Raw genomic sequence first — 72089 nt, 5'->3', positions numbered from 1 at the left:
ATTGGGTTATGCCTTATGGGAATTGGGTAGGGTAATCGGATATTCGGTTTAATACGGGTCAAATGGGTTTCATATGAAAAACTCGAATCGAACCGAATCAATTGCGGTTCATTCTTTAATCCACCTGAAATCGAACCGTTTAGAGGTAAACCCGAACCGAACCGAATCGTTTTACTCGATTCGTGTCGGTTTTTCGGTTTTTTCGATTTCGTTGCTTAGTCCTATCTAACATTAGATAACTTGAATGTCGGGCAAAAATAGAAAAATGTGATGAAAATATTTAATTCGTATTTTATAATTTGAACTTAACTTGAAAATTTTCAAGTCGAGTAGAGTTTAAGAAGTTTGAGTCAAGTTATTTGAGTTTCTATGCTAATTTTATTATAATTATTTATAGTATTATGGTAAAAATTGATTCAATAGCGAAGCCACGACTTGGCGAGGGTGTGTACGTGCTCACCCTGAAATCAAAATTTTATTCAATTAATTACTTATTTTACTCACGTTGCCCACCTTGAAATTTTTGGTGTCCACCCTTAAATCTGAGTTTTTTTCGATTACTTACTTATTTTACGAACAATGCTCACCTTGAAATTTTATTTGTACCTATCAAATTTAAAAGTTTTATGTTGTTAACATATGTTTTCCTACCCATAAAATATTTCTGGATTCGCCACTAGATTGATTCAAATTTTTTGACATTCTCTAATCATAATATATATATATATATATATATATATATATATATATTTCATATTTGTTCACGTTATAATATTATTTAATATATCAAATACAATATAAAAATATAAAATATATTCATAATATTATTTTTTTATTTTTAGGGTAAAATATTGATGAGAGTATAAAAAACTCGATGAATTGATTGAAGAAAATTTTTGCAAACAACTGCAGCTAAAAAATCAAATTGAGCAAAATGCAATGTTAAGGGTCTAAATAAAAAACAGAGAACATTTTTAGTAAAAAAATGAATTGAAGTTACATCTGTATTTTATATTGGTATATAAACATGTAGTTCAAATTTGATAAAAACAAACTTAAAATAAAGGATTGATTGAAGAAATAAGAAAATTATGAAATAAATGAGGGATTAAATTGAAAAATAAAAAAAATATTATCAAAAAGAGGAATAGAAAGTACATATGTATTATACGATAATTTAGGAGCATATTACTCAATTTTGGTTAAAAATAGATTTAAAATGGAGGATAAATTGAAAGAATAATGAAATTAAAGACTAAATCATAAAATTATCAAAATATATAATCAAATTTTTAATTTTTTTGAATAATTTAAATTTTTTAAATTTTAACTTAATTGGAACTCAAAATCTGAATTAATAATTTAAATAACTCAAATAATTCGAATAACTCAACTTAAATAACTATAAATTAAAAAAATCAATTTTACAAATGAATGAGTGTAGTTATTTTCGTTTTCTGTTCTTATTTTATTACTTCGAAAAAATCATGAAAACGGACGGTGTTTAATGGCTGTGATCACGTGACCGATGTCTGCTTGTGAAATGACAGCCACCCAATCATTAATTTACCCGGTTTCTGTAAATAACAAATATAGCCATTACTTTATTCCCATAACACCCTTAGCTCCTTTCCATATCTGAAACAGATCAATTCTTCGAAGGGTGGGTCTCGTAATTTTACGACAACAATAATGTCAAATTCATTTCCCAAAGTCCCATCAATTTCAGATCTCCCACTCGCCCACCTTAAAAACTGCCAGTACATTCTCCCATTTGTAATCTCAGTGAAATCGCCACAACAATACTAATGGCGGCGATCGGTGCTTTCAGGTTGCCTTCTTCTGCTACTTCAAATGCTTCTTCTATTTGCTCCGGCCATAAATCCCCCGTTCCTCAGAGCTTGTCATTCTCGGCTTCCACTCTTTCCGGTGATAAGCTCGTTTCAAAACAGACTGTCGGTTCCCGCGGAACGAGAAGAACTCCGTCAATCGTTTCACCGAAAGCGGTTTCAGATTCCAAGAACTCACAGACGTGCCTTGACCCCGATGCTAGTCGAGTAAGTTTCAGCTTATCACTGAATCATTTTTGTCTGATTAGGAAACGAGAAAGAAAGACAGAATCCGAAACGTCTCTTGATCGATTAAATAACTGAAAATATCCTGAATGGATTTATATTTTTTGGTTTGAAATTGGAAATTTGAATGTTTTTGGCAGAGTGTTTTGGGGATTATTTTGGGAGGTGGAGCAGGGACGAGGCTTTACCCACTAACAAAGAAGAGAGCTAAGCCGGCTGTTCCATTAGGAGCAAATTATAGGCTAATCGATATTCCTGTTAGTAATTGCTTGAACAGTAACATATCCAAAATCTACGTTCTGACTCAATTCAACTCTGCTTCTCTGAACCGTCACCTTTCCCGCGCATATGCTAGTAACATGGGTGGTTACAAGAACGAAGGGTTCGTCGAGGTTCTTGCTGCTCAGCAGAGTCCGGAAAACCCGAACTGGTTCCAGGTTAGTTGCTACTGAAATGGGTTTTAATCTCTTTCTGGAATTTTGGATATTGTTTGTAGAAAATTGTGATTGAATGTACAGGGGACAGCGGATGCGGTGAGGCAATATTTGTGGTTGTTTGAAGAGCATAATGTTTTGGAATTCTTGGTTCTTGCCGGAGACCATTTATACAGAATGGACTATGAAAGGTTCATTCAGGCGCACAGAGAGACTGATGCTGATATTACTGTAGCTGCATTACCGATGGATGAACAACGTGCTACTGCTTTTGGTCTGATGAAGATCGATGAAGAAGGACGTATTATTGAATTCGCCGAGAAACCCAAGGGCGACCAACTAAAAGCTATGAAGGTATCCTCCTTCAGATGTGATTCTCAAATGATGTGGTGAAGTTATTGTTTTTCTGGTTCGGGTTTTGATTTTTATGCAATTGTTTTAGGTTGATACGACAATTTTAGGACTTGATGATGAAAGAGCAAAAGAAAGGCCATACATTGCTAGTATGGGCATTTATGTTGTCAGTAAAGATGTGATGTTGAATATCCTTCGAGACACGTTTCCGGGTGCCAATGATTTTGGAAGTGAAGTCATTCCAGGTGCTACTTCAATTGGATTGAGGGTAGATTTCTTTTCATATATCCCTCCATCTGAATGGCTGTTACAATCATCATCGAGGTGATCAGTATCCTTGAAGTTTGTAATGTATGCATGCATGATTGACGCTTCAGTGCTTTTGCTTGATGGAGTTCGTTTATGCTGTCACGTTTATTTTTCTCTTCACATCAAAATTACGAATCCTGGAGGTGTAATTGCTTGTTAACCTATTTAGGTACAAGCTTACTTGTATGACGGCTACTGGGAGGACATTGGTACCATTGAGGCGTTTTACAATGCAAATCTGGGAATTACCAAAAAGCCAATTCCGGATTTCACGTATTTTTAGTTCATAAATGCATTATTATTTAACTAGCTTGGTTATAACTTAAAAATCTAACTACTGTTATGGCTTTGAACTTCAGCTTCTATGACCGTTCGTCTCCGATCTACACCCAGCCTCGGTATTTGCCACCATCCAAAATGCTTGATGCTGATGTTACGGATAGTGTTATTGGTGAGGGCTGTGTTATTAAGGTGAGGTCCCCGGGGCTAGGTTGATAGTTTGCTTAGTTTTTCTGGGTGGAGATGGATTCTAATATTCACAGGCTAAATGGAAACTAGAAAAACTTTGAGTTAATCCTCTGCATATTTTGGTTAATTGCAGAACTGCAAAATTCACCATTCTGTCGTTGGTCTTCGATCTTGCATTTCCGAGGGTGCAATCATAGAAGATACCTTACTGATGGGAGCAGATTATTATGAGGTAGTGTAACCTGGGAATTATCAGCTCTCATTTTCTTTTTCTTTTTTTAAACATATCATTTTCATCCGTGTGTCACCATCCGTAATCTGAATTTCCTCATTGTCTTCCTCCAGACTGATGCAGACCGGAGGTTTTTATACGCAAAGGGCAGTGTTCCAATTGGTATCGGAAAGAACTCGCATATCAAGAGAGCCATTATTGACAAGAATGCTCGAATTGGAGACAATGTGAAGGTTGGTCATTATTTAATCTGTTAATTTACCATGATTTATTTAAAACCCTAGTTAGATGTTAAACTAAGAATGTGGGGGCGTATTTGCAGATCATCAACAGTGACAACGTGCAAGAAACTGCAAGGGAAACAGATGGATATTTCATTAAGAGTGGGATTGTGACAGTCATCAAGGATGCCATGATTCCTAGTGGAACTGTAATCTGATTGCAAAGCAGGGGTAGTGTTGTTTGGGAAAGTGATCCAATACCAAACTACTCCCACTTGACCCCTCACGTTGAATGCCTTTCTCTTCTAATATGATGTAATATAATATATGAAATCATGAGACATGAAATAATGTCGTAAAGGTCATGTTGAGCTTAAATAAAGACTATTGTCAATCATTGTTTGCCATGTCAATATTTTATTTACCAATAAATTGTGTTACATGTGAAAACAATAAATAAAGCGATAAATAGTTCCTGTTATGTAGTACGCTAAGATAATCATTTACATTGTAATAGTACGAGTCTCCTTAATTTTCTCGTTGTTCAAAATGGAGGTATTGAAGATGAGATTTCTGTTAAGAAGAATGGATTTGAGGAGTAGATTGTATTTAAACATTTGTAGATATACGATTAAGAATTTGAAATAAATAAATCCAGTAAATACACGGTTATAATTTACAATGAAATAGTATTAACGAGTTAGTCTCATAAATATATTGTTGTCATACACGAACACACAAGGAAAGGACAAAAATTTTAAAATAAACTCATATTAAAAGTCTATTTTATTATTTTAAACAATTAATTATGTATTTTATTAATAAATCATAGAAAATTAATTAATTTTATTAAATATATTATTTTGTTAAAAAACATCTTAAATGTAATTAAGAAAAAATAAATAAAAAATGAATATGTATATAATATAGTGTTTAATTTTGAACAGTAAATAAAAAGATAAAGAATGATGTATTATTTTATTTTTAGATTAAGATTAAAAAGATTAAAAATTGAAGAATATTTGATAAATTAAATAGTAAAATTAAAAAAAATAATTGAATTTAATTTACTATTGAATGAATTAATGATAGTTATAAAAGAAAATAAAATTTTAAACCTTTAACATAAAAGTGGAAAACGGAACCACGAGTAATAACTCAGGACACTTTTCCTAGTAGTTGACTCTATCAACAGTTTATTAGTTCAATCAACTTAGGTGTTCTTATTAATTTGTGTATCTAGAAAATTTATGCTAGGAGATTCACACACTAAAGTCAAGCGTGTAAAGTGGGTCGGTCTAAATTAGTTAAGGTCGTAAAGTTTTGGAACTCAAAGGGCAACCAAAAAAAATTAAGTGTTCTTAAAATGGAAAGGGTGATTAGTTTCGGAAAGATTAAAAATAATGTTGATGATGAGATTATTTATTGTAGTAGTGAAATTAGGAATGACAGTGTGATATGTATTTGGATTCAAAGATTCTTATGACAATAAGAACAAACGGAAAATGACTTTTAAAAACGTTAAATTAAAAGTTGCAATATATAGAAGTGTAAATCATTTCAATCTTATAAAATTATTAAATTGTATTAAATTATTTAATAAAATAATAGTATTGATTGATTCTTATCTTGATTTACATGATTAGTGTCGCAACGGCCATTCGGGTGATCATGGGTTCGCGCTTCGATTTGGCTTTGTGATGGAGTCACCACCGGTTGTTTCGAATGCGATAGATTAGACACTTTGATTTCCCTCCTTACCGGATCTGTGTTTTACCAGAGTGTAGTCACTCATTTTAATACGGAGTTTATTTAGTATATATATAATAATGTAATGTAAATTTTGAAAATATTTGTTAAAAACATATAATATATAGTTTTTAGAAAAAGTTTTTGAAAGCATATAATATATAGTTTTTTAAAATTCAGTTTTTGAAAATATATAATATGGTTTTGAAAATAAGTTTTTGAAAACATATATTATATAGTTTTAAAAACATATTTTTGAAAACGTATAATATACATAGTTTTAAAAACGATTTTTGAAAACAAATATAATATAATTTTGAAAATATATATATATATATATATATATATATATATAGTTTTTCAAAACGATTTTTTGAAACATATATAATATATAATTTTTGAAAACATAATATTATATAGTTTTTATTATATATTATTTATATTATTATTTATTTATTTAATTTCATTTTTTTACAGGTCCAAAAAGTTCAAGGTCCAAATCAAAGTCCAGGCCCAACAAAGGTAGAGGGGGTCCAATCGGGTAGCATGACCCAGCAAAACCCGGCAAGGCCCAACTGAAATGGAGTGAGCCCAACAGTCTGAAGTCCAAGCCGCCTGACCCAACAAGATAGGATTTTGCCATAAGCTAAAGGTGTCGCAACACCAAAGCCACAGGATCGACCAAGTAATCAATTGCCCATACTGAAAGGTATGTAGGGTTACAAAAACTTAGGAAGAATATACCAACGCGCGTCGCCAACCACAAGGCCAAGGGCTATGCAACAACCGACCAAGATCTCCGCCCGAGATTTTCGGCCACAAAATAATCAACACCGAAGGAAAAACCAAAAAATTGGCCATGCAAAAGAATTAGGCCAGATTCAAGACTGAACCATCCCAAATCTCTCGGCCAACAACCCCAATAACCCAAGTAAATCGTGAATGGGGAGAATGTCCCCCGAAGTAGCCGGAAATAGACCCGACGAGGGCTGTATAAAAACCTGCACAGCCGAGACAACAAGGACAACGGAAATCATCCACAGCAACAAAATAGAGAAAACCGAATGAACAACAAAGCCAATCGAGCAAAGAAACAATCACCAAAACAACAAAAACAAAAAAATATTCGGCTAAAACCAAAAGGTCACTAAGCAAAAGAACCGAACCAAACGCCGAGCAAGGCATTTTCTGGTCCCGAAAATAGGAGCAGCGTCATCGGAAAAGGAAAAGGAAAATGATAGTCGGGAAAGCGAAAAGAAACCGCTGAACCAAGGTAAAAACTGATAAGTTTTTATTCGACCGACCAAAGCTTAAGTTGAGAGCGTTTAGAGAGGGGGAGGGGTTTATTTTTCATGAATGAGGATGAAATGATTTTTTTGAGATTTTTGGGTTATTTATAGGGAGGGCTACTTTGTAAATATGAAATAGTTAAATTATTTCCGTAGTCCCTGAAACTTTGATGTGTAATTCATTTTAGTCACCTATTATAATTGACCTTTGAATTTTAAATTATTTCGATTTAATCCTGGATTATATTTCTCATATTTTGCAATTTAACCCCCCAATTTTGATTATTTATTTATTTATTTTTATTTTCTTTTGATTTTGACATGTTCCTTATTTTTATATTTCTTTTTAACGTGTTTTTTCTTTAATACATTTATTTATTATTTCTTTCTTTTAAATTTAATATTTTATTCATTTTATTTTACTTTTTTTTAATTTATTTTTCTCTTTTAACATTGTTTTTTAACCCTTTTTTATTCTTTTATTTATTTAATATTTACTTTATTTTATGTTCTAACGTTTTCCACATTCTAGGGGGTCGATCAAAGGTAAGCAATTCAGATCAAATTTCAAATTTTAATTTAACTTTTAATTTTCGCAATTAAGACAACCAAAAAATTAAATTGGTACCGAAAGGGCAGTACAAGGGTGTTAATCATTCCTTGACTGTAATCGACTCCCAAATCTGATATATTTCTGGTAAAATGTGGATCAAGTAAGACGGTAAATTAAGTTATCTGATCAACCTAATTTTAAATGATCGGTGGTGACTCTAACACATTTATTTAAGTTGAAGCCCAATTCTGGGCCCACCCGAATGACAGTTATGACAGCTTGACGACTCTGCTGGGGACATGTAAGTGAGTCAGGCCAAAATTAATTTTCGGTTATCTTCTTAAATGAAAATTGTAAGTTTAAATTTTAATTTATCTATTCAATCCTTATTATTTATCTTTGATTTTTTTTCAAATAAATAGTTGTACTCGTGTTTTTTTCAATGATTTCAGCTTTTCAAAATTCCAACTCAGGCTCTATACCTGAGCTCCAAACCCTTTCGTAAGTGGGGTGAAAGCGATGCCTTCGTGAGAATTTATTCTCCGTATAGGCCTAGCAAGTAACCTTCGGGATTTATATACCTTATGTCTTCGTGTGAATTTATTTTCCGTATAGACATAAGGGAATTTTTACTCTCGAGTTTAACTTGGTCCACACAAGCTTGTAATGGGCTTAGGACTAAGGGTCTGGCAAGCCCAAGGGGGCACCATCAAGGAGAACTCGGGTATCTTTTCAAAACCTAAACCGGGAGACTGCAAGGAATTAGATCCCACCTCAAAACTCTATTTCAAAACCTAGGATTCTTGAGTTATTTTATGCTTTATTTTCTGTTCAAAGCATGCGAACTAGAAATATATATGCGGTTGGGATTTATTCAATAAATTAACATGCGGGATAGAGATCATGTCCGGGTAGGAATAATAAGCATTTGAGGTAGATATCATGTGGGGTAGGAATTTTTATTTTTCATTATTTTTTTATTTTTATTTTACTAACTTGTTTTCCTTTCATTTTTGTTTTCTTTTATTTTTATGATTCACATCATTTAAAAGAGGTGTTGATCCACAAAAAAGTGTTCGTTAAAACCAAATAATTTGTATTAATGGATAAAGGGGTTATACTGCAAGAGGTGAAAAATACAGTGGTCCGGCTATGGTCAGAGAAGACTCAGAAGGAAAAGGAGACAATTTACAAGGTAACTATGTGTCATATCTGGTTGGTTATGCTTCTGTAAGCTTTAAACAGAACAATGTTCAAGAGTTGTGGAGCATTTGGGATAGCTGGAAAAATGAAAAGAAACAGAGATTCTGCTAGTGGTATGGTGATATCGCGCTTCTACTCTATGTCAAGATAGACGAGCCCCTAGTTTGAGCCTTAGTGCTATTTTGGAATATGAGGTACAATTGTTTTACATTCAATCAAGAAGACATGGTGTCCACAATTGAAGAGTATATTATTTTACTACATTGTAAAGGAATCAAAATGGACCGGGTCTACACAAAGTACATCAAACGTCAGCCTTTCAAGAATGGGTTGGCAAAGGTTGTAGGGGTATATGAAAAGTGGGTGACTGACCAGATTCAGCACAAAGGTAAAGGAGAAGGAATTGCTTGGACCCACATCAAGCAATTAATGAAGAATCATCTAGATGAATGGAAGGTGATTGACCTTTTTGCACTAGGTATCTACGACTTGTTTATCTTCCCAAAAACTTTGGGATACATCGAGGAAGCTGTGATGGAACTGTTCAAACAACTTCTTAAGCGAGTGAACCATGTGCCGAAAATCTTAGCTGAAACTTTTCATTCACTAAACCATTGCAGAAAGACTAGAGGAGGAAGATGTATAGGGTGGACACAACTTATTCAGGTTTGGATCCATAGTCACTCGTGAAAGACTGATGGGATTTCTTACTGCCAATTCAACACCACTTACTCTCCTTTAGAGAAATTCCTTACGTAAAAGTGGTGAGAAGGCATTCGAAAGAAAAATGGTTAAAGGTATTCACGCACCTTCAAGATAAGGACATTGTCTGGAGAGCCCCTTGGTTGACCCATAGTGACATCCTTTATTGATGTGGAGACTCGAGAATCATAATATTACTTGGGTTATGGGGAGGAATTGGCTATTCTCCACTTTTGGAACTTTGACAGTATGAGGCACGTCAGTTTGACCCAACTACACATGGAATATTTGGATCAGAATTTGCATACCATGAGGACAACTACAAGAAGAAGGTCAAAGATGTAGCTGAGTCATGGAAGAAGATATTTCGTATGGATGTCGTGGCTGCTAAATACATGCTTACTCCAGATTATTTGGAATGGCAGAAGGTAAGGAAGAATGACATCATTCATGTACCAGATCATGAAGATACTCAGACCATGGAAGAGCATCTTAAACCAGTTCCCTCTGAATTGGAGATAGCAATTAAATAATTCAAAGCTAAAAAAGAGAAGTTGAAACAAAGGCTAAGGGAACTCGAAGACGAAAGATTCCAATGGAAGTTAGATGTCGATACTCAAAATGATCGAGCAGACATGCTAGAGAATGAACAGAAGAAAGTTTGTTTTGAGTTGGAAGATTTAAGAGAAGGGTATCATGAGCAAGTTCATAATAATTTCAGTCTAAAAAGATCTTCTGAATACTGGAAAGCTGAAGACAATAGCCTGAAAAGGAAGTTCGAGGGACAAGATTAATGGGAGACATTAAAAGAACAGTTAAAGACTTCCCAAAGACGTTTGTTAGAAAGCCAACACCAGAACAAACAGTTAAAGACCAAGGTTACTAATATGGAAAGGTCCCTTCAAAGACAATAATAACAAGATGGCAAAACGATAGCTGAATTAGAGGCCATTTTTGACAAGTTCAAGAAGCAGGCAAGTGAGCTTCAGATAATTCTCTTTGATGGAGGACTTCAATGGCGTTTTCATTGGGAGCAAGCTCAGCAAAGGGTGAAAGCCACATATATGGTTATTCGATACTTCTTAGATCAAGTATAAAAAGCGACACATCACTTGTACGGTTTAGCGAGAGAAGCTGGAGTGGTTCGATAAGGTATTCATCTAGTGGCGGATGAATGAAGAAGACTTGTCTACCTATTAAAAGTCATTTGGGGTCTAGAGGATTTAGTCAGGATGTACATTTGAGTTGTTTTTATATCCTAAAAATAGCACTTTTGTCCCAATAAAAAATATTTTTAATAATAGACACGTTTTTGGATCAGTGCCTCGAAACTTCATGCATCATGCATTCTTGCATATTTTGCATTATTTTTCTTTTTCTTTTTGTTTCTTTACATTCACATTAACTAACAAAAAATGTTTCATCAAAAAAGGAACAAACATTGGACATACCACCTCAATCATTCGATAAACCTCATCCTCACAATACACGTTCAAAGAAGAGGAAAACAAAAGTTAAGATTGCTCAACTATAAGAGAACATGCTGAGGTTACAAAGAGAGCTTGAAGAAAAAATAAGTCAGAATAATCAAAGTACTTTGGAGTCAATCACTAAAATCCAAAAGCCTTTGCTTGATCAAACCGTTGCAAAGTTATCTGACTTGAACCAAGAAAATACTCTTGGGGCAGGGACATCTGAAGGAGTAATTGTGCCACCTACCCCGCAGGTGGTTATCTCACCAGGACTTCAAGGGACTCATCCGCTGCGAAAGCACAAACCTCGTCTACTGTAAAAGTATAGAATTCTGTATAAAATCCTCAGAATAATCAGGATGACTACCATATATTGGATCTTGATGAAGAGGACAAAGCAAATAAAATGGAGAAAAAGATCAAGCAATTAGAAGACCAAATGAAGACGATTAAAGAGGACAACGACTATTATGGAGTTGATGCTTTGGAATTAAGCATAGTCCCAAATTTGATTCTTCCTCCGAAATTTAAAGTCCCAGACTTCAAAAAGTTCGAGGGAATAGATGCCTTTTAGCTCACATTACCATGTTATGTTGAAAGATGACAAAATACATAGTGAATGACCAACTCCTGATTCACTGCTTCTAGGAAAATTTGACAGGTTCAACTATCAGGTGGTACAATCAGCTAAACTGCTCGCACATTCGGACATGGAAAGATCTCTCCAAGTCATTCTTAGAATAGTATAAACATGTAAATGATATGAAGCCGGATCGTGTTATGCTACAAGGTATGGAAAAGAAACATAACGAAAGTTTCCGACAGTATGCACATCAATGGAGGGATTTAGCTGTGCATGTTTATCCACCCTTGGATGAAAAAGAGACAAGGAAGCTCTTCGTACATACCTTGAATACCCCTTACTTTGGGTATCTAGTAACTATTATGTCTGGAAACTTCTCTGATTTGGTTATGGCTGGGGAGATGGTAGAAACAACCATTAAACGAGGAAAGATTAAAGGATGTGAGTCTAGCAGAAGACCTCCTATAAAGAAAAAAGAATGAGATATTAATAACATCAATGCTTTCAACACTAGTAAAGATGTTACGATCTCTAACTCAAAACCAGCCACAGCTGTACCGTCAGGTACTTCTAAAGAATACTCAAGGGAACCAAGGAAAAAAAGAAATAGGGAACATTTCGATCCTATTCTCACGAATTATAAGGAACTTTATCAATAGCTCTTTGACACGCACGTGGTGTCACTGTATCCAGTGGAACCTTTAAAGCCCCCGTATCCCAAGTGGTATGATGGAAATGCACATTGTGAATATCATGGTGGAGTTTCAGGGTATGCCATAGAAAACTGCCTCGCCTTCAAGAGAATCGTGCAACAGAAACTGGATTTATTTCAATAATTCAGACTCACCAAATGTTACACATAACCCTATGCCTAACTACCAAGAAAATATAGTTAATGTAATCGTTGAGGAGAGAAGTAAGAGGGTCAAACAAGTGTTTCTAAAATAAAGTCTCTTCTAGCCTGGGTACGGAGGCATATAGAAAAAGCATAATTTCTTGTACCACATTCTAACACACCAGAATATGAAGATGGTAACCTTTTTTATCACAATGAAGAATGACATAATGTGTAAGAATATTCAAAATTTAAAGCTTTGATCCAACTCATGATGGATAGGAATGAGTTGAAATTCTACGAGGAAGTTAAGGATACTTTAGAAGCTGATGTTTGTGCGACTAGAGATTCATCTGAAAGAGGATATGACGTGGGTCGTCCTTTGATAATCACCCCTAAAGAAAAACCAACAGATAAAACACCAGCAAAGGTGGTGATAGTGGCACCAAGACCTTTTCCTTACAAGGACAACAAACAAGTACCTTGGAGGTATGAATGTCAAGTAAGTACATTGAAGGAAGTTGTCAACGAAGTGGGGTATACTGTTGGGAAGTACTACTCTCAAAAGTCTAACTTACCCTAAAGACCACTTAACAGTTCAAAAGGGAAGTGCTAGCAGTAAATGAGCCAATAAAGGAAGAAGAGGCAGTGGAGTTCTTGAAATTTCTAAAACACAGTGAATACATCATTATGTAACAATTACATAGCCTGCTAGCACGTATTTCAATGTTAGCACTGCTGCTAAGTTTGGAGGCACATCTTAAGGTCTTAAATCATATATTTGTGCCAAAAGATATACCAGTAAACAAGATGGATCAACTGGTTAACAACATCCAAGCTGATAATCTCATTTCATGTTCTAATGATGAGATTCCGTTCGGAAGAAGAGGTCAAGCTAAGGCATTACACATCACCACTCATTGCAAGGGGCATGCCTTGCCAAGTGTATTAATTGAAAATGGCTCTACCCTTAATGTTATGCCTTTGGTTACTCTGAAAAGGATACCAATGGATATTTCCCACATGAGAATATGCCAAAGTGTGGTTCGAGCATTCGATGGGACAAAGAGAGAAGTGCTCGGCAAAATTGAGGTACCATTGACCATCGGACCTGCCATATATAACATAAAGTTCCTGGTAATAGACATTATACCTTCTTACAACTGCCTTCTAGGAAGGCTGTGGATCCACCAAGCTAGGGCAATACCATCAACACTGCACCAGAAAGTCAAGTTTGTTATCGACATAACTCTGATAATCATTAATGCTGAAGAGGATATAGTGGCGAGTATGACCACTGACGCCCCTTACATAGATATAAATGAGGAAGCCTTAGAGTGTTCATTCCGCTCTTTAGAATTTATTAAGGCCTCATTTATGGCTAAAGGGGGAAATATTTCCAAACCTAGACTCTCGGAATACACCAAGATGGAAATCAAACAAACTTTGGGAAGAGGCACAAATATATGAAAAGGTTTTGGGAGTTCTTTACAAGGAATAGTCAGACCCACATTTCTTATTGTTAAGCTAGATCAGTTTGGGCTCGGATTTTAGCCCATTCATCATCAGAGAAAAGAGGAGATTCATAAATACCAAGAAAGAAGAAGGGCAAGATTGAATGGAGAAGAAATTAAAGGGGAGTCGATGTCTTTTCCTCCTCTTCACAACACATTCAGATTTGTTGGTTATACTTTTGAGGAATAATCAATGATGGCCTTACCTGATATAGAAGAAGCTCTAAAAGAATTGAGCATCAATTCTATAACAACGGATGACATTTTCTTTTCCAGTAAACATTTCTTCCTTCTTCATTTCGTTTCTTTTGTATTTCATTTTATTTCTTCATTTCATGTGGGATATTTTCCTCTCACATATACACATTTCTCTTTTTCTTTCCCTTTCAGGTCCTCAGATATTAATGATGTGGATAATAATAATTCTGACCCGGAGGTGGATTTTGAGCAGCTCAGTTGTCTTGGGGAAATTGATGAATGTGACAATAAAGAAGAGTACAACTTACCTTCTGAATTATTAAGAATGGTGGAGAGAGAAGACAAACAAATTTTTCCACATGAAGAGAAATCGAAGTTTTGAATTTGGGCACATAATAAGAAAAGAATGAGGTTAAAATTGGCACAACACTTTCATCGGAAGCAAGGCAAAGCTTGCTAGACTTACTTCATGAATACAAAAACATGTTTGCATGGTTGTATCAAGACATGCCTGGGATAGACACGGATATGGTAGTCCACAAACATCCCATCAAGCCCTAATACAAACTCGTACAATAAAAGCTTAGACGGACGAGACCTGAAATGCTCCTTAAAATAAAAGAATAAGTCAAGAAATATTTCAAAGATGGATTTCTTCAAAAGGGAAAATATCCAGAGTGGGTGGCTAACATAGTGTCGATGCCAAAGAAGGATGGAAAAGTGTGCATGTGCGTCGACTACCGATACCTCAATAAGGCGAGTCTTAAAGAAAACTTCCCCTTGCCGCACATATATACTCTGGTGGACAACACGACGAGAAACACTTTTTTCTCATTCATGTATGGATTCTCAGGATACAACTATATTAAAATGCATCCAGATGACATGGAGAAAACCACATTCACCATAATATGAGGAACATTTTGTTACAAGGTGATGCCCTTTGGATTAAAGATTGTTGGGGCAACATACCAAAGAGCTATGGTGACCTTATTTCATGTCACGATGCATAAAAAGATTGAAGTTTATGTTGATGACATGGTTGTCAAAGAACATACTGAAGATGAACACGTTAAGAATCTGAGAAAACTCTTCCAAAGATTGAGAAAGTTCCAATTGAGACTGAATTCCAACAAATATACCTTCGGAGTAACATCTGGAAAGATGTTATGCTTCATTGCTAGCAGGAAAGGTATTGAGGTTGATCCAGAAAAAATCAAGGCCATTCAGAACTTACTTCCCCGACGAACATAGAAAGAAATTAGAGGTTTTTTAGGAAGACTAAACTACATCGCCCGGTTCATATCTCAGTTGACAGACAAATGTGATCTAATTTTCTGTATTCTTCGAAAGAACAATTCTAGAGCATGGGATGAGGACTGCCAAACTGCATTCAAGAAAATAAAAGAGTATTTGTATCGCACTCCTGATTTAATGTCTCCCATCCCGGGAAAACCTTTATTCCTTTATTTATCCATCTTTGAGAATTCGATGGGATGTGTCATGGGTCAACATGATGAGTCCGAAGGAAAAGAGAAACATATTTATTACCTGAGTAAGAAGTTCACTAATTGCGAGATTAGATATTCACCCATTGAAAAGGTTTGTTGCGCTTTAGTCTGGGCTACACGAAGGCTCAGACAATACATGTTGTACCACACCACTTGGCTGATTTCCAAGTTAGATCCGCTAAAATACATGATGGGTGTGCCCGCTCTCTCTGGAAGGTTAGCTTGATAGCAAATGTTATTATCAGAATTTGACATCGAATACGTAAGCCAAAAGGCTATAAAGGGAAGTGACATATCCAACTTCTTAGCAAGCAGAACTTCTGAAAACTATGAACCGTTGGACTTCGATTTCCCAGATGAAGTCTTGATTGTCATATCTTTAGAAGAAGCAAGCACTCCCACATGTGACTCTTGGAAAATGCATTTCGATGGTGCATCAAATGTGTTAGGGCATGACATTGGACCTATCCTGGTCTCACCCAAAGGAAATCATTACCCGTTCACTAGCAGATTGAACTTTGATTGCACAAACAACATGGCAGAGTATGAAGCTTGTGTGTTAGGGATTCGAGCTACTATTGGACAAAATATAAAGACTTTATGGGTATATAGAGATTTTACCTTAGTGATTTATCAACTCGAGGAGAGTGGGAGACAAAAGATGTCAAGCTGGTGGAATACATAAAGCTCATATTGGATCTACTAGAAAAGTTTGACGAAGTCACTTTCCACTATGTGCCTAGAGAAGAAAACTAAATGGTCAATGCCTTAGCTACCTTGGTAGCAGCATTCAAGGCTGATATGATGCCAATTGACATGTAGTCATATGAGTACCCAACTCATTGTTACCAAATCGAAGAGTTGAAAGACACCAAACCTTAGTTCTTTGACATTCTGCAATACATTAAAAATCAAAGCTATCCAGAAGAAGCCACCAAAACTGAAAAAAGAATAATCTGAAGGATAGCGACCGAATATATTCTTGAGAGGAAGTCTTATACAAGAAAATCCATGATCAAGTCTTGTTAAGATGTGTAGATGTAGAAGAAGTAAAGATGAGATTGGAAGAAGTACATGATAGAGTTTCTGGAACTCATGCAAATGGACATATGATGGCAAGACAAGTTATGAGATGCAGATACTTTTTGTCCACATTGGAGAGTGACTACATCAACTATGCTAGAAGATGTCATAAGTGTCAAGTCTATGGGGATAAAATAAATCTTCCGCCTCGCCCTCTTCATGTGATGACGACATCGTGACCCTTTTCTATGTGGGGCATGAATGTTATTGGAAAAATATATCTAAAAGCTTCAAACGGTCTTCAGTTCATTCTTATGGCAATTGACTATTTTACCAAATGGGTGGAGGTTGCATCATATGCCAGTGTCACTCAGTCCATTATTTGTAAGTTCTTGAAAAAGAAGATCATATATCGGTATGGTTTACTAGAAAGAATCATTACCAATAATGCGACAAATTTAAACAATAAAATGATGGATAATGCCTGTGAACAATTCAACATAAAGCATCACAACTCTACTTCTTATCGACCAAAGATGAATGAAGTGGTAGAAGTAACAAACAAAACTATTAAGAAAATAGTGGAAAAAAAGACGGAAACTTACAAAGATTGGCATGAAAATTTACCTTTTGCCTTGTTTGCATATCGAACTTTAGTACGAACTTCGACTGGGGCAACCTCATTTTTATTCGCCTATGGGATGGATATTGTATTACTCATTGAAGTCGAGATCCCATCACTCCGAGTTCTATCAGAAATAACCATGGATGATGTGGAATGGGCACAAACTCGATATGATTAACTGAACTTAATAGAAGAAAAGATGCTGAAAGCAATTCATCATGGTCGACTTTACCAAAAGCGAATGATCCGAGCACATAATAAGAAGGTGTGCCCAAGAGTATTCCTTGAAAGAGACCTTGTATTGAAAAAGATATGACAGATTCAAAAATACTTCAGAGGAAAATGGATGCCAAATTGGGAAGGCCTTATGTCGTGAAAAAGGCCTTCTCCGAATGAGCACTGATATTGACTGAAATGGACGGGCCGAAACTACCTTATCATCTAAATTATGATACAGTCAAGAAATATTTCGCTTAAGGTGAAAACCCGGAAGGGCACCCTAAGTTGAAGTTAAAAAATGGAAAAAAGAAAAATGTTTAGAGTGAAAACTTGAAGGGGCGCTCTAAATTTAAAAAAAAAAGATGGGTCCAAGATGAAAACCCGTAAATGACATCTTGAAACCAAGGATTGATCCAAGTTGAAAACCAGAAAGGGCGGCTTGGATAATGATCTGAGATTCACACACGGGAAGCTCCCAGACCAGGGCAATAAAGCATCATGCCATCCAAGTCCTGAATAATTCGGGAGGAACTTTGCACTCTTCTAAACATGGTTGCATCTTCAAAGTCCCCTTAACAAAGGCCACACTCAAAAGTCATCTAACGGTGTGCCAGTTCAAAAGCATCTGCAGTATCGAAATCTAGGGCATCCACTTGTATTTCTTTTATATCTTAACTTTTCAGAATAATTGCCATGTATTCTTTTTTATTTTCCCTCATAAATAAAAATTAATTCTTTTCAAGCATCTTACATTGAACTTAAATAAGAACAATTTATTCACTCTTGGGAAAGATCATTGTGTATTATTGCACAAAGATTTCCTGAAAATACAGGCGTTTGGAAGCTAATAAAGGTTATTGCACCATACTCGAAAGAATGACTTGAATGATAATTCATTGAAAAATAAAAAGGCATTGATTAAATCAAGACTAGAAGTAAAGCTTCTTTTTGCAAGTTCCCAGAGTGTATATAAGATCAAAACCCATTGAAGTTCAGAGGATCCAAAATCAAGAATCAGATATTCAAGATTGGCACGAATCAGGATTGACATCAAGAGATTGAGATTTCTCTCTAAATCCTAAAATAACATATGTTGCACATGCATTTTAGGCATATATAAGAAAATTGCATCCATAACATAACATATATGCATAATTTTGTAGATATTTTTCAGAGTCAAATTCCAACTTCACGAAAAAAGGGTATTGGGCTTGAAGGGGATGACGATGACTTTCAGCCTACTCCAGACATTGAGCTAGATTTCAACTTCATAGTGAAGGATATCATGGTTGGCCGACTCAACTTTAGGACGAAGGAGTCACTCACGATTTTAACTTCACGATGAAAAATATTATGCCCAAATGATCAACTTAACTTCACAACAAATGAGTCATCTGCAACAACAATGGACTATCTCCCAACCTTATTTACAACATAGCTTAAGTCGAGAAAAGTTGTCTGTCAATGAAAACTTTCGAGTTCGATTCCATTCAGCTCGAAGGCATATCAACCACATGGTAACAGTGAGGAACTACTTTTCAGTAGAATTTTAAACTGAGGTCTTTAAGCCAAGAAGAAGACTAAGGTTGACTACGATTTGGTAACAAGAAGCCACTTTCCATTTCAGATTTTGAACCACGATTTCAACTTCATAATGAAAGATATCGTGTTCAAAGACATCTCAAGATCTACTCAACTTTACGACGAATGAGTACTCGTAATACGACTCAACAACAGGGAGTTGTCCTCTATTTCTTAATTCGAATCTCAAATCCGCAGCAGAGGATAGTCTATAAAAGATTTGAATGCAATATTGAGTAGAATTTTAAACTCAAAGATCGACAACCATCACAGGAACATGCTTGTTTTCAAGTCCATATGCACTGAACAAAAATTTGTGTCTTTTTGTCTTTGCCCTATTTTCATTACACGATAATGGGCAAATAGGGGTAACTATAGAAACTTATTTTCGTCTGTGGTTTATTTATTATATATATAATAATATAATATAATTTTTTAAAAATATTTTTTGAAAACATATAATATATAGTTTTTAGAAAACGTTTTTGAAAGCATATAATATGTAGTTTCTAAAAATCGGTTTTTGAAAATATATAATATGATTTTGAAAATACGTTTTTGAAAACATATATTATATAGTTTTAAAAACACATTTTTTGAAAACGTATAATATACATAGTTCTAGAAACAAATTTTGAAAACGTATATAATATAGTTTCGAAAAACTATGTTGAAAAAAAATATATATATAGTTTTTTCAAACGATTTTTTTGAAACATATATAATTTTTGAAAAAATATTATTTTTTAAAAATATAATATTATATTGTTTTTATTATATTATTATTTATATTATTATTTATTTATTTAATTTCATTTTTTACAGGTCCAAAAGGTTCAAGGTCCAAATCAAAGTCCAAGTCCAACAAATGTATAGGGGGCTTAACTAGGTAGCCTGACCCAGCAAAACCCGGCAAGGACCAAATGAAATGAAACGAGCCCAACAGTCCGAAGCCCAAGCCGTCTAACCCAACGAGCTAGGGTTTTGTCATAAGCTAAAGGCGTTGTAACACCAAAGCCACAGGATCGACCAAGGGATCAATGGCCCAGATTGAAAGGTATCTAGGGTTAAAAAACCCTAGGAAGAATATACCAACGTGCGCTGCCAACCACAAGGCCCAAGGCCATGCAACAACTGGCCAAGATCTCCAGCTAAGATTTCCGGCAACGAAGCAACCAAAGTTGAAGGAAAAACCAAAAAATCGGCCATGCAAAAGAATCAGGCTAGATTCAGGACTGAACCATCCCAAATCTCTCGGCCAATAACCCCAATAACCTGAGTAAATCGAGAACGGGGAGAACGTCCCCGAAATAGCTAAAAATAGCCCCAACGAGGGCTCTATAAAAACCTACATAGATGAGACAACAAGGACAACAAAAATCATCCTGAGCAACAAAACAGAGACAATCGAATGAACAAAAAAGCTAATAGAGCAAAGAAATAATCACCAAAACAAATAAAGTAAAAAAAACATTCGGCCAAAACCAAAAATTCACCAAGAAAAAGAACCGAAACAAACACCGAGCAAGGCATTTTCAGGCCCCGAAAATAAGAGCAGTGACACCAAAAAAGGAAAATAATCATCGGGAAAGTGAAAACCTACCACCCAACCAAGGTAGAAATCGACCATTTTTCTTAGAACTATGTTATTTGGGGTTTATTTTGGGAGTTTGAGGATCGATTTTAGTTTTTAGGTGTTGACGGGAATATTTCAGTATAGTTTGGAGTTTTTCGACCATCGAGAGCGGAGATCTAGGCGGCGGTTTGGCACCGGCGGGTGGTCAGTCTTCTACAGACCAAAGCTTGAGTTGAGAGCATTTAGAGAGGGGAAGGGGTTTATTTTTAAAGAATGAGGATGCAATGATTTTTTTTGAGATTTTTGGGATATTTATAGGGAGGGCTACTTTGTAAATATGAAATAGTTAAATTATTTCTGCAGTCCCTGTTACTTTGATATGTAATTCATTTTAGTCACCTGTTATAAATTGGCCTTTGAATTTTGAATTATTTCGATTTAATTCTAGATTATATTTCTCATATTTTGCAATTTAACCCAATTTTGATCCTGTAAATTTTTATTTATTTATTTCTTTTTTTATTTTCTTTTGATTCTGACATGTTCCTCATTTTTATATTTCTTTTTTTAACGTGTTTTTTCTTTAATACATTTTTTATTTATTTCTTTTAAATTTAATATTTTCTTCATTTTATTTTACTTTGCTTTGCTTTTATTTTTCTCTTTTAAAATTGTTTTTAACCTTTTTTTCTTCTTTGATTTAATTAATATTTACTTTATTTTATGATCTAACGTTTTCCACCTTCTAGGGGTAATTGAAATCGATCAAAGGTAAGCAATTCGGATCGAATTTCAAATTTTAATTTAACTTTTAATTTTCGCAATTAAGACAACCAAAAAATTAAATTTGTATCGAAAGGGCAGTACAAGGGTGCTAATCCTTCCTTGACTGTAATCATCTCCTAAATCCAATATATTTCTGGTAAAACGTGGATAAGGTAAGACGATAAATTAAGGTATCTGATCAACCTAATTTTAAATGATTGGAGGCGGCTCTAACACATTTATTTAAGTCAAAGACCAATTTTGGGCCCACCCAAAGGACAATTACGACACAGAGAATTGTCAGATTTGGGAGTCAACTACAATCGGGAAAGGATGAGCACCCCGAATCACATTTTCGATACCATACGATTAACGGGTTGTCTTAATTGCAAAAATTTAAAGTTTAAATAAAAATTTGAATTTTGATCTGAATTTATTTACCTTTGATGGATTTTGAATTTACTTGATTTCTTTAAAATAAAATAAACATAAACATAAACATAAAAAATCTTTTGCTTTTTCTTTTTTTTCTTATTTTTTATGTTTCAAACCCCCTTTCACCGAAACCCCCATTTTCTTCTTCACATGTTGCTTATATATTGTTGTACAGGTTTTTCATTTCCTCCATCGACGGGCTTCGTTTCCCTTGATCTTTAGGGATAGTTTTGATTTATTTTGAAATATGTTGATTTAGTTTCCATGCATGAGTATTTTCTTGTCATCTTCATTGTTTGCAATTGACTTGCCCTTTTTTATTTAGATTTTCATGATTTAGGTTTGATTTGCATGAGATCTTCCCTTTTGCTGATTTGGTTGATTTTCTTGCCAAAATTGATCGAAAGAAATCTGGAAATATCCTCTTGTATGGTGCATGGCTGTCACGCGTCGATCATTGGCCGTTTATGACTTATCGGTTCCCTGGTGTGTTGTTGGATTCATTTTCAACTTTTGTATCAAATGACCAAATCTAACAACCCTAGATTGGTTACGCATGAGACCTTAGGGCTTCGATTTAACCCTAAACTTGGTTCTTGATCTGGACCATCCATTGCTCGTAATCGTGAGGTTCTTTTTTCGTACGACGATGTGCTTTGCTCTTTAAATACCCTAGTAGACTTGCTAGATCAAACTTGTACGTTGGGCCTTCCTTGGCTAAATCTCTTTGGATCCTAATATGCTGGGCAAAACAGATTGGGTCGGTCTTCATAAGCTGGATTACTTAACTTGGACTTCCTTAGACTTAGACTAGACTTTTATTGGACCTGAACTGAAATTAAAAATAACAAAAAAATTAATAAAACAAAATTAAATAATAATAACAATACTACCACAACTACGTAAAATATATATAATAAGTTTTTAAAACCATATAATATATCTTTTCAAAAACTATATAATATATATTATATATATTTTCAAAAATCATACAATACATTTTTATAAACTATATTATATATATTTTCAAAAACTATATATATTGTATTTATTTAAGATATTTATATTATATAATATATTTTTATAATAAAAAAATTATTATACTTATATAATAAAATACTATAACATATACTAGTATGATAATAACCCCCGAATAAAAGTGGGTGTCTACAGCTGCTTCTGTTTGCCTATTGTCAACGATAATATGGAAAATATAAAAAGACATGAATTTTCGTCCGATTTTCGAGATAAATGGATCCTGGATGCAAGGTTACTCTCATAATGTTGAGTTATTCAACCTTTCATAATGGTCATTTCTTGAGTTGTAGGTTGATTAAATTGCGATGGTTTTAGCCAGAGACTAGTTCCTCGTTGCAAGACAACAGTTGATCCTAAAACCACGATTTAAAAATAGTTCTTTGTCACTAACACGACGACCAATGTGCTTTCGATTCGAATGGAATCAAACTCAAAGGTTTTGGTTAACTTGAACTCTGTTGGAATTTGGGCTAGGAGGTAGTTTCTCATTGCTACCGTACAATCAATGTGCTTTTGAGTTGAACAGAGTTGAACTTGAAAGCTTTAATCCTTGGTCCTCTTCTTGACCTAAAGACTTCAGTTTGATGTTTGATCGAAAAGTAGCTCATCGTTGTGACCATACGATCGGTGCAATCTCTAGCTGAATGAAATCAAAATCAAAAGCTTTTACTCGACAAATAGCTTTTCTCGACTTAAGTCGTGTCAAGTTTTGACTGGGAAATGGTTCCTTGTTGCCAAATCATAGTCAACTTTGGTCTTATTCTTGGCTTAAATACCTCGGTTTAAAATTTAACCGGAAGGTAGTTCCTTACTTCTACCATGCGGTTGATGTGCCCTCGTGCTGAATGAAATCGAACTCGAAAACTTTCGTTGATAGATAACCCTTCTCACCTTGAGCTATGCTGTTAAACTTGACTGAGAATTGGTTCTTTGTTGCCATATTACAACTAACCTAGGTCTTCTTCTTGGCTTAAAGACCTCAGTTTGAATTTTAAATGGAAGGTAATTTCTTTCTACCACCATATGATCGATGCACTCTCAAGCTGAGTGAAATCAAACTCGAAAGCTTTGGTCAATAGATAACTCTTCTCACTTTAAGTTGTGTTGAAATTTATCTGGGAAGTAGTTTCTTATTGCCAAATTGTAGCTAACCTAGGTATTCTTATTGGCTTAAAGACCTCACTTTGAATTTTGACCAAAAGGTAGTTCCTTGCTGCTACCATACGGTCGATACACTCTCAAGCTGAGTGGAATCAAACTCGAAAGTTTTGGTTGGCAGATAGTCCTTCTCGCATTGAGCTATGCTATGAAAGGTTCCTCCAAGTGAAGGATGTCTCCCCTTTGCTGCTCTAAGCTGAACAAGATGACTTTTCTTCGCGGTTTAAGACAATCCTGGTTCTTTGGATGACTCACATTCGAGGGAAAACTAGGTAAGATGACTAGAAAGTAGTTCCTTGTTGCTACCTTGCGGTCGATGCATTCTTAAGCTGAGTGGAATCAAACTCGAAAGCTTTGGTTGGCAGCTAGCTCTTCTCAACTTAAGTTATGTTGTAGATGATTCTTGCAAATGAATGATTCTTTGAATGACCCCCCTTCGTGGGTTTAAGCCAAGTAAGACGTTGAACTTGATATCATTCGTCGTGAAGTTGAAATTGACTCGAACAATATGCAAAATTGTATATGTATATATAAATGTGTGTGTGTGTGTGATGCCATGAATGTAATGTCTTAAGGTATGCCTAAAATATGAATGTATCATTTTTATTTTCGAAGAGAAAGTCTCAATCTTCTTCATTTAATCTTGATTTTCTCATACTTTCAAAATTTTTGGTGTCTCGTAAATGGCTTCAATCATCAAAGTTATGATTTCTTCGTGAATCAAAGAGTTTTTTTTAGGTAGTGTGTCTTTGCCAATACTCATATTTTTCAAAACAGAAGGACCATCGAGGTAGAACTCGAGCCATTTCCACAGGCCTTGTATCAAAACCCTGTCAGCCTCTGAATTACATGAACATTTCAAGAAATTTTTGCACAGTAATACACAATGATCTCTTTTCAAAGCCAATAAACTACTCATATTTAATTCCAATTCAAGATTTGAAACAAATTGGGCTTTCAAAGAGAATGGTTTTTTATTTCTGTAAGAGAAATAAATTTCTTGACAAGTAAATGGCAAACATTTGAAAGAAAATCGGATAGGAGCAAAGTAGGTGCCCCAGATATCAATAATATGGATTTCTTTGAACTGATAAGTCGTAAGATGTCCCGAGCGTAGCTTATGTCAACATGATCTAGAAAATCGTGAAACACATGAAGAGTTCAATATTTCTTTTAAATTGTCAAGCCTCGTGAGATATTAGATGCCACATTGAACCTTAAACTCATTCAACTTTAATCTAATGTCTTTACTGATAACGTTGTCTTGATTCAGGATTTTCCCATGTACGAATCCTGATTCATTATTCAAACCGCTCTTTGTGGGTTTTTAACTTAAAACCTCATTTGATTTTAAGACGCCCTTTGTGTGTTTTCTTCTTGAACCTTTCTTTATTGTTTTTTTTTTCATTTTTTCTAAATCATGCATTAAAGTTTTAGAAAAAGTTTGGAAACAAAATATTAACCCTGATGTACGAGGTGAAGTATGAAATTCATGTAAGATTAGAAAAGACATTTAGGCACGTATCATAGACTAGAGCACACGATTATGAAAGAAAATGATATAAAGGCTCAGACATGCGTTTAAGGGTGATTGGACCAAGGATCAATGCATTCATTCATTCTATGTTTAAATCCAAGTAATAAAAGATAAGAATTAGATGCAAGGGATATATTTTTTTTTGCTTTTTGTGAAAGTGATATAGAAACAAGGACGTTCATAATTTCATACATAAGAATTAGACATAAGTAGATCTTTTTTCGACTTCCCCCCAATGTGGGGAGCGATCCTCCATTAGGGTTAAATCCAAAAAAATTAAGGCTCAAAGGGGGACATCAAAGGATATAATTTTACTTTTGCTTTTTGTGAAAGAGATATACAAACAAGGTCATTCATCATTTTATACATAAAGATTCTCGTGAAAGAGATATCCTCAAGGGATAGATGCTCAGAATTAAAAAAATAATCAATAATTGTTGGCTCTTACGATCAACTGAAAATCGCTAAGATGGGGTAAATTGGCCTTTAAAAATCTTTCGTGTGGAAGCAATAAAAGATAAGAATTAGACGCAAGATTTATAGTGGTTCGACTTTCTCAACAAAAGTCTACATCCACTACATTAGCTCCATACTAAGGATTTCAACAAATGATATAATTTATTCTTTCTTTTTCTACGCTCAAGAGTAACCTTTACAATTCTCTAGTTTTTCAAGGCTAAACAATAATCACTCCCCTTTTACAAAGGATAAGAAATGTAAACAATAAACCTCACAAGGTAGGTGTTTACAAAGATTTAAGCTCACAAGAATAAAAACAAAAGATATTCAATTAAGCTCTATAAACTTATGTACAAGAGAAAAATGAAGGAAATAGGAATGAAAACCCTTTTACCTTGATCTCTAAGCTTGGATAGGTGTAGTAACCTTCTTCAAGTGTCCTTGGAGTATTTTCATTGTATGGAATGAGTTACTAGCCGTTTATGACTGTTGGGATGAGTTATAGCCGTTGGGAAGCTTTAAAAACATGCACATGTAGTTTCGAAACTTTTGAGAAAGTTTCGAAACTTTGTGAAAGTATCAAAACTTTTAAACACACTTTTTTTAAAAGTTTCCAAACTTTGATGAAAGTTTCGAAACTCTTACTTAAAAATATGACGTCAAATAAAATCGGGTCGTTAAAACAGTTTCTGGGTGCAAAGTTTCGAAAATCATAATAAAAGTTTCAAAACTTTTACAAAGTTTCCAAACTATGAACATTACCTGTGTATGAGCAGTGTCATGAACAAAACCAAATAATGATTGAATAGTGTTTTTCATATTTAAAAATCTTTAAACACTTTAAACATGTTTTAATTAACTCAAAAACATTTCATATATATAAAGCAATTAAGAACACATATTTCTCAAGTTATTTTGGACTTTGAATTATTTTCGAAATATTTGATTAAGTATAAAATCAATTTACAAATATTTGTTATATCAAAATATAAGTTCAACAATCTCCCCCTTTATGATATAACAAAACTTCTTTGACAAATTATTTTGACAAAAGCTACCCTTTAGAAAAATATATTTTGAAAAAGATAATTTAATAAAAAATATTTAAGCTCCCCATTTTTCTTTGAGAATTTAATTTTTCACTTACTTCTCCCCCTTTTGTTATACAAAAATACTTCAACAATGGAGAATAAGCAAGAAAAAAAATAAAAGGTTCAAACAAATAAATCATTTAAAAAAACTCCCCCTAATGAAAGCATTCCATGAAAAGTTTTGGCACAAAAACACTTATGCACTTTTTGTGGTGTTTCGAGCTCCTCTGGCAACCTTTCGCATTTCGATGATCGATTATCCTTGGTTGACAAGGTTGAGTGCTCATCGTCGCTCCCTTTTTGCTTTTATTTTTTTTATGTTTCAAAACTCCTTTCACCGAAAACCCCATTTTCTTATTCGCAGGTTGCTTATATATTGCTCGGTGGGTTTTTTATTTCCTTCATCGAAGGGCTTTGATTCCCTTGATCTTTGGGGATAATTTCGATTTATTTAGAAATATGTTGATTTGGTTGCCATGCATGAGTGTTTTCTTGCCATCTTTATTCTTTGCAATTAACTTGCCCTTTTTGATTTGGATTTCCATGATTTGGGTTTGATTTACATGAGATCTTCCATTTTTGTACTAATTTGGTTGATTTTCTTGCCAAAACTAATCGAAAGAACTATGGAAATGGCCCCTTGTATGGCGTGTGGTTGTCACGTGCCATCATTGGCCGATTATGACTTCTCGGCTCCCTGGTGTGTTGATGGATTCTTTTTCGACCGTTGGATTAAACGACCAAATCTAACGAACTTGGATTGGCTGCGCATGAGGCCTTAGGCTTCAATTTAACCCTAAACTTGGTCCTTAATATGGATCGTCCATTGCCCCCGATCGTGGGGTATTCTTTCGTGCGATGCTATGCTTTGTTCTTTAGAAACCCTAGGAGACTTGCTGGACCAGGCTCGTCTGTTGGGCCTTCCTTGGTTGTTGTGTTGCTTTGTTTGGATCTCTTTGGACCCATTTTGACCCCAATCTCCTGGGTCAGGCAAATTAGGTCATCCTTCTCAAGCTGGATCACTTGACTTGGACTTCCTTGGACTTGGATTGGACTTTTATTGGACTTGACCTGAAATTAAAAATAACAAATAAATTAATAAATAATAATAATAATAATAATAATAATAATAACATTGCTACTTAAAATATATATAATAAGTTTCTAAAACTATATCATATATATTTCCAAAAACTATATAACATATATATTATTAATATTTTAAAAAACTATATTATATATATATATTTAAAATTATATTATATAATATATATATATTTTATAAAAAGGTTATTATACTTATACAATAAAATACTATAACATATACAAATATGATAATAACCGCGGGACAAAAATGAATGTCTACATATGATTACTATTGTAATGTTTAGTGTTATTATAATATTTAGGAGGATATTTAGTTTCGGGCATCTCCGATGAAAAGATCGTTATCTAAATCCTGCCTGATTTGGCGCAGGACTCAATGTGTGGATGTTTCATTATCAAATACAGGGCTCATACTGTTGACGGTAAGTCTGTTGGGGAAGCAACATTGTCTAGGGAGTAGGGTCCTTAATGAGGTCTCATTGTCGGCACTGTTCAAACGCAAGACTAGTTCTTCCTCTACTCCACATACTAATATTCGTAAGTTTAAGTCGCAGAGGCGGTTGGCAACTCCCTCGTCTCCCACTCTTGACCCTGCAGTGATTGGTAACCAGTCCCGCCTGACATTATGAGGTTTCTAATTTGGAACTGTCGTAGGTTTGGAACCCTCGGTCAGTTCGGTGCCTTGTGCGCCTAGTCAAAGCTAATGATCCCCAGGCAATATTCCTGATTGAGACGATGCCTTGTGCGCCTTGTCAAAGCTAATGATCCCCAGGCAATATTCCTGATTGAGACGAAGCTTCATGAATCTCGTATCCGGGAGTTACGCTACTGTCTTCACATGCAAAATTGTTATGGTGTTAGTGCATAGGGGCCGTGGTTAGGTTGTTAATGACTCTGTGTAAATTCTTATAAAGGAATCTCTATTTTTTTTAGATATATTCAATTTTGAGATCCCTATTTTTATGCTTATTAATGGCAACAACTGATAGATATACTCGATTTAGGGATATCTATTTTTATGCTTCTTAATGGCAATAACTGATAGATATACTCGATTTCAAAGCCCTTAATTTTATGTTTATTAATGGTAACAATTAATAGATATATTTAATTTCGAGGTCCTTATTTTTTAGGCCTGAGCGATCGCCCACTCTGCACACTCTCAGTGACGCCCTTGGACTGCAGAGGGTTCTCGTGGAGGATTGGCAGTATTCTGACCATCCACCTTGGACCTATCCTTGCAATCATACTCTCCCTCACACATAGATATGGTCGTGAATGTTGCTATCCCTTAGCGCTTTACTGGTTTTTATGGCAGCCGGTTACTGGTAATAGGGATCAATCATGGTCTTTGCTTCGCCACTTATCTTGCATGAACACGCTTCCATGGTTATGTGCGGGTGACTTTAACGAGATCCTGTAGACTTCTAAAATATCCGACCCAACACTACGAAGTAAACGACAAATGCGAGGTTTTCGTGATTGCTTGAATGATTGTGGTTTGGCCGATCTTGGTTACTCGGGGCATTGGTATACGTGGCAAAGGGGTCGGACGCATCGGACACACATTTGAGAACGTTTGGACAGGGCAGTGGGTTCTATCGCCTGACAAGCCGCCCCAGATGCTACTGTTTCCCATCTTCTTACACTGGTGTCTGATCATTGTCCTATTCTGGTGACTACAACGGGTTTGGCGTATGTTGTTTAACCAGAGCCTTTAATACCTTTGTTTTGCTATGATGCTAATAATGTCACTGACCCTACTTTTATACAGCTGATACAGTCCGCTTGGTCTACTTCCAACTTCCCCATTCTTGATCGGTTAAATTTTCTGTGAGAGTGCCGAACCAGGAATTTAGAATAGCGCCAGACAATAAAGTTTTTGACAGATCGACTGGAAATGCTTCGGCTGAAACCTGTTAACGATTCAGTTTTAGAGGAAATTCATCATTGTGAAACTGAACTGAATACATTGTGGGCAAAGGAGGAGGTTTATTTCGGTGCCGATGTAATACCATTTCTGTAATTGCCTAATCATCAGAATATACTTTTGTTCAGCAACAGGGATTGCTGCAGTGTTTCCATGAGTATTTTGATGGTTTATATGCGGGGGTTCCTCTGGGTGACAGTCAATCTGTTCTTGTTGGTATAACTCCATGTATCACGACTTCACAGAATACCACCCTTACCATGCCGTTTACATCAAATGAAGTGAAGATAGCAGTATTCCAACTTCCTCCGCTTAAAGCTCCGGGCCCGAACGGATTTCATGCATCCTTTTACAGAACTTTCAGTGATACAGTGGGTGATGATTTAACTCATTTCTGTCTTGGGGTTTTAAATGGCCATGCCGATGTCTCATTTGTTAATGAGGCAACGATTGTGCTGATCCCTAAGGTTACTGATGCTCAACTTGTGCAAGATTATTGACCGATCAACCTTTGTAATATGTTGTACAAGATCATTTCTCGAGTGATTGTCAACTGATTTAAACATGTGTTGGGTTGCTGCATTGATGCCAGTCAGAGCGTCTTTATCCCAGAGAGATTGATTATCGATACTTCTCTTTTGGCAGCTGAAACCTTGCATACTTATTGGACTCATCGTTCTGGTCGTCAAGGCCTCTTTGCTCTTAAACTTGATATGAGCAAGACTTACGACCGTGTGGGATGGTGCTTTCTTGAACAAGTCCTGCTTCGGTTTGGGTTTCATACACAGTGGGTTTCTCTGTTGATGTCATACGTTCAATCCGTCCGATACAGGGTCAGGGTGAATGGTAAACTCTCTGAGGTTATCCACCCTTGCTTCAGCCTTCACCAAAGCGATCCGCTATCCTCATATTTATTTTTATTCTGTATAGAGGGATGTCCAGTCTTCTGCGCCAGTCATGTGCCGCTAGTCAGTTTCTGGGTATTAGTTTGACTCGATGTGGTCCTTCTTTTCATCACCTTTTGTTCCCGATGATTGTCTCGTCTTTGGCAGGGCTAATCACGCTGATGTGGCTAAATTGCGATCTATAGTTAGGCGTTTTGAAGAGTGTTCTGACAGATTAATTTCAGTAAGTCCAAGATTTTCTTCAGTGAAAACACTCACCTTGCCTGTCGTATTTTTTTCAGTGTTTTGGGTGTCACAAAGGCTACTGACTTCGAGCCCTGTCTTGGCTTGCCTTCGGTAGTGGGGCAAAGCTGAACACTACATTCCGATTGCTGAAGGAATCGATGTTGTCCCGCATAAGTCAGTCAACGGTCCGCAACTTGTCGAAGGGAGAAAAACTAATTCTTATCAAAGTTGTACTGCAGTCCCTTCCAACTTACCAGATGAGCCTCTACAAACTGCCAATCCAGCTTTGTCGTGAATTGAATTCGGCTATAACTAAATTTTGGTGGCGATCGGATGTTTCTCGGTGGTCCATACACTAGCTCGGATAGTCGGACCTTAGACTGCCTAAAACATTTTATGGTTTGGGTATTCGTGATCAGGAGTTTTTTAATCAGTTTTTTTTTTTTTTTTTTTTTGTAAACAAGGGTGGCGGCTGATGCGTGAGGCGAACTCCTTGGTGTATAGTGTGATAAAAGCTAAATATTATCCTGTTGGTGGTTTCTTCACTTCTGAATTGGGTGCTCAGCCCTCTTATGCCTGGCGTAGTATCTGGTCAGTGAAGGGTATTCTGGCGGAAGGGTTGCGTGCACAACTTGGGGATGGTACAACCATTCCAATCTTCACCTTGCACTGGGTTCCACATTGCTCACCAACAGACCTGCTCCAATCTTGCGTTAACACGGGTCATTTGGCTTGCGTCTCTGACTTGATTGATCAGAATTTAGGTATCTGAAGGTCCGCTGATGTTCATCACCTCTTTGCATTTCCCATTGCTAGAGCCATTTTATCCATCCCTCTACCGATTCACAGTTAGAAGTACTTACAACTACTTGCTCCAATTAGACCACCACCGGGCTTCAACTGCAACTCAGGATCGATCATTTTATAAGCTGCTTTGGGCTCAGCCTCTTCTGGAGAAGGTACACATTTTTATATGGCGAGCCTTTCGTAACGTCCTGCCTTGTTCATCTAATCTTTATCTGAAGCATGCGCTCTAGGACCCAAACTACTTACGGTGTGGTCAAGCACAGGAGTCTATTTTACATGCCTTCATCGCGTGTAATCATCTGCAATCCACTTGGGGTTTGTTTGGGTGGCAGCAGCTCGTCCAGGGAATTGCAACTGATTTTCGTGAATGGTTATTGTCGGTGTTATCCAGAATTGCAAGAGTGGATATTCCATGCCTTTTTTCTGCTTTTGTGGTCCATCTGGGTTGCCCTTAATCGCCATCTTCATCAAGGATCTGTTGTGTCTGATGTGGAAACCATGGTTTTGTAACTAGTTATAAGGAGAATATCACACATGCTGCAATTCCTCAAGATGTTGTTCCTCGCCATATTGTCAAGTAATAGTCTCCCCCTCCTTTGGGTCTGGTAAAGGTCAACTTTGATGGATCATTCAACCGAGAAATAGGGAGAGGTGGGGTCGGTTGTGTTATTCGAAATTTTGATGGAAAGTTCTTGGCGGCTTGCTCTCGGAGCATCATTTATGCCATGGATGCGTTTCATGTTGAATCTTTGGGTTGTCTCGAAGGAATGCATTTAGCAATTTCTCTGGGCCATCTACGGGTAGTTGTGAAAGGTAACTCGCGTTCCGTTATTTCCGGGGCTTCTACGTCTTCGAATAATGACTCTTATGGGGTTCTATTTTGGATCGCATTCGAGCTCTTTCCCAGTATTTGGATGTTTGCCGCTTCCAACATGTTGGCTGTTCCGGCAACTCCGTTGCCGATGCACTTGCGCGTGAAGGTCTCTCCTCTGGCTCTTCTATGAGGTGGAACAACAACCCCCTCTATTTGTGGTTACTTTGCTTACAGCAGATACTGTCTCCTGATGTGTTTTTCCTGCTACCTTGCACATAGCTTTAGTTGGTTTACATGCTTGTACGTACTTTTGCATGGAAATAATATTTTGCGCTTACTCTCAAAAAATATTTAGGAGGATATGAATTTAAGTATACTTTAAGGCATATTATATTGTAATAAAATCTTATTTTATCCAATAATTTGTGTGTATATAAACAATAAAAATTAGGAGATAAAATTTTAACAAAATGGTTGTATTTAAACAATTAAATAATCCTAATCATCACCAACATTTAAGACAAGTGATTAATTTAAAGCATAAACACACACATGCACGCATTCTATATAGGGCATTATCCTCTTACACAATGTAAAACTCTTTTAGTTTTACACAGATTTAGGACCCTTGGATGAGGAAAGTAGACGACAGAGATTAAAAGCAGGAAGTGTGAAGATATTTAGTGAAAAAAATGAGTCAATCTCATCCATATATTTTCACTCATAAAACAGTCTTAAATCTGTGTGAAACTAAAGAATTTTATATTGTATAATTGAATCTTAACCCTTCTATATTGTATTGATTTTAGTAATACATATGTGATATTATTAAATTACAATATAATATATTAATTAAAACCTCTAATGATTTTTAAAATATTTTAATAATTTCATATTATTGATATAATTTTAATTATATTATATAATTTTGAATAGTAGATAGTATCATATTTTTAAAATGTACCACATTTTGCCATCCCAGTTTATTAGTTACATAACTATTAAAATTGATAAACAACAAAATGTTTGAAAACTTTATTAATGACATAGTTTATTTGATTGTAAATTATTTTTATAGTTTAATTGATTTTTTAGAATTTTTTTTTGAATAAAAGAAAAGGTTAAATTAATATATCAATTTCTAAATCGGTAAAAAAAAAAGACGGGGTCATGAACGTCGCTATGAAATATAAAGTGAAAATAAGTCGATTTGTAGGGTTAGTTTATCATTAATTATGCCCGAAACTTACACAGCGGTCGACTTATGCTGGCGAGGAAAAGTCCGATGCGTGTCCCTCGGTTATGACCAGAAAACGAAGAGGCTGAACTTTCTTCTCCTTTGAATATTCACATAATGCTACTATATATTAAGGTTTCTTTCTTTGTAAAGGATAAATTAAAGCTAAAGAATCGATGAAGGGTGGTGGCATTTTGGTGGCCTTTATACTTTTGTCATTGCTGAGTTCATGGCTTCCCTTTGCTCAAGCCAGGATTCCTCACTTCTCAGCTATCAAAGGTACTCTCACCTTCATTTCCTTTCTACTTCCTGCTTTCATTTATTATATATTGTGTTGCTCTTTTAACCCTTCTTTTAATTCAAATTCCGAAAGAACAATGATAAAGAAAGAGTTTTAAAATATTTATTGGCTTTGTTTTCTGTTTTAAGTTTTTTAATTATTGTTTTAGTTTTCAACAAAAGCCTTCACGTTCTGTGAATCTTATTTTGACGCACTCTAAGTACCGGAAAATGCATGATTGAAAGGGTGGTCTCGACAGTTCTGGAGTGTTTGATTCGTGTTACCATATTAAATAGCATAGTTCTGTTTTGTTAAAGGCTTAATCACTAAAATATATCTAAAGTTAATTCCATGTACCGAAAATATTTTTATTAAAAATAGGTGTCTAATATTTTTTTTTTCAGTTACAATTTTAAGTATCTAACGTTTTTAACATTATATTTTTAGGCGTCTAGAATGTAACGACCGTTAAGTAACGCGTGTCAATTTTATATAATTTAAAAAAAAATTAAAAGAGGAATTTTAAAAATTATTTAAAAACGTTTTTTTTAATTATAAAAAAATTCCAAAATTCCCCAAAAATCTAATTTCAATCCTATTGCCACAGCCGACCGCCATCAACTGGCCGAAATTCCAACGGAGTGAGACCAGCTGAACACCCAAGGTCGAAACCTTTGCTCCAATCTCTAATTGCAACGCCCAATCGACAATTGCAGTGTGGAGAACCCCTTTCGGCTGATCGCAAAATCTTGTATTTACAAGACCATTGGGTGTTCGGTCGGTCGCAAAAATAAGGGATTTCGACTGTTGGGTGGTTGACCAGTTGAAAAGCGTTGAGTATTCGGCCGATTAACGGCGTTGGTGGCGGTCGACGGTGCTAAGGGACTGAAATTGGTTTTTCGGGGGGATTTTGGGTTTTTTTATAACTTCATAAAATAATGAGTTTTTTAAAATAAAATTTAATTTTAAGTGTTTTTAAATAAAATTTTTATATGTCTAACACATGTTACTTAAGGATCGAATTTAGCGATCGTTATAGTCTAAACACCTAAAAATATAACATAAAAAATATTAGGCTCCTAAAAGTGTAACAGAAAAAGTTAGACACATATTTTTAATGAAAAATACTTTAGGCACTTAAAAGTGTAATAGAGAAAACTTTAGGTACCTATTATTAACAAAAAATACTTTAGAGGTCTAAAGTTAACTTTGAGTCTACTTTAGACACTTATTTTTACATTAAGCCTTTTTCAAATGATGAGTGATCAAACCAAAGCGAATATAAAACGTTAGTTACAATTTTAAAAAAATAGTTTTCCTTTTTTTTTAGATTTTATAATTTTATTAATTGATTGTAATAATTTAGTTTTAACTTGAAATTTATTTTACTTCAATTTGTTATTGTAAAAATATATAATATTTAGAACTTTAATAAAACTTTCAGTAGAGTAGCAATAAGCATATTGTAAAATATATAATATTATAATTTCTTATAGAAAGATAATTAGTGATTGGCTTGATGTTCCCAATGGCAGAAATTTTGGATATTTTCAACAGGTGTCACCAGCAACGCCGATCTTCAGCCGTGGACGAGCATAGTGAATGCCATCTTCTTCAATTTCCGACTTCATTTCAATAAGTGTTTTTTTATATTAATGCTTTTGGTCCCTAATAGTCTTCCTCAATGTCATCAAGTTCACTTATTGAGTAATAAAAAACATCAAATCACACGAAATTCGGTCATTAATAGATTCATATGGAATGCCAATTCCAGATTTACATAGTTTCTTGTGGCAAATTTCTCCATAACTAAAGGCAAAAAAAAATCTCAGAGTTGACTCTGCTTCCAAGATTTTCGGAGTTTTGGTTCTAGAGTTTGTGCATGGGAGATACGGTACAGTCGTCACTGGCGGTGTCAATGATTGGTTGGTCGGGGTCCCCTTTACCGGCGGAGAGCATTCGTTTGTCACAGACCCCTCGAAATGACAGTGTTCATGCTAGTGATGAGCAGTGTTTGGCAAAAGGAGGATCGGACGGTGGCGATATTGCGATGGGTGAGGCGATTGCTAGTGTTAATGATTCTCCTCCCCAATGTGCTGATCCTCCACCAACCGCCAGTGTCCAAAAGGTTTCATATGCATCAATGGTCAAGGGTTCAACTGTTGGTGCCACGGAGATAACAATGGTTTTGTGGATGCGGATGTGAATATCCAAGAAGGTGATGTTGTGATCGACCGGAATGGTCCATATCCGATCATTAAATTCTCTAACGGGGTTCATGATGGTATTGATTTTAATATACGGAGGACGGTTATTGTTCGTCTCCTGGGTCGATCGATCGGTTATCGGGTGCTATGGAATAAAATCAAGGCGCTTTGGCAACCACAAGGTAACTTCCAACTCATCGATCTAGATAATAACTATTATTTGGTTCACCTGGAAAATGAGGGTGATTATACACGAGTTTTAACCGATGGCCCTTGGGTGATTTTTAGTGATTATCTTATCGTACAACCATGGAGTCGGGACTTCAGCACTTCTGAAGATCATCCATCAAAGGTGATCGTTCGGATTCATTTGCTAGGTCTCCCATATCAATATTACTCTAAGGCCTTATTTAAATTGATTGGTTCCGAAGTTGGTAATGTTATCAAAGTAGATTATAATACTAATGTGGGGAGAGGGGTAAGTTTGCAAGATTGGCGGTGGCACTTGATCTAAATAGTCGGCTATTACCTTGCACCAAAACCGATAATTGTATTCAAAATATTAAGTATGAAGGTCTGTAACTAATATGCTTTCGATGTGGAACATATGAACATTCTAAAGATTTGTGTGTTTCTAAAGAAGATGTAAGCACCAATTCAAGTGCTAGCAACCAGGCTGTGGATCCTCAAATTTTAAAGGAGAATGAAGTTGTAAAGCAGAAGAATGCATGGGATGATTTATTTGGACTTCGGATGGTTGCAGCTTCGAGGAAAAGATGACCTCGGAAAACGGCTGAAGCAGCTACGGTCAGTGGTGGAAAAGCTGGGACGAGTAATTCTTCCAGGTTTGCAACGATTGCTCAAAACCGGACATAGTGGAAACAAAGTATTTGGATCCTAGTGTTCCTCTTACTGATGTAACAATAACCATTACACAGGTACAAAAAGGGTCTAAAGGGTGAGACAAAGGGAAGTCAATTGTTGTTTTAGGGACTATCGGGCTTAGATATTCAGGAAATAACCATGTTTTGCCAGGAATAATCCTTTCTGTGGATACCAGTTTACCCACCGGGTTGTGTGTTTTGCCTTTACAGGATAAGACTTTGTTGCTTAATGGGAATGCGTTTAACCATGCTTTCTATTTTGATATGAATATTATTTTAAAGAAATTTTAATATTGTTTTATATTCAATTTTTAAATTTATATTTGATAAAATCGTTCGAATATTGAAATTCTTTTTAAGGTCAAAAACCCATTTTTACTCCTTACTCTTCTTGAAAATTAAATTCATATATACCGGAATAATTTTAAAACAATTTTACAAGGGTTTCAGATTTTAATCGAGTGAAAATTTTATTTTAAGCCCTACAGTACCGATACTAGTATCGATACCATTGAGATAAAATAGGCAGTAGTATTGATACGCTGGATGGGAGTACCGATACTCTTTTTATAATTTTGATAAAGACGAATTCCAGTAGTCATTTTTTGTATTGATATTATACCAGTATCGATACTCATACTAGAATACTGATATTCTCCTCTTCCAAAGGTCAAATTTTATGTTTTTAAAGCAGGTAATACCGATATTCTTGGTTGGAGTATCGATACTCGAGACGTCAGCGCAACATTTATTGCGGGAAATTCATCCCACCAACTCTATTAACTCCCACCAAGAGGTTGGCAGTAAGGGAGACTGTAATAACTGAAAGGAAGCTCGGTTTCGATAGAAGTAAAGGAATTAACTTTGGAAAATATAGTATCCTTGGTAGAATACGTGTGCATGTAACTCCCCGGAAGGTAAAATCCATCACAAAAATGAGCAAACAGACGCAGTAACATAAAAAGCCAGCAAACTCCAGGCATCTCCCTTTCTGAGAAAGCCATGATAATAGCAGATCTTGCAGAATATGGCGCTAATCTAAGCTACTGCAACCCGAAGCACCCAGTATAAAAAGAAATCTACACAAAGGGGGAGGAAACAACAACCAATTACTACACAAAGGGGAAAAAACAGCAACCAATTACCACACAAATTTATCCCTAACGCAGGATTAATTAAAATAATAAAACAACAAAAGAAGAAAACCCAGATGTCAGAATATAAAATAATTTCATTGAGTCAAACTTCAAGCAGTAGATCTATATAACAAAAAGCCAAACAATAAAATGAACACACCCCAATATAAAGAACAAAAAATTACTTGAGAATTATTCATATTAACAGAAAACCATGTATAGAATATAGACAGCTTAACAGATTCATATTTGGCAGATCAAATGTACAAACAAAAACCCATTGAATAAAAGATTGATAAAGAAATTGGAAGAAGAACCGGCGACAGATGTAGGGGAATTGAAGCTCCGTACAAGATCAAAATAATTTGAGAAACATATGGTTTAAATTTGGTTTAAAATAATTTACAATAAAAGAGAAATAAAAAAAATCAGGGATTAAAATCATAAAACAACTTAATTATTTAAGATCAAAATAATATACATTTTTATTTTTGGTTATACAAAATATATATAAGTTTAAATTTGATTAGGAGTCAAAATTTGAAATAGAAACAAGTTTTTATTTAAATAGAATTTCTTCTATATAATGAATTTTTTTTTGCTAATGAAATTTTATTTAGATAATTTTTTTGCTAATGAAATTTGAGGTGCCGGCACTTTAAAATTGACCATTTGCTATGGTAACTCCGGTTTAGATCCATTTGATAAATTTGTTTACGCGTAATTTGGGTGTTTTCCTTTTCAAAGTGAAGCATTAATATACTATTACTTAACCCGAAATACTTCCCAAGTGCTTGGTCAATGATTTGAAGAAGTAAATCGGACATTTATTATACTTAATTATCAGTAAAACAAGATCATGACAAAGTGTTCTCGAAATTTAAAAATTTTAAAAGTAATGCACCTACTTTGTATTCCTAATTCAAAGGGCTGCCCAACTCTCACATGATTTTTTTTTTTTGGATAAGTAAATTTTATTATCCAAAGAAGCATCCCAAACAAGGATCAAGTCAAGCTATTTACAACAAAAGAATGTTTATCCTATACCCCAATTGGTACTAAGTTGCTTATTAACAAAATCAAGTATGTTAATAACTTTATTCCTAAGTTGAGTACTAACAATCTCCTTAATGGAATAAAGAAAATCATCAATGGTTCTAACTCGTCCTTGGAATAAACGTCTATTTCTTCCCAAACATAGTAAATGAAAGAACACCAAGCAATCTTCAAGATGGTTGTAAGGATAGATTTCCTTTCCAAGTCGAAGACACCCAAGCAAGATTAGAATCCCAAGACATATGAGGCTTGTCCAAGAGAGAAAGATTTAGAATTTCATTCCAAAGAGCAGCAACCATAGCACAATCTGCAAACAAGTGATTTCTTGTTTCAAGGGCATTATTGCATAAAATACAAGAGCCTACAGTTGTAATTCCCATACGAATAAGTCTTTCTATGGTAGGAAGCCGATCCAAGACTGCAAGCCAAGAAATGATGCTGAATTTGGGAATATGAAGGGGAAACCAGACAAGTTTGTGCCAAAAAACCTTTTCATGCTTGATACGTAACTCTTCCCAAATGCTTTTAGAATTAGAAACTCCTATATTAAGAATTGGGATGGCCTCAGATCTCAGTTTCAATAGCCTGTTAAAGCAGAATCTATAAGAGACATTTTTCGACATCTTTGAGAATTCTTTGGATTTAATCACATAAGTATAAATCCAGGCAATCCAAAGTGATCCTTCACCAACAAGAAGAGAACGAATAAGTTGTATCATGCACACCTTATTCCAAGTTTTAAGATCTTTTAAGCCCAGCCCACCTTCTTATTTAGGACAGCATATGTTACTCCAGCTTACTCTAGCTCCAGTAGCAGCAATATCAGTACCTTTCTATAAAAAACAAGAACATAGCTGATTAATTCTATTAATAACAGCTTGAGGGAGAAGAAATTGTCTGCACTAGAAGTTAGCAAAACTTTGGAGAACAGTTTTAACAAGTTCTAGTCTTCCTGTATAGATGAGATGCTTCCCAGACCATAGATGAATTTTTGATCTGATTTTTTCAATAAGGGAAGAGAAGTCAGTAGCTGTAAGTTTTCTGGTGACAAGGGGAACATCAAGATATCTGACTAGAAAGAGACCATGCTTGAAATTGGTAGAGATTAAGATAGATTCAAGATTTCGTATTGAGATACCAGCAGCAAAAAGATCAGATTTGGCTACATTAAGTTGAAGCCCTGATATTTCATAAAATTTCTGTAGAACAGAGGTAACTACAATAACTGATTCCAAATTTCCTTTACAGAAAATAAGAAGATTGTCTGCAAATGTTAAATGAGTGAGACCAATTTGTTTACATTTTGGATAGTACCCGAATATACCTCTGGCAGCATCAGTGTTGAGGATTTTTGAAAGAATATTCATAGCTAGAACAAACAGGATGGGTGATAAAGGATCACCTTGCCTTAAACCTATTTCTCCTTTGAAATAACCAACTAATGAACCATTAAGAGAGATTGAATATCTAGCTTCAATGAAGCAAGTTTCAATCCAGGCAGTGAATTTAGGAGGCAGATTGATGGCTTTAAGAATTGATGAAATGAAGCCCCAATGAATAGAGTTAAAAGCTTTCTGAAGATCAATCTTGATAGCACATCTTGGTGAAATATTTTTCATTCCATATCATTTAACAAGCTCTTGTGCGAGAAGAGTATTATCAATTATATTTCTACCCTTGACAAAGGCTGACTGGTTTAGAGTAATGATTTCAGGTAGTAGGTTTGTCAGCCTTTTAACAAGAATCTTGGTAATAGATTTATAGATGACTGAGCAACAAGAGATAGGTCTATAATCCTTTACCTTGCTAGGATTAGTGATTTTAGGAACCAAGGCAATTATAGTGGAGTTAAAAGCTGGCAGAATGTAGGAATTGTTGAAAAATAATTTAATAGCCTTAATGACATCCTCCCCAACCACTGACCAGGTGAATTTAAAGAAGTAAGGAGTAAATCCATCAGGACCGGGTGCCTTGTCATTTCCTTGAATAAAGAATGCTTCTTTAATTTCCTCTGCAGTGATGTCTTTTTCCAGTTCTGCAGTAGTTTCAGAAGAAAGATTGAGCTTAAGAAGGTGTTTAAGAGCTAGATGATCAATGTCTTTAACATTTGGATCAGCCTTGCCCAATTGATTTTGGAAGTATAGAATAATTTCAGAGGCTATTTCATCAAAAGATTCTAGTCTATTGCCTTGCTCATTTTTAAGAACTCTTATAGTGTCTTTTTTGTTTTATGAAGCAATGGCTGAGTGGAAAATTTTAGAACATTTATCACCCTCCTTGAGCCATTGAATTTTTGTTTTCTGTTTTAAGAACATACTTTCAGTAGCTTCTAGAGTATAAAGTTCATTCTGCAGTTTCGGTTCAATATCAATAGAGATGTTTTCTTGGAGAGTAGAGAGTTAGAAATGTTCAAGCTCATCTTTCTTTTGTTTAACTCTTGCAGAAATGTTACTATAACAGTCATTGCTTAAATTTTTCAAGCAAATCTTCAATCTCTTTAGTTTGAGAAAAAGAGACAGCATAGGATTTCCATGAATTGGCTGCTGCCAGAAATTTTGAACTTCAAGGAGAAAGGTAGGATACTTGGTCTAGAAATTAAAGAATTTTAATGGTTTGGGGTGATTAGCTTGAGAATATTTATAGAGCCAGACAAGGGCCATGCAATGATCAGAAGGTCCTAGAGCAACAAATTCCACAAAAGAATTTTGAAAAGAGGAGACCCAATAAGAATTGACAAGAACTCTATCAAGTTTCTTAGCAAGGAATGAGTCTTTTTGCTTATTGCTCCAAGTGAATGTTGGCTCAAAGTAAGGGTGATCCTGAAGAAGGAGATCATAGAGAGTGTCTTGGAAATCCTTCATTTCAGAGAAAATAAAAGGACATATAATGTCATGGTCTGAACTTTCAGTAGGGTGAAGGATTATATTGAAATCTCCTCCTAGAATCTAGGGAAAAGATCCATAGTTGAAGTCAAGGTCCTTTAAGTGCTGCCATAAATATCTTCTTTGAGTACCATCAATGCTACCATAAATAGCTGAAATATAAAAAAGGAGACCATACCTGAGACCTTTAACAGTGATACTTTGGGTAGAATCTTGACAAAAAGAGAGGTCCAATCTTTTTTCCAAAGAAACCAGATTCTTCCATTGGAAGCAAAATCATAGTTTGTCAAATAGTTTCAGTTGCTGAATTTGCAATTATATAAATCTTCAAATTTTTCAGGTTTTACCCTAGTTTCCATCAAACAGAGAACATTAATCTTATACATAATAGCTCTTTGAAGGACTTTATTTTATTTATGAGGATTGTTTAATCCTCTGACATTCCAGAAGCTGATGATCATTGAGATAAAGAGACATGTTTACCCCCATTGACCTTTTCTGCATCACATTTAGCTTTTCCAAGGTGTTCTTTCTTTTTATTTTTAAGATCTTTGATCAAAAGAGTCACTCTTAAAGAAGCAGACCTTTGTTTCTTACTTTGATCTTCTAAGGAAGAAGAGTTTTCATCCACAGAATTTAACACATCGAATCTATTTGAGGATCCTTTGAGAACATTCTTGATTTTGATCTTAATAGACCTACCTCTGCCTCTTTCTGGAAGAGATGAAGATTTCATTTTTTCAGGAGATGAATGAGGAAGATGATCCATAACAGAGGCATCAATAAGAGGAACATGGGCATTAGGTGAGTCAGTAGAAGAAGGGTGAAGATCACTAACAACAACAGGAACAGAAGGAGACAAAGTAGAACATGATGAGTCTTTAAGAGAACTAGATTCTTTTAAAGCATCTGAGAGTTCTGTTAGAACAGAGAAGGATGAAGGATAAACATCCTTAACAGTGGGATCAAGAACTGGTTCATTAAAAGAGGCTGATTATGTTAAAGGATTTTCATTATGAGAAGCAAAATCTATAGTCAACTTTTCTTGAGAAGTATCATTAATATCAGGTAAGTTGTTCTCAGCAACATGAAGAATTTCTCCTTTCTTTCTCCAGACTTGTGCAGAATTAGTACTAGTTGAATTTTTTGCCAGGCAGTCTTTCTCACTATGACCAAAGGTATTACATTTTTTGCAACTAAAAGGAAGCCATAGGATTTCAACAAAGACAGAAGTAGTTTGACCATAAGCAAGAATTACTTCAATAGATTTAGGGATCTCATCTTTCACTCCTACCTCAACACATATTTTGGCAAATTCTAATCTAGACTTTGAGGCAGTGATCGAATCCATAGTGAGAGGGATTCCTATGCCACTAGCTATGTAGCTAAGACCCTCTCTCGAAAACAACTCAAGAGGGACATTGTAAAGATGAACCCATAAGGGAATTCGGGAAAGATCAAAGTGTAATCTCTTTGAATTAGGTTCACATTTCCTTAGGATTAGTGGCTTATTTAAGATATGCTACGGACCATTCTCTAGTACCCAATTTCTCACAGAATCAGAATTGAAAGTGAATAAGTAAAGGTTATTGCCAGCAAAACTCACTTGAACATGAACCCCCTTATTAGGGTTATTCCACAAATTCTTGATAATCCTCTGTATTGTGGCGAAATTGGGGGCAGCCCCGAGGAATTGGCCAACAAGAGATGTCTTACATTCTGCTATACCGGCTTCAAAGACTTCTGGAGGAGGCTGAACGATTGGATTTGGGTCACAAGATTTTGGTGGAAAAATTGAAGCTCTTGTCCTGCTTGGCAACCGAATAACTTTCTCCAGTCCATAGAATACGAAAGGGAAATGCAGCAGGAGATACAAAGAGTGAACCCAAAGAAAAAAAAGGAAAGGCCGTCGGAGACGCACCGGAGGACTCGGTTCCGTTAGACCTACTAACGTGCACCCATAGTAAACATGCTATCGTGCGCACCCAGAGCTTTGACTTCCACACATGATCTTTCTCTTTCTCTCGCCAACTATTTTGTAATTTAAAAAATAATGACAATTGTGAGAAAAAGACATTTAGATAAAGTATAATTTCGATGGAGTGGAAAGTGGTAAGTTTCTTTTATAAATAAATGGCTTTTAAAACTTAATTTAAGATTACTAGATAAAGTATAAATTATTTGTTGAAATTTTTTACTCGATTTTTATATAAAAGTTTCTTCACTTCTAGCTTTTAATTACTTATCTTACATCTTTTATTTTATTAATACACTTCTCTTCTCTTTTTCTTTCTCTCTCTCTCTCTCTCTCTCTCTCTCTCTCTCTCTCTCTCTCTCTCTCTCTCTCTCTCTCTCTCTCTCTCTCTCTCTCTCTCTCTCTCTCTCTCTCTCTCTCTCTCTCTCTCTCTCTCTCTCTCTCTCTCTCTCTCTCTCTCTCTCTCTCTCTCTATATCTCTATCTCTCTATATCTATATCTATATATATATATATATATATATAGGCACGGAGCTAGAATTAAATATTGGCAGGGTCGAAATATTAGACTATTTAAGAAAAATATAAAGACTTGTTAGGTATTTAAACTCGAAATTCAGCATGAACCAAACGACCTTAGTGATTAAGGGATTGTTGTTATCCTTGAGGTCCCTAGTTCAAGCACATATGTAGGGGTATGAGTGTTCATTGTCAAATAGTTGAAAATATTTGTACATATATCACATTGTATTCACCCTAAATGTTTTTTAAAAAACTCAAAACTCATAAGACAACTTCTAATTTGTCTAATATTTTAATTTACAATGACTTAAATTGTAATTAGACAAAAAAATTAGAACATATACTTATCATTCTTTAGTTCAACCCTTACTTGATTAAATATTTAATAAATTTTTATATTTTTAAAATTTAAATATTTATTTTTACATGAACCAAAATACTATTAAATCAAAATTATATCGAATATATAAATTTTAATAGGAGTCGGGCCCCCTTGGGCCCTAAGGAAGCTCTATCCCTGTATATATATATATAGTTGGGATCCATTTATAAACTTTTTTAGTTTTACATAGATTTAAGACCGTTAGATAAGTGAAAATAGATTATTGAGATTAACAATATGAAAATGAGAAGATATTTATTGGGGGGAAAACAAGTTAATTTCAATCGTCTATTTTCACTCATCTATTTGTCACCCCAAAATCCAGACTAATATTTTAGTCTCTATAATTCGAAAATTTTATTGGCTTTAATTTCAAATCTGAGACTAGATTGAATAATTGTGAATTTAGAGATATGTTTTAACCTTATAAATTTTAGGGGCATTTTAAAAAATTCTGAAAAGTTTGTAAACTTTTATATGATTAACCCATACATAAATTTAAAATACAGTTCACCGTGTTTTTCCTTTTATATTTATTTATTTGTTTGTTTATTTATTTATATATCAATTATTTTATCTATTATACATAATAAGAAAATGAAAAACCTGAAGGTTCCTGCTTGTATTTTCACTGCCGCCTTGGAGCCATGTTCGAGGCATTCCTTCAATTGCTTCATCAAGCCGTTCACGCCCATTGAGAAACATCTCACACCGAAACCATTTTACTTCGTCAGATCAAAATTCTTTATTGTTTTTCTTCAAGCCATCGCTCTTTGTAATTTTATTAATCTGTACACCCATACTATATTTGTCTTTTCATCAAATTGAAGTCATGTTTTGGTGGTTGATTAAGCCAATCGAAAAGTGTGTCCATCATATGGTCCCGACTCTATTTCCGATCGAGAAAAAGATCTTGATCAACGAATTTAATATGTTCTATAACTATTTTAATTTTAATTTTGTTTAATAATTTTTTTACTAAATTTGAAATTAATTAAATTTTGATCGATATCGTGGTGATGTATCTGAATCTATGTGCCTTTGTCTACATGACTACGATTTGTATTCTAAATTGTATAATTATTGATTAATTATCAAACATGTTTTTGAATTATATGTGAGATGTCCGAATAATATGTTTCTGAATTATATGTGAGATGTACGAATCACATATTTTTGAATTATCTTTGAGATGTTTGAACAATATACTTCATAAACTATGACTATTTGAACAAGATGTTTCTTAATTCGACTGTCTGAGCAATAAATTTTTTGAACTGTGATTGTCTGGATAATATGTTTCTTGAATTACGACTCTCTATACAATATGTTTCATGACTTGTCATTTATTTGTGCATACTCTTGAAACTACTTTGATTTCTGTAGTATACGAGACATTGGATGTCATTTGATCTTTATAAGCATGTCACACTTGTGATTTCATTGGTTGAGATGTGAAGGAGGAAGTTTAGTGGACCACTCATGTTTTAGCAATTTATTGCTCCTATTGTGTACACAGTTCCCACAAATTATTTTTTTTGAATTTTAACAATCACCACCTTTGTTTATGCAATTCGTCGCATCCTATTTGATGTTCCATTGATTATGAATAATGGAGAATTTGTTCCTACGAAGCTTAGCTGATGGTTGGCTAGTTATGAACTTACTAGCTTATGTATGCATTCTAGTTTATATGTGTTTCTAAAATTGTTGTGTATGATTGTATGACCTTTTGAAAACTATGTTTATACACATATTTTGACCGCATTGAATTCTATAGCTCATCACTTTTATTTTTTTTCATTTATATATTTATGGTCCAATTTTATTTCTATATTTATGGACATTAAAATTGGACCGACATCTTGGAGATTTGAATCTCGAATTTAAATCATATTTTGTTATATTATTTTCTAATAAAAGGCAATAATTGGATAACCTATTTGTAAATATGATTTTGTCTGTTTAAATTTTTGAATTAAATTAAGGATCACTTCGATGATTAATGTGACTTTTAATGATTCGAATGTAACATCTAAACCAAATTTAAGGATAAATATGATTTTGTCTGTTTAAATTTCTGAATTAAATTATGAACCACTTCGATGATTAATGTGACTTTTAATGATTTGACTGTAACATCTAAACCAAATTTAAGGGTTACACTAACGTTCCTCAATCTATGTAAAATTAAAAATATTTTACATTGTATAAATGGATTCACCATATGTACGTTTCTTTATGAATGTTTGAGACAGCAACATAGATGAAAAAGGAACTCACCATATTTCAGAGGCATTAATAAAAGTCTATTTCAGTTCTTTCGGACGGATTACATAATAAATTTACACATGTTATAATGAGATCAATAAAGAGATTTGGAAATGGAGGGTAGCTCCATGGAAACTAAGCAGGCAGGCCACTTTCATCTAATGGAACTTGAGGTTAGTCAAGATGTTGTTGTTGAAAGGGTCAGCCAAGTGATCCAACAAGTTCTGATACGGCCCTACGCCCGTCACCAGACCTTGTATGAAGTACCCCACGATCGCCAACATAGCCAATCTCCCATTCTTCACCTCTTTCAGCTTCAGATCCTTCAACGACTTCTCGTCTTTCCCAAAACCGAGCGGGTTAAAGATCGGTCCACCGGGGTACGCCGGCTCACCGGACCCTCCAAGGTACTTCTCGAATCCTAAGAAGTATTGTTTCCCCATGGAACCCGGGTTGTACCAATCTTGGAAACGCCGGTGCTCGGCGAATCCCATGAGTGCCATCTCGAACACGAACAATGTGTAAGGGTCCGCCCAATAGTCGTATGTTCCGGCCGGTGGGATCACGCCTGTTTTAAACCAAGGGAGTGCTGTTTCTGCTGGGATGAGACCGGCTTTCCCGAGTATTTCAGGTGCAATAGCACCGACTGCACCCAACATTGCGTAACGCCCGTTGATGATCTCGCCGTAGGCTAGCCATTTTGGCTCGATGAACCCTCCTGTGCCTTCGGGGTCCGAGAGCCCCAGTGGATCAAATCCATAATCGCCTGGAAGACTGTTGAGAAATATGTATCAAGAAGACGAGATTATCATGAAATTGCAATCTGTAATTTCGTTTTTACCTGCCGTCCAAGTATGTAAGGCTTTGTTTAGATGCAAACCACAAGGGTCTAACAGCTCCTTGCTGGAAAACACCACATGAACAAGGGTCGTCTAAACAACAATGACAACAATATATAAAAGATGAGAGATTACTGATTAGGGTTAAAGGAGACCTTAACGGGGGGAGTGGAAGCTGCCTTGACAACAAAGGATCCTTTCCTTGAAGACCCAATTTGGGGTTTGGCTCCAAGAATCTGCCTAGCGGTCTCCACTGAGTAGGTAAGAGATGATGAGACGAGCGCTTGTGTTGCCATTTTTGCCTTGTTTGTGAGTAGTAATCTGAGAGCTGGCCTTCAAAATGAGAGCTTAAGGCAGGAAATAAGAGGGTGAATGTAAGCCACTACTTAGGGGCGGAGATGAAATCCTGGTGATAGCAGATGAGGTTGTGATCTGGATGTCCAACAAGGATTGTACACGTAATACTTGGTTAGACTCAATGGATAAGAGATGATGTGGGTGTAGCTGACAAGTGAATCTCCTATGCCACTTGGCTGGCTCTCCACCATGGTTCTTTCCCTGCTAGATTCTCAACCAAAAAATCTGGATTTTGTCAGATAAACATTAACTAAACCTGCCTTTTTTATGAGTAAAATACACTAACAAGTGATTTTCTATAAAATCATTAAAGAATAAAAATAGAACTATATTAAAAAATATAAAAATTCAACTAAACAACTTGAATAATAAAAAATACAAATAAACATCATTATGATTGACAAAGGATAACCACCATCAATACTAACATAATAATAAAATACGATAGTCATTGACAATTAAAATAAAAGTAATCAAAAAATATATATTTTATTCATCTTATAGGAAAATTGAATAAAAAATGTCTTCATGTACGAAACTTATAATAAAATATAATTTACTGGACCAAAATATTATTTAGCCCAATGAAATACCTCAATGAGAAAATTGAAAACAAATCCAATTACCAAAAGTTCATAGCATCGGAAATCGACCCAATTTGAAATGGGTTGGGTCTTTCTATGCAGATCCGCCATTGCCGACACACTCACAAAGAATGGATGCAGGTAAACTGATTCTTGTGGAATCATCATCGATGGAATAAAATGGCACTTGCAGTTTTAACTAAAGCCTTATTCGCTCAGAGTACTACTAATAAACCGAGATGTATGAGTGTGGTAATGAGCTTTGGAGACGGAAGCCAAGGGGCGTTGGGTCTACCCGATTCAGTGACGGGTCAGAGGCAACGCTTACGAGCCCACCCGAGTCCTCGGCCTCCCTTCCGATATCACCAGCATCAACGCCAGTCATTATCACTCGCTCGCTATTGATTCCCGCGGTGGACTGTGGGCTTGGGGCTGCAACCATAAATTCCAGCTGGGTCGTGATCCACTTGCCCCAAGGTCAGTTCAACAAAATGATAATTTTCTCACTTGCCCAAATTTTAATTTGGTGGGATGTTGAGAAAGTCACAACAAGTTTAACAAAAATGTATTCTTATTATCTGAATTTCAACAATACAATGACAAGCTTATATAGGTAAAACTATAACTTTTTACTAGCCTAGCTGGCATAACCGTCTATTAGTCTAGCTGGCAAGCTTAACAATTTTTGGCAACAGCTTTAACAAACTTAACAAGTTTTTAGCTACACAACAACTACAGTAATTGCACAGCATTGAACAACAACCTACATCTCTAATATTCTCCTTACTATTTTCCTTTTCCTTGACCAAATGAGAAAACTTGTACTTTGGATCGAAATTGCTCAACGAAGATTTGGATAACGGTTTAGTAAACCCATCTGTAACTTGATGACTAGCTGGAACATAGTTGACAAGCATCTGTTTAGAATCAACTTTTTCCCTCACAAAATACATATCCAGATCAACGTGCTTAGCTTTTGCATGGTACACTGGATTGCTACTCATGGCAACAATACCACTATTATCGCACCAGACAACTGGTACACACTGCTATGTAAGCTCCATATCTGAAAGAAGTGATCTAAACCAAGTTACCTCAAATGTTGCATCTGCCACACTACGATACTCTACCTCCATGGTGGATTTGGAAACAAATTTTCGTTTCTTGGAGGTTCAGGACACAAGGTTATTACCTACAAAGACACAATATCCTTATATCGATTTTCTATTATCAGGACTACCACCCCAATCTGCATCAACGAATGTCGTCATCCTCACATCCAAAGCATAAGGAGACAACATCATTCCATAATCAAGAGTGCCAACAAGATAGCGAATAATCCGTTTTACAGTAAGAATATGACCCTAACGCGGGACATGTATATAATGGGCAACTTTATTTACATTGAATGTGATATCTGGTCGAGTGTGGCAAGTATACAACAATGCTCCAACAATATTGTGATATTCTTTAGCATCACAGAGCAGATCGCCAACATTCTGTTGCAGTTTGGTTAGTGTCATAGGCGTTACCACAGAATTGGCAGTATCCATATTAACTTTCATCAACAGCTCAAGTATAAACTTGCGTTGGCTTAGAAAAAGAGATTCACCACATTTCTTAACTTCAATACCAAGAAAATAGTCAAGTTCTCCAAGGTCCTTAAATGAGAATGCAGTACCCAAGCGTCGAACTATATCTTCAATCTCGATATCTAAAGCACCAGTAATGACAATATCATCAACATACACTAACATATACGTAAAAACACCCATGTTATTGCTAATAAACAGTGATATATCAACCCTAGACTCTGCAAACCCTAGCTGAAATAGACATTATTTTAATCGAGCATGTCAATTGCGAGGTATCTGACGAAGTTCATATAATGCCTTGTGTAGTTTACACACAAACTAACTGACATCCTCAGCATATTGTTCGAACCCTAGAGGTTGTTGCATATACATATCCTCATGTAGCTCTCCATTTAAGAATGTATTGTTGATATCAACCTGGCACAGCTGTCACTGTCGAACCACAGCCAGAGACAAGACAACATGAAGTGTGGCAAACTTAACCACTGGACTAAAGGTCTCAGTGAAATCCTGTCCTGGGACTTGAGAAAATCCTTTAGTGACCAACCAATCCTTATGGCGATGAACCGAACCGTCTGTATTAGTTTTCAATTTAAAAAGCCATTTACACCCTACAACTGACTGTCCAGGGGTAACTTTACCACAATCCATGTACCATTACACTGCAAAGCATCAAATTCAGCATGAACTTCAGCTTTCTAGTTGGAAGACTTCAACGTATCATACACATTAATGGGTTCTACAGTTTCAAACGTCACTGGAAATGCTTTAGGCTTGAAAATGTCACACTTGCTCCTTGTGAGCATAGGGTAATTATTCACTACAGGTGCATGTGTGACTAACTGCTCAAGTATATTGATGGTAGCATCAACAGCTTGTACAGTTGTGTGGTTATTAGAAGCCAACACTACATCAGACTCAACTGTAGACAAACATTCACCAGCCATAACTTCTAGTTCAGTTGGCTCATTTGCAGACAAATCAGCTACACCTGCTGCAGGAGACTTGTTAGACAAATTTGTAAATGGAAAAATAGATTCTTCAAAAACTATATGACTAGACACATAAATTCTCCCACTCGAAGGAAGACAAAGATAACCTTTGTGTTGAGGGCTATAACCCAGAAACGTGCACACTTGAGATCGAAACTCAAGCTTATGTGTTTGAAACGGTCGTAAATGAAGAAAACACTTGCAACCAAACACTTTCATTATATTATAATCTGGTTTCTTCCCAAGAAGTTGCTCACACGGTAATATTTCTCCTAACACTTTAGTTGGTAATCGATTAATAGTATAAACCACAGTCATGGCTACATAAAACCAATATGCACAAGCATAGAGGCTTGAGCAATTAGAACTAAAGCAAGTTCAATGACATGCCTATGTTTCTTTTCCACAACACCATTCTGCTCAGAAGTGTAAGGGCAAGTAAGGTGGTGAATAACCATCCTGTAACAAAACCTAGGACAAACTTATGTATTCTCCACTCCAATCACTCTAAATTTCTTTATTGGAAACCCCAAACTAATTCATAACCAATTTCTAAAACAACCTAAATATTAAAATAGTTTGAGACTTGTTTTGCAGGAAATAAATCCAAATGTGCCTAAAATATGCATCAACAAATGTTAAATATTACTTAAAGCCTCTAGAAGCAACATGAGCAGAACCCCAGAGATCAGTAAACACCAACTCAAATGAAGCATTATAAATAGAAGCATAAGGAAATGACAACTTATTACTTTTTCTAATACAACAAGCATCACACTTTCCATTAACATTAGAAGGAATTGTTACGTCAATGGCCTTACAAGCTGTTACTAAAGTATTATAAATGGCATCACCCAACCGTCTATTCCATACATCGTACAAGCTAGAGTTATGAATATTAGCAATGCACTTTATTACAAACAGCTGGTGAGTAATCTTCTAACACATATAGACCGTCTTTAACCTTCCTTGTAAGTAGCACCTCAGTCATAGAGTTATCACGAACATAACATGCCTTTGAGTGAAACTCAAAGTAAACTCCATTATCCCTAGCATACTTTAAAAATGAAATCAAATTGTTCGTTACACCAGGCACATACAGAAGATCATTTAAGAATAAACGATAAGAAGAAGTAGGTAACACAGCAGTACCAACCATATTAACCTTCAATGAAACATTACCCACAACTAAATTACCTGGACCAAAGTGTTCAACATGGGGGAGTAACATTTTTAGATTTAGGCGTGACGTGATGTGTGGCACCTGAATCTATCACCCACTGATTAGAAGCAGAAGCAAGATCTGCATGAGCTGAAGACAACTAATCACATTTTTTAGCACGAAGACAATCACAACCACAGGTGTCACTAACCGCAACATGAGCATTAGTTGAATCCTGCTTAGAACGAAACTGACCACCATCATCAGTAAAACCGTTGAACATCTCATCAAACATATGTCAACATCTATTGACCAGATGCCCAACCTTTCCACAAAGTTGACACTAGACACGTTGTTTCCCTCAATCACGACCTTCAGAATGATCACCAGAATAATATCAGTGTGGTTGGGGACGTCCACCACCATCAGGACCAACCACAATACTATGAGCAACATGAGCACTGCAATACCATTTTTCTCCTGAGCAGAAACCCAACAAGTTGTGTTTCAGCATCAACAAGCATAGTATAAACCTTATATAAGGGAAGATAATCTCCACAATACGTTATGACGGTCATGAACGGATGATAATCCTTTGGAAGCCCTTTAAGAATACTGGCAAGATGCTCCATTATAGGAATATGACTGCCATATGATGCCAAGGCATCACAAACTTCTTTAACCCTAGTAAGGAACACCCACATGTTATCATTGCCTTTCTTAAGAGACTGCAACTTATAGTGCAAGTTCATAACAGAAGTTGTAAATCTATTAGTAAAGAACTGAAGTATTGTACACCAAATAACAACAACTGTTTCAACACTAACAAATTGAGATAACAAGTGAACACTAATGGTAAACAATAGCCAAGAGGCCATAACACTATCTTGAGCAGCAAAATCTTCACACGTCTCATTGGAGATCAAGACTCTATTATCATCAGTAACCATCTCAGGAGGGGGTTGTATCGCACCGGTCAGCAATCATTCTAGGCGATGACTCATTTGAGTAAGAAGAACTTGTTGTTTCCATAAGAAGAAGTTCATCTCGTCAAGAACCATGTTTACCATCTTATTGGTAAATATTCTGACACTGCTAGAATAAGCCACGAAAAAAGCACCACACTAAAGAGCAAACGCAACAGTTGAAACACACCCCATAGTACGCAGCCAAGCAAGCTCCAAGACCTTTGACGAAAGATACCATGTTTATAAACTCACAACAAGTTTAACAAAAATGTATTCTTATTATCTGAGTTTCAACAATACAATGACAAGCTTATATAGGTAAAACTATAACCGTCTACAAGCCTAGCTGGCATAACCATCTATTAGTCTAGCTGGCAAGCTTAATAGCTTTTGGTAACAACTTTAATAAGTTTTTAGCTGCATAACAACTACAATAACTGGACAACAGTGAACAACAATCTATATCTCTAATATGGGAACTAATTCTTTTTATTCCTAGTTGCGTGGTTATCATGTTAAAACTTGATTTATATTGTTAGAATGAACAAAAATTCAATCTAATTCTCCTGGTGTGCGGTGTTTTGATAAGTTGATTGAATAACTTCACCCTAAAGGCAAATTTTTGGTCTTAGGTTTTCAGTTTTCTTATGAAGAATGGGCCTGATTATTTTGACATAATTAGTTATATGTGACAATGCAAGGGTGTTTGTTGATGAATTCAATGTTTAATCTAATTTGAAATGGTGAACTCTTTATTGGTTTTGATTGTGGGCAGAGACTCATGGAATGATCCAAAGAGAGTGGAAGGGTAAGATCATGTGATTGTTTGTGTTGCTTTTGTTTCAGGTGTAGTTTCTGCTGCCATTGGCAGATATGATTCAGTGTGGGTATGGGGAAAGTCGAAGAGGGGTAGCTCGATCTTGTAAAGGGTATCATCGATGCCTTCATACCTGCATAGTCTAAGCGCTTGCCAGAGAAAAGATATGAAAGACGGGCTCCTAAATTCTTAAGGTAGATTAATTTATCCTCTATACTTAACTTTGAGATTGAGCACTTATATCATCCTATTATAAGGAAATTTCATGATTGTATTTTCTTTGACATGTTTTATTTGGTTGGGGGACATGTTCTTGCACATACATGATGGGAAATTGTTTGGTTTGGGTTATTCAGCTGATGGTAGAATAAAAAATGTTAGGGAATCTCTGGAGGCATCGTTGCTGGACTCAAATACTAATATATCGATGAATGACAAACAATTTTCAGGTTCAGGACTGGATGTTGCTAAGAAAATGGTTTTGGAATAAATGAAGAAAAAGAAAGGCATGCCAATCAGTTGGGAACCATGATTGGTATAAGAAGTGCAAGGGATTGAAGTTAAATACATTGTTTACGGGCTTGATCATTCATTGGTCCATTGTTGTAAGTAATAGTTTGTGTAGATTACACGATAGACACCTTATTGGGGTAGTTGGCATGCATCTTTGTTAATTTTGAGTGACAAATTTCATGTAACATCACCTTATTGAGCTATGGAAGTAATGTATATGGTCGGCTGGAGAGAGCCATATTGGATTTGGGATTCTTAACTGTTGATCTAACTACCCATCCCGTGTCAATATCATCTAGTATTGGTCATTCTTTGGCAATTGGTGAGGTTTTATCATCAAATGTCGAAGTTGGTGGAATGAGCATTTTCTCATGGGGTTGGAGCTAATGTTCACAATTAGGTAGAGAATTACTGGAGAATCTCCCGTTGATGATCGATGGATGGAAGCGAAATCACCTGTATCAGTGTCGGGAGGACGGGTACATTATATTATTGTGGCGTCTAATGGAGAGGTGTGAGTTTGGTGATGTGGTAAGAATGAGCGACTTGGGTTAGGAAGTTCAAGCGAAGAAGTTGAGCCAACTCTGCTAAAGTGTTTGGAATATTTCAAAGTTCTACAAGCAGTGTCAGGTTTTGATCATAACCTAATTTTGGTAGATGAATGATGTTACAAGCAGGGTTAAGTTATTTACTGAATTGTTATTTATTGTGATGGTTAGGTTTGTGTTGAATTAAAGTTATTCATATATTTGGGCAAAATTCGTGAGATAATGGTGTGGAAAAAAATAATTCGTGAGATAATGTTATTGGAAATGAATGCATTGTGAAATGAATGTATAGTGAAATTGGAAAGTAAGGGAGAGATGTAAAAACTAAAATGGAAAACGTGGTTTTCAAGGGCAGAAAAGGCATACCACTAAATTCCAAACTTTGCTCACATTGGGAAAAGACTTACTTTAATCATTATTAAATAATTATTAAGAATCATTTCTAAATTATATAATTACTAAATCATTAAATATCAAATCGTTAAATATTAATAATAAATCATTAGAAGTATCGATATCATTTTGAGGTTCTGTTTCCATGGTTTCGGTACTGCTTTAGCAGTATCGGTACTACTTAGTCTAAATTGAGTTTTTTACTCGATTAAATTTCAAAAACCTTTAGTAAAAATTGATCATTTGAGTAAGGAGTAAAAATTGAATCGAATATAATCTTAAAATTTATAAAAATTAATTAACAAATTTGTTTGATATTTAAAAAAACAAAAATATTATCAAGTTAGTAGTAATCATTATTAAAATATTATTATCAAATCATTATCAAATCTTATAATTTTATTATTATTGATCATTACTAAATGATTAGTATCAATTCCAAATCATTAAATATTAATAATAAATAATTATTAGTAATCATTACTAAATCATATTATCACTAAATCATTAAATATCAAATTATTAGATTAATAATAATTATTAAATCATTATTAGTAATATTAGTAATCAATCAATCATATTAAATAATTATTAGTTATAAAACATAAATTCAACTTAAATTCGAAGATTTAATCATTTAAGATAATAAATTACATAAATTTCCTTGCAAAAATAGGTTCATTATTACAAAATCAAATATATAAATATACAGAAATACATATATGATTACTAATGAGACATATATCTTAGTAAATTAGGACATTTGTTTTTTGAATGACCTTCACCCCTACATCATCCGCATCTCTTTGGTTTACATCTCTCTAGCATGCAAATTCATACTGGTATGAATACGACTGGACTCAGGTAGACCTTTTGGACTTCTACGAAGCATTGAATTTTGCAGCCATTCGTCATGATCATTTTTGGGCCAATATGATTCATTTGGGATCTGTTTGAACGCATAGTTGTAGACATTTAATATCCTATGTAGGTGAAAGCATTCATCAACATAAGTGTATGCACTTACACCAGCATACATACATGCAACACTGCATGAGCACATGGATATTTCTATGCCTGAAAACGACCACAATCACACCATTTGTGTCGTAAATCAACTTTAAATGTTTGGTTTTCTCCTCCGACGTTACGACGTATGCATGACACAATAAAAGTATGACCAACTCGGTCGAAATTATGAATAACCATTGATGTTGCCAATCGCTCGTTTGCTTCCATTGCTTCCACCACTGTAGGAGCCCAAGTTTGACCTCTATTTATGAGACACTCAATTTCTTTGCCTCTATCGAACCAAACCTTAGTCAACCTAAAGTACGTCTCTTTCACCACACTCTCTATTGGGAGATGGCGTGTACCTTTTAGTACTGAATTAATGGTCTAAGCAAGGTTTATGGTCATATGTCCGTATCGCCGACCTTCATCGGTTGCTTGCTACCATTTTTCCCGCGGTAATTTTTTTTGATAATAAACTCGTGAATTTAAGGGCAAGCATTCGATCAAGTTGAGTAAAAAAATTTCGAGTTATTCGAGTTCTATTTTACAACTCGAACTTAATTTAAAAAAATTCGATTTCTATGTTTATTCAATGCTTAAACGGTCCGCATCTTGCCCAATAAAGATATGAATTTTGCTTTAATTACATTTGGCTTAATATAAAAACAATTGTCGAATTATACATCGAAAAATATTTTAAAAAATAAACTTTTTGTTTGATGTAAGAAACCAATCCAAATTCATTGGCCAATCATGAGTAGAGGTAGTAAAACTAGAGTCGTCTCAAAAAATTGAATTTTTTTATTCGATTCGACTCAAAAAACTTGACTTGAATTGACTTCGAGTTGCAATTTCATAAACTTGACTCGAAAAAATTTCAAGTACAAATCGAGTTGTAAAATAAAACTCGAACAACTGGAAAATTTTAGTAATTAGTAGATTTATTTTAACATTTGCTTCGAGTTCTTAGACTTTGTATGATATATGTATATACACATATGAAAAAAATATGAAGAAATATTTGTATTATTTGATATTTAATGATTTAGTAATGATTATAATAATGATTTATTATTAATATTTAATGATTTAATATTAATAATTAATAATAATGAAATTATAATAAATATTAATAATGATTCCTCATAATTATTTAATAATGATTAAAGTAAGCATTTTCTCAATGTGAGCAAAATTTGATATTTAGTAATATGCCTTTTCTGCCCTTGAAAATCGCGTTTGGAACATTTTCCATCTTTTTTAGTTTTTACATCTCTCCCTTACCAGCCAATTTCACTATGCATTCATTTCACAATTCACAAAACAAACGTTTGGTCATCGGGATCACATAGTGACCTAGTCCATGCACACACACAGGACGTTTGGACGGCTTGGTGACCTCCTGGCTACCAATGTTCTTCCTGTAGCAAATAACCTATCTCAGTAATTAATTTTTTAATAATATTAACTCACGAATTTTTTTTCACACCATTATCTCACGAATTTTACCCAACTTTGTATGATATATGTATATCACATATGAGAAAAAAATGAAATATATATATATATATATATATATATATATATGCATCGGAAACATTGTATATGATTATAAAAAATGATTTAAATTGAAATAAAATAATATTATAAATATTTAAAATTAAATTTAAATAAAAACTCGAAAACTCGTTTTGACTCGAAAAAATTTCAAGTCAAGTTTGAGTTATAAAATAGGACTCGTCAACTCGAATAACTCAAAATATTTATTTGGCTCGATAGAACGCTCATCCCTAGTTACATATATGGCTAGAGTTAGGAAAGTAGATATTTTATATTTTTTATAAAAAAACTAATTTATATTTATTTAATTAATATTTATAAATATATTATATCAAGTGGATTATGGAATGATAGTAGAGATTGAATAGCTATCGATATTTATATAAGCCGTGGGACAGAAATAATTTTAATATTGTAAAATACTAAACATCACGTAATATAAATAAAATTAGACAGAGATAAGTGTGGGATGTCCAATTGACATTTTTTACAATGGACAAAACGATTACGTTTTGTTTACTATCTTAAGAACTATATTCCGTGGATATCAGATTGTAAAAGGTTGGGAAGGTCATTTGGTGGTTCTTCAATCCAGTGCATCCCTTCAGCTCTTCTGGAAGCCCGGTTGGCCATCCGATCGGCGCAACAATTTCCCTCACTCCAGGTATGTCGAACTTCTTTAACCCATCATTCTTTCATCATCTTTTGACATTCACTGATGATGATTTCATGCTGCATGTTGGTCGATTTTCCTCCTTGTAACGCTCCAAGGTCTTCGCAAGCCTCATTCCTTTTTTGATTCCCCAGATTTCAGCTGTGGTGATCATTTTTTTTCCGAGATTTACCACGAACCCGTGGATCCAATTCCTATCTTTGTCTCTTAAAAGTCCACATGTCGTCGCCATGCCAGTATTTGCTTTGCCTCGTCTGTATTCAAGATCCAGTATCCTCATGGTGGTCTTCTCTATTTAACCCATCTGGGTTCACATGTAATTCTTTGTTTAATACTGTTTGTTTCTTGGGAAATTTCTTTGGCAAGCTTGATGTTGTAGTTTAGTAAATGTTTAGTGTTGGGATAATTATTTTTGAGTATTGTTTCATTTCTGGTTTTCCATAAACCACATATGATTGTAGAGAATTGAGTTCCCCATTTTTCCCATCTTTGGTCACTTTTTCGTATCGACAATTCCTTCTAACCAATCTTCAAAGGCCCTAGACTCAAAGCTTCCATCTTGAATCCTCGCTTCAGTCTTCTCCCACACTTCTTTCGCAACTTTACACTCTCTCAAGACGTGTTCGATCTATTCAATAACTCCCTGACAATGTTTACACTGATTGTCTTGGGTCATTCTCTTCTTCCCAAGCAGCTCGTTCATGTTTAGTTTATTCAGAATAGAGAGCCAAATGAATACTCTAATTCTTTCAGTAGTTGCTACATTCTAAATGCATTCCAGTTTCTGAACTTGTTGGTTCGATATACTTGAATGCACAATTGCTTTGTAGGCGGATTTCACCGAAAACTTACCATCTTTAGCAAAACCCCAGTAAATTTTGCCACTTTATTGTCAGTATCATTCCCTGGTAGAGAACACACCTGATTTGGTTAACTCGATCATCGGGAAGTAAATTCTTTAAGGCATGAAGGTTCCGTGATCTATCTTCATTTATAAAATCAACAACTTTTCTATCATCTCTATCTCTTTTCGAGAATTTTACTCTCAAGGGGTGTCATCTATCCACCAATCAGTCCAGAATTTTGTATTTTCTTCCGATCTAATATGATATTTGCAACCTTCCTTTATAAAATCTTTAGTATTCATGATGCCTCTCCAAGTAGCAGAACAATTTCCTTGACAATTTGCTTCCAAAAATTGTTCCCTTCAGATATTTTTCTCTAAAGATTTTGCACCAAAGGTTTCTTTTTCTTCGAGCATCCTCCAACCACTCTTTGCCTACAGAGATAAGTTCATATCCTTCGTTTTTTGAGTCCAATGCCTCCTGCATTTTTGGGTTTATACACTATATCCCAATTGAAAAGGTGCTTGTGTTCATTTGTTGTACTTCCTCCCCATAAGAAATTTCGGTTCAATTTATCTAACGTGTTACATGTTGAAGTGGGGAGTACTACGGTCTGCATGGTATGGATGGGGATGGCAGCAGTCACGGCTTGAATTAATGTTTTGCGGCATGCCAAAGATAATACCTTGCCTTTCCACCCAGCCATTTGTCTCATAACTTTTTCAACGATCGGGGCATAAGTGTTGAAATTGCCCCTTTTGTGAAGGATCGGAACCCCCAAATACAAACCAAGGTTGTCAGTTCTAGTGATGCCACTGAGTTGACTAATCTGTTCAGCAACTTCATTATTGGTGTTTATTGAAACGAATAATTTTTTTTTTCTGAAGACTGATTTCCATTCCAGACGCAGTGCTGAAAATTTGTAAGCAACTTTTCACCTCCAAAAACTTGCTCCCTTGTAGCTTCGAAAAATAACAGTAAATCGTCTGCAAAAAATAAGTGGCTAAGATTAGTGCCCCTCTTAATAGTTTGATAGACTTGTAATACCTCAATTTAGGGGCTAAATTTTAGAATTATAAAGTGGTGGATATAATTGTATAATTGGAATTTTGAAAGAAATTGAGGATTAAATTGGAAAATTTTCAAAATTGGTAAATCATTTTAAGAAGTGTAGGAAATTCAGTGGCTAAACTATTAGTTTACCCTTTTTTATTTTGGAGAGAATTATAAGTTCTCTCCCCCATTAGTTTCCAGAGAAATTTTCCAGTTTTCCTTCCCCTTCAACCCTCCTTTCTTCTCCGATCTACTCACCGTCCGACCTCCGATTGACGAACCGAAACCACCATCGTGTTTGTTGTCGACCGATGAACAAAAACCTCAAACCTTTCGTCGTGAATCATCGTCGTTCGTCGTTAATTTCAGTCGGAAGTATCGTCGGTTTTAACTCAATTTTCATTGGTTTTTCGTCGATTCACGTCGATCTGGCCATTCGTTTTCGACACCTCCCACACCGTCATCACCGACGCGTGGAAGGGTGAGAAAGTTAAACTTTTCGATGTTTCGGAATCGACCTCTCCACCGTTCAAAATTGTGAACCGAGCTTGATTAGTGTCTCAAAAAGCCTTAAAATAATTTTTAGAAATTTTTTGAGAATTTTTCCGACACCATATCACTGCTCACGCGCCGCACGCGCCGCCACTGCTCGTAGCGGTGCTAATTTTGTAATTAATTTCTGTTAGGGTGATATTTGTGTAAAACTGTTGACTGTTGACCGATTGATCGCGTTGACCGTTGACCCGCGTTGAGCACTGTTGACCAGAACTTTAACCGTCGTTGACTTTTTCCGGATATACCTATTCTAACATTTTTTGACGTCCTGAGTCCGATTCCGCAGTTCGTTTTTCAAAATTCAGACTCGAAAGCCTCGAAATTGCCAGTTAAACCCGTTGACTTTGTTCCTCAATAGGACCTTGTTCCTAGAATCTGATCAAATTGCTCAAGTTTCATGTTATCCTTATGGATAACTATAAATGCCTCTGAAAAATACGTGAATACTCTAGTGTGTTCCATATAAACTACATGACGGTTTTATATGTTTTGAAATGAGTTTAATACAAGTATTGATTTACTGGTTTATGAACCATGTCAACATGGTAAGTGATTTACGATTATGGTTTTATCAAAAATATAAATTGTTTCTGATTTATGGAATCATGGGAACTACTGGATTATGAACTATGGTTTTATGTTTCACTAGTTATACTTGAACTGTTTTACTGGAATATTATATGGGTAGACTGGAGGTACAGCTCTGATCAAGCTGGAAATTTCTTACAGACCTAAGGTGATCCTTGGGTAGGCTCTCAGGCCCCAAGGCACTCCCTTGGGTTAATCATTTGACTACTTATGGTGTACATGTAGAAATTGATTATATGATTTATTTCAATATCATAGATATGGCATATTATTGGATCACGATCCAAGTATTATGATTTATGGCTAAATTGATTTTTACTGGACTTTTATATGGATAGGATTACGAAGTATGGGTCACAGAGCTCTGATCCAGCTGGTAAGACCTTACGGACTTAAGGATATCCTTGGATAGGCTTATAGGCCCTAAGGCATATTCTTAGGTTGGTTTCCTTTGCTGTGTGCTTAAGGTAACCCTATGGATCTAAGGGTATCCTTGGGTAGGCCCAAGGTATATCCTTAGGTTGGTTTCCTTTGTTGTGTGCTTAAGGTAACCCTACGGATCTAAGGATATCCTTGGGTAAGCCCAAGGTATATCCTTAGGTTGGTTTCCTTTGTTGTGTGCTTAAGGTAACCCTATGGATCTAAGGGTATCCTTGGGTAGGCCTATAGGCCCCAAGGAATATCCTTAGGTTGGCTCCCTCTTTGCTATGTGCTGAGAGAAAGCCCTACGGATGCAGTTCTGGGGAACTGCATAATGGAGTTTGGTTGGGGGTTCAACTATGGTTTTAAAAGATTATATCTTTTTACTGGTTTTGATTGGAACAGACTATACATCATATTCGACCTCATGAAAAAATGATAGTATGAAATGTTTCTTATGAACTGAGATTCATGACTTTTACTTGATGTACTACTAATGGAACCCCAGATTATCCCGTAAACTGGTATACGTCTGATTCAATAAGCAAATTATATGGTTTCCCATTTATCTGCATGTCATGTAGCATCATCTGGTAGTTATGTATTACTGAGTTTTCCGAAGCTCACGCTATTACTCATCATGGCAGGTTAAAAGAATTGTACTTGTACAGCTATCGACATCAATAAGGGAGTTCTTCCGGCGTTGCTTGCAGAGTATGGTACAAGTTATTAGGGGGCATATAATTGTATTTTGTTTGAAATACGAGTATGAAAATCTATTTTATTTCTAAATACTAATAAATGATTTTAAACTCCAGATCAGATCGGGTTATCCGCATCTGTAACCCCCTAGACCCGGCCTATGCGTTTCGACTAAGTCTAGTGGATCACATTATGATTATTAAAGACATTTTTCGAAACCGTTATTCCATCAATATAAAATCACATTATAAATAACATGAAATTATAAACAAATTATACTATCAAAATCCAACTCGTAAATATAGTACCAATAAATGATAATTTAATTTAAACACGTCTTCAAATTCAATATCACAATAAACCGAGCAGTATTAGCAAAAGAGTTATCATTATAAAATCCGATATTTTAAAATAAGGTCCATGCCACCAAAATAAAGTCAACTTGCTAGATAAAAACATTACAATTTGATTTACTTCAAGAGATATGTTGATCCTCCAAGTGCTCGTACCAAGGTATCTAACCAACAGTATCTGAAAGGGGAAAACATTTTCAAAAGGTGAGCTAGGCTCAGTGTGTCCCAACATTTCCATAAAATCACAATAGGTACAAATCATAGTCCAGTAATCTCACAAATTCGTAAAAGAGTTTAACTTTTTGAAAATCATAGTTTAAACCTTTTTGGTACACCATCAGTAGTTCCCAAAGTATTTTCCATATAGCTTACTTTATGCACATAGCAAAAAGAAAGCCGACTTAAGGATAGGCTATGAAGTATCCTTAAGCCCAAGTCAATAAGTCCATATAGCTTACCCTAAGCACACAGCAAAGGAAAGCCGACCTAATGAAACATCTTGGGGCCCTCAAGAGTCACATTAGGCCCAGTTAGCTTGATCAGAGCTATTCCATCGTATTTCAATTCCAAAATTCAATTGCACCGTGACATAAATTCCATCAATCCAAAAACATGGTAATCATATACCATTTCAAAACAAAAATTAGATAGCAGCCATATTCCATAAATTGTCACATTAAATTGGTACATCCATAAAACAATAGCCAATGAATTCGGTGTACCACATATTAAAACCAATAAAACAGTTCAATAATAAGCAAGGAACACACCTCGACAATAGGTTCAAATAGCAAATTTACTGATTGCTGGTTTCACCACGCTCTGCTACAATTTTCGAACGGGTGAATACTGGCACACGTGGTTTAACTGATCTAGAAGAGCTGGGTCGAGCTGTCGAACGATCCGGAGAGTCTCTTGTACCTTCAAACAATAATAATCTATCAGTCCCAAATCCTATTTAATTGTTCAAAGCTAGTCTTCTTAAGTATATAAGCATTTTTCGAGTTTGACTATCAATTTGGGGTATTTCGAGTCTGAATTTGGCCAAACGGATTACGGAAACGGAATCAGGACGTCGAAAAATATAAAGTATGACTTTTCGAAAATTCAGATTCTTGGTCAAAGTCAAAGTCAACCACTTTGACCTTCGATTTGGAGACCTTCGGGTTTGAATTTGGTGAAACGGATTGCGGAAATGGATTTGGCACGTCGAAAACTATCAGGATAGGTATACTCGGAAAAGATTTACGGTCGTTTAAGGGTCGGTCAAAGCCATTTTAAGTTTTAGTCAAAGAAAGTCAACGGTCACGGTCAACGGTCATGGTCAAACGGTCAACGGTCGGTGGGTCAACAGTCGGGTCGGGTCAACAGTCGGGTCGGGTCAAACCGGTTCAAAACTGGTCAAACCGGTTTTCCAGCAGCTCACTCTCCCTACGGCGGCGCGTGCGGCGCGTGAACAGTGCCACGGTGTCGGAAAATTCCCGGAAAAATTTCTAAAAATTATTTTGAGCGATTTCGAGATACTTACAACGATCGGTTCAAATTTTTGAACGGCGGAGAGCTCGTATTTCAACTCGGCCGAATCTTTGACTGCTCCACCTCCTCACGCACCGCCGTCGACGGCGAACAAAGTTGACACCGGCAGACTCGCAACGACACAAGGAACACGATGGTGCAGGAGGTGTCGTAAACGGAACAACGATCGGCGGTGAATTTAAGTTTTTCCCGACGATAGAGCTAAAAAAAACGACGATACTTTGACTGAAAATTCCCGACGTTTGGCAGCGTTTCACTTCAATTAATTTGAAGGGTTTGTTCCTCGCTTGATGATGAGCACAACGGTGGTTTCAATTTTACGATTGGACGTCGAACGGCGTCGGAATCGGCTTTGAAGTAGAGTGCAGGAGGAGGAATTTCACAATTGTTTTCTGTTTTAAAAACAGAAAACCATTCATACGTTTATATTAAATTTTCTGCCGACACTAAAAGGAGTAATGCAGGGCTTGGTCCCTGAATTTCCTTTAACTTCTAAAATGGCCTACAATTTTGAAAACTTCCGATTTAATCCTCAAATTTTGCCAAATTACTTAATTAAATTTTTTTTTCTCTAAATTTTATTCCGGGTTGTTACAATTCTCCCCCTCTACAAGAAATTTCGTCCTCGAAATTTACCTTATGAGAATAGTTGAGGAAACTGAGCCTCCATTGACTCCAATGTCTCCCAAGTAGCTTCTGAGGGGCCTCGATTACTCCACTGAACTTTGACCATTGGAATTCGCCTATTCCGAAGAACTCTTTCATCTCTTTCTAAAATCTGAATGGGCTCATCCTCATATGACAAATCCGGTCTCAGCTCTACTTCTTCAACCTGAATAATGTGACCTGGATCTGGAAGGTATCGCCTTAACATAGACACATGAAAAAACATCATGAATACGACTGAGGTGGGAAGGCAACTCAAGCTGATAAGCAACAGGTCCAACTTTCTTCAGAATACGATACGGCCCAATAAATCGTGGACTCAATTTACCCTTACGCCCGAATCTCAATACTTTCTTCCACGGTGAAACTTTTAAGAAGACCTGATCACCAACCTCAAATTGTATATCTTTCCTTCTCTGATCTGCATAAGACTTCTGCCTATCAAATGCCTCTTTCAAACGGTCACGTATAAATCTGACTGTGTCCTCTGTCTCTCGCACTAACTCAGGTCCCAACGTTTTCCTATCACGCAACTCAGTCCAACAGATCGGAGTGCGACATTTACGCCCATAGAGTGCTTCATAGGGTGCCATACGAATGCTGGTCTGATAACTGTTATTGTAAGCAAATTCAGCCAAAGGCAAAAATTTCTCCCAGCTACCATGAAAATCGATTACGCAACCCGTAACATATCCTCAAGTATCTGAATCACTCTATCAAATGACCATCAGTTTGTGGGTGAAAAGATGTGCTATAATCCAATCTTGTTCCCAAAGCCGTATGTAGCGCCTTCCAAAATCTCGAAGTAAATCTCGGATCTCGATCAGAAATAATAGACAATGGAACACCATGCAATCTAACAATCTCTGAAATATACAATCTTGCCAGCTTGTCCAAAGTATAATCTACTCGCACAGGAATGAAGTGAGCTGACTTTGTAAGTCTGTCAACAATCACCCAAACTGAATCTTTTTTCGAAGGAGTCATAGGCAAGCTAGTAACAAAATCCATAGTAATACGCTCCCATTTCCATTCAGGAATCTTAATAGGCTGTAACAAACCTGATGGATGTTGATGTTCTGCCTTAACTTGTTGACAAGTCAAACACCTCGCTACAAAATTTGAGATGTCCTTCTTTATGCCGATCCAATGATACCTCTCTCTCAAATTCCGATACATCTTATCTCCACGGGGTGCATAGCATATGGACTACTATGAGCCTCAGTAAGGATAGTCTGTCTCAACTCAGCATCATCACACAATACCAACCTTTGAAGCATAGAACTTCATCCCGGTCAAGGGCGTAATCTGAGCTTGTCCCCTGCTCTACTTGCTCAAAGATGGGAAGCAAGGAGCTATCAAAGGGCTGCTTAGCCTTGATCTCATCAACCAAGGTCGGCTTAACTTGCAATTCTGCTAACAAAGTGCCATCATCATATAAATTCATCCTGGCCATTAAAGATCTCAACTCCGATACGCCTTTCGACTCAAAGCATCCGCTACAATGTTAGCTTTACCAGGGTGATAATCAATCACAATCATAATCCTTCAGAAGCTCTAGCCAGCGCCGTTGTCTCAAATTAAGCTCGTTCTGGGTCAGGAGATACTTTAAGCTCTTATGATCTGTGAAAATAACACTTCTCTCCATAAAGATAGTGTCTCCAAATCTTCAAGGCAAAAATCACTGCTGCTAACTCCAAATCGTGAGTAGGATAATTACACTCATGAGGTCGCAGCTGACGGGATGCATAAGCCACCACTTTACCTTCCTGCATTAAAACACAGCCAAGTCCTGAGTGTGAAGCATCACTATACACTGTAAAATCCTTCCCGGACTCTGGTTGAATCAACACGGTGCTTGAGTCAAAACCGCCTTTAATTTTTCAAAGCTCTCCTGTTTGCCTCGCCCTAGTCAAACGGCACATTCTTCCTTAACAACTTTGTCAAAGGAGAAGCAATGATCGAGAAGCCCTCAATAAAACGTCGATAATAACCAGCCAAGCCCAAGAAACTGCGGATCTCAGATATGTTCTTAGGTCGTTTCCAATTCATAATAGCCTCTATCTTGTTGGGATCGACCTGAACACCTCGCGCAGAAATAATATGCCCCAGAAACGACACTTCTTGAAGCCAAAATTCACACTTGCTTAGTTGGCATATAGACGATGCTCTCTCAAAGTTCGCAGAACGATCTTCAAATGCTCGTCATGCTCTGCCTCAGTACGAGAATAGATCAGAATATCGTCAATGAAGACCACCACAAATTGATCCAAATATGGTCGGAACACCCGATTCATCAAATCCATGAAAGCTGCAGGAGCGTTCGTCAAACCAAAAGGCATCACTAAGAATTCATAATGACCATATCTAGTGCGAATAGCCATTTTTGCAATATCTGATCCTTTAACTTTCAATTGATAATACCCCGAACGAAGATCAATCTTAGAGAATACAATAGCTCCTCGCAATTGATCAAATAAATCATCATCCTGGGTAGTGGGTATTTATTCTTGACCGTCATCTTGTTCAATTTCCGATAGTCAATACATAATCTTAACGACCCATCCTTTTTTTCACGAACAGAACTGGAGCTCCCCATGGTGAAGTACTATGTCGGATAAATCCTCGATCGAATAATTCTTGCAATTGGACTTCAACTCTTTAAGTTCCCTTGGAGCCATACGATAAGGTGCCATAGAAATAGGTGACGATCCGGATAAGTCTCAATCTCGAACTCTACCTCTCTATCAGGAGGTAACCCAGGCAACTCCTCCGGAAAAAATCAGGAAACTCGCTAACTGTACGAATCTCCTCGATCGTGGACAATGCACCTTGGTGTTCAAAATACAAACAATGAAGGTCTCATATCCCTTCCGGATCATACGATCAATTTCCATCGCTGAAACTATATTGGAGAGATAACCACGCCGTTCACCAATAACACACAACAGTCCGACCATCTGAAGTCTTCAGAGTAGCCCGCTTGTATTCGCAATCCAGCTTTACCTTGTGTTTATTCAACCAATCCATTCCAAGAATTAAATCGAACTCCTCTAAAGGAAGCTCCATAAGATCAGCGAGAAAAATTTCTCCCTGAACCTCGAGAGGACAACGCCGAAATACTTTATTCACTAATACCGCTTGTCCTACTGGACTTGTAACTGTAACAGTATTTTCAGTGTTCTCGATTGGAATCTGAAGGTTTCGAGATACTGAGCTCGAACATAGTGAGTGGAACCATTGTCCAATAATGCAAAGTATGGGGTAGAATAAATAGTAAATGTACCTGCAATAACCTCAGGCTCATCTGTCATCACGACATCTAGTTGCATAAACCAAAGCTGGCTGTCTAGCCTCAGAAGCTGTTGGCCCTCTATTTTGCTGAGGTCGGGCTCTATTGTCTGTCCTGGACGCTGATCCTCGAGTCTTTCCTTGATTACGATCTCTAATTGGGGTCTGCACTGTAGTCTGCGAACGCACAGGAGTTTGGGTAGTGGTCTGCTCAAACGAAACTAACTGAGGACAATCCCTCCGATAATGACCACTAGATCCACACTGATAGCAAACCCATCTTCTTACGACACTCTCCTGAGTGCTGTTTACCACAATACTCACAAAGGGGCCCATTAAACGACGAGGAACCGCCTCGACTGACAGCTAAAGGTGAGGATGTTGCAGGCCTGAAAGTGTATTGCTTCTCTGAGGGGCTGAAGTACGAGTCCTCTTTCCGGACTGTGCTGATGACTCCATCGGGCCTGAAAATTTCTTAGATCGATCTTGATCAACACGCTCTCTACCAGAAGCTAAAACCTCCACCTCTTCCGCATCTTTGGCTCTGCCCATCACCACATCAAATATCTCATCCTGATGGGTTATAACTTGCCTACGCAGCTCGTATCTGAGTCCAAGGGCAAATGTACGACATCGATCTCTCTCCGTAGGTACCATACTGAATCCATACTTCAGCAATTTCAGGAACTCGATCTCATATTCAGAAACAGTCATGTCTCCCTGAACCAGGTCTTGAAACTGTTGTCGTCTCTGAGCTAAAAGCGCTCTCCCAGAAAACGACTCCGAAAGTGATCCTTAAAGAAATTCCAGGTCAAACGATCGATAGGAACACTACTGGTCACTGACTCCCACCAAGTGTAGGCATTACCATCTAACATTGCTACAGCACCCAGATATCTCTTAGTTGAGTCCAAACCCAACTGATCCATGCGTCTCTCTGTATCCTGGAGCCAATCCTCAGCTTCAGTAGGAGCTCCACCAATCTGTCCCCAACAGTTCTAACTCCATTGGAAATCAACGTCTGTGAAATAGGAACCTCAGATACAACACAGTAGCTCTAACTGCTCCCTGTATTAACTGCAGAAACTGTCTACTAAAATTCTCATCCAATGCAACTCCAGTAGACTCTGACTCATATCGGTCGCTCCTATGATCGGTAGTCATGCCATACCATCGGTAGGTGGCATATTCGTTGGTCGTAGGAGCAGGGATCACCTATTGGAGGTGGGGGATCTACTCGTATCTCATCAATCGGATCTGCAAATCTAGTTACTCGACCTCGTCCACGACTAGTTCGACGACCACGTCTAGCACTCATTTTGGTAGATCTCGAGATTACTACAGAAGATAAACTTAAGGTTAGATAAGCACTTGGAGTCTCGAACATAGTTAAAATCTTAATAACTTTGTGACATGGCCTTAGTAACTCGTTTTGTAAAATATTTCAAAACTGTATTTTCAATGTGGACTCATACACAGTCCGAGGGTTTAAAAACCAAAAGCTCTGATACCAATAAATGTAACCCCCTAGACCCGGCCTATGCGTTTCGACTAAGTCTAGTGGATCACATTATGATTATTAAAGACATTTTTCGAACCGTTATTCCATCAATATAAATCACATTAATAACATGAAATATAACAAATTATACTATCAAAATCCAACTCGTAAATATAGTACCAATAAATGATAATTAATTTAAAACACGTTCAAATTCAATATCACAATAAACCGAGCAGTATTAGCAAAAGAGTTCATTATAAAATCCGATATTTTAAAACAAGGTCCATGCCACCAAAATAAAGTCAACTTGCCAGATAAAACATTACAATTTGATTTACTTCAAGAGATATGTTGATCCTCAGTGCTCGTACCAAGGTATCTAACCAACATATCTGAAAGGGGAAAACATTTTCAAAAGGTGAGCTAGGCTCAGTGTCCCAACATTTCCATAAAATCCAATAGGTACAAAATCATAGTCCATAATCTCACAAATTCGTAAAAGAGTTTAACTTTTTGAAATCATAGTTTAAACCCTTTTCTGGACACCATCAGTAGTTCCCAAAAGTATTTTCCATATAGCTTACTTTATGCACATAGCAAAAAGAAAGCCGACTTAAGGATAGGCTATGAAGCTTGTACCTTAAGCCCAAGTCAATAATCCATATAGCTTACCCTAAGCACACAGCAAAGGAAAGCCGACCTAATGAAACATCTTTGGGGCCCTCAAGAGTCA

At 35.9% G+C, this 72089-nt stretch overlaps 3 protein-coding genes and 1 long non-coding RNA gene across 4 annotated transcripts; 2 read left to right on the top strand and 2 right to left on the bottom strand.

Annotated features, from left to right (window-relative positions):
• Positions 1-1793: 1793 nt before the first annotated feature.
• Positions 1794-4506, top strand: LOC120139111 (glucose-1-phosphate adenylyltransferase small subunit, chloroplastic/amyloplastic). Its single transcript, XM_039154440.1, has 9 exons — positions 1794-2057; positions 2216-2512; positions 2594-2863; positions 2952-3131; positions 3342-3445; positions 3532-3643; positions 3774-3872; positions 3986-4105; positions 4195-4506. The coding sequence occupies exons 1-9, from the start codon at positions 1809-1811 to the stop codon at positions 4309-4311; spliced, it is 1548 nt and encodes a 515-aa protein (XP_039010371.1). The 5' UTR covers positions 1794-1808; the 3' UTR covers positions 4312-4506.
• Positions 4507-39967: 35461 nt separating this feature from the next.
• On the bottom strand, positions 39968-41416 carry LOC120139094. The gene is made up of 4 exons (XM_039154431.1): positions 41122-41416; positions 40727-41037; positions 40588-40630; positions 39968-40479 (listed from the first exon to the last, which is right to left on the bottom strand). The coding sequence occupies exons 1-4, from the start codon at positions 41414-41416 to the stop codon at positions 39968-39970; spliced, it is 1161 nt and encodes a 386-aa protein (XP_039010362.1).
• Positions 41417-47791: 6375 nt separating this feature from the next.
• On the top strand, positions 47792-64434 carry LOC120139087. Its single transcript, XR_005517588.1, has 3 exons — positions 47792-47948; positions 59722-59724; positions 64423-64434. It is a non-coding gene; the product is annotated as an uncharacterized LOC120139087 (long non-coding RNA).
• LOC120139086 (photosystem I chlorophyll a/b-binding protein 3-1, chloroplastic-like) lies at positions 47845-48993 on the bottom strand. Its single transcript, XM_039154426.1, has 3 exons — positions 48823-48993; positions 48670-48731; positions 47845-48602 (listed from the first exon to the last, which is right to left on the bottom strand). The coding sequence occupies exons 1-3, from the start codon at positions 48961-48963 to the stop codon at positions 47987-47989; spliced, it is 819 nt and encodes a 272-aa protein (XP_039010357.1). The 5' UTR covers positions 48964-48993; the 3' UTR covers positions 47845-47986.
• Positions 64435-72089: the final 7655 nt, after the last annotated feature.

Source organism: Hibiscus syriacus, unplaced genomic scaffold (genome assembly GCF_006381635.1).
Source record: "Hibiscus syriacus cultivar Baekdansim isolate YM2019G1 unplaced genomic scaffold, ASM638163v2 tig00110722_pilon, whole genome shotgun sequence".
Classification (NCBI taxonomy): Eukaryota; Viridiplantae; Streptophyta; class Magnoliopsida; order Malvales; family Malvaceae; genus Hibiscus; species Hibiscus syriacus.
Note: the sequence above shows the minus strand (reverse complement) of the source record. Positions and strands in the feature narration are given on the sequence as shown.

What these genes read in the sequence shown, in the direction of transcription:
- LOC120139094 (XM_039154431.1), bottom strand. Translation starts at nt 41,416, where the DNA reads ATGAAAAATATTTCACCAAGATGTGCTATCAAGATTGATCTTCAGAAA. An exon ending in CAACACTGATGCTGCCAGAG is followed by an intron (nt 41,038 to 41,121) that starts GTATATTCGGGT and finishes TTTTCTGTAAAG; the next exon opens with GAAATTTGGAATCAGTTATT. An exon ending in GACTAGAACTTGTTAAAACT is followed by an intron (nt 40,631 to 40,726) that starts GTTCTCCAAAGT and finishes TGTTTTTTATAG; the next exon opens with AAAGGTACTGATATTGCTGC.
- LOC120139111 (XM_039154440.1), top strand. Translation starts at nt 1,809, where the DNA reads ATGGCGGCGATCGGTGCTTTCAGGTTGCCTTCTTCTGCTACTTCAAAT. An exon ending in TTGACCCCGATGCTAGTCGA is followed by an intron (nt 2,058 to 2,215) that starts GTAAGTTTCAGC and finishes TGTTTTTGGCAG; the next exon opens with AGTGTTTTGGGGATTATTTT. An exon ending in AAAACCCGAACTGGTTCCAG is followed by an intron (nt 2,513 to 2,593) that starts GTTAGTTGCTAC and finishes TTGAATGTACAG; the next exon opens with GGGACAGCGGATGCGGTGAG.
- LOC120139086 (XM_039154426.1), bottom strand. Translation starts at nt 48,963, where the DNA reads ATGGCAACACAAGCGCTCGTCTCATCATCTCTTACCTACTCAGTGGAG. An exon ending in CTTCCACTCCCCCCGTTAAG is followed by an intron (nt 48,732 to 48,822) that starts GTCTCCTTTAAC and finishes GGTGTTTTCCAG; the next exon opens with CAAGGAGCTGTTAGACCCTT. An exon ending in CTTACATACTTGGACGGCAG is followed by an intron (nt 48,603 to 48,669) that starts GTAAAAACGAAA and finishes ATTTCTCAACAG; the next exon opens with TCTTCCAGGCGATTATGGAT.